Here is a 72,089-nt window from a genome sequence, read left to right on the forward strand (position 1 = left end):
ATAAATTGATTTGACTACAAACAAATTCCATTTTCATTTTACACCTTGCTCATAATTTCAATGATAAAATATGCACCCGAAATGACTGGACACGCTATATAATATGATTCGCGCGAGCGCACACAGTTCATTGAATGTGTCCATTATATGCTTATGTTATGCAGCCAACGAAATTAAATCAGATTTCGGTTTTATTCGAAGCACAACCACCTAAAATTGGCTTCAACCACGCCACGTTATATTTCATTGAGGTCTATTTAAACAAATTTGAAATAGCACTCGTTCATTTACTTTTGCTTTTTCTCGTCAACCTGCATAATTGACGAAACGAAATACAAAAAGAAAAACTGAACACAATGCTTTGAACGAAAATCTATTTATTTCGCAATAAACATAGATACATCAACGATTATGTATTTACTTTAGAACTCGAACGTTCTTTATTTATCGAGCCGAACATGTACGTATTCAAACTTAGTTGATTAAAATGGAAATATATATTAATATGTTTTTATTTCATTATTTGCTTGATTGTTTTGAATTTTCGCTCTATTTCTTTTTTTATTCGTTATTAATTAATTTAATTATATTTATTTTTTCGTGTTTGATTATTCCGTTTGATTTGTTTTCGACGTTCGTTGCGAAATCGTTTTGACATTGCAATCTAAACCGATTTAAATAAAAACCAATGATATTAATAATCTAATTATTAAACTACAATAAAGCGTTTTGTTTAAAAATGTCATAATTTGATTGACATTTTGATGAGTGTGCTGACTAACATATGTTTCTTTTTCATTTGTGGTGTCTTTTTCTATAACAATAAAAAAACGATGTCTTTCTTTTTTTGGTTTTTGGTTTTTTCCTAATCATTTTTAATTTTTCATTTCAAATTCTTTCAAATCCTCTTTCTTAATCGCTTTTGATATAATATATATACACATAAAATGTTTACTTTTTTCTATCAACACAAAAAAAAACTCCAATAAAACTGAGATAATTTATCACATCAAGCTGACACAGAAAAATGTGATTAAAAAAAACGTTTTTTCTTCTGAAATGCGATTGATAACGAAAATATATCGGAATCATAAATCGCAATCAAAAATGCACTTCAAGTCTGTCAAAGAAGTGCTTTAAATATCCCATCATGAAAAAACCATAGTATTCAATACTAGCCTTTCAAATTGGCAAATATAATTAAAAAAAAAAAAAAAAAAATCTGATGGAAACCTAGTGATTTGAGGGGGAAATTATCTAACAATCGCTGCTGAATTTTCTATTGTTAGACGATTTTCCGTGAAAGGTTGGATAAGAATCGAGAAATTATTTCTAAATATGTTCCGAACAATCATTAATTGGTATCATTTAGATTTAAAAAAAGAATCTTAGAAATACATTGGTATATTTGTTGAGCATCGAAGTAAAGGAATCACCGTACTTAATCGAGGAAACGTATAACGCATGCGATGGATATCATACACGATATTTTCAATAGATAATATATACTTAGTTCATCAATTGTACTTTTACGTGTATCATTTACCATTAATATAGTATACAAATATAGAAAAGCCAACCGCTGTGCCATTATTAGAATAAAATTCGAATGATATCAACAAATACATGGAAGTGTCGTTTCGTATTGTTATTGTTACTATAGTCATTTAGCAGATTGAAATTTCGTTTCGCCGCATTTATATATTTCACTGTACATCATATACCATCTGCATTTGTTTGCATCGGCAGCTTCATAATCTCTTTTTTCTGTGTTTGTCGTATTTCGTAACAGCGAAACCTCAACCATCCCCATTCAAAAACAAATAATATTCAAAATTGTATTGAATAACAACCGGCCGTATGTATATTTCAGGAAACAGATAATGTGGTCACCGATACAGAAAAGCTGGAGTAGGCAATCTAACACACACACACACACACACACCCATGTTTGTAAAAAAGAACATTGAAAACACGCGCTACGAGGCTTCACTAATCAACATCAAAATACACACAAAACCGAATTTATACAAAAACAAATCTCATAAAGCACCCTGCCCAGCTTTACCTTGCTTCTAACCAGAAGTGCACATGCCACTACCAAATAGTTGCAATTCAAATCGACAGACAAAATCCAAATATGACCACGAAATCGAACAGACAAGCTAACCACATAAACTTTATGTACTTAATGCAGAAACAACTTCCACTGACAAATAAAACACTATCATTTATGCAATACGTATAGGGAGAAGCAATGTTTCTCCTTCTTTTTTTAAAAATCATACGAAGGGTTTATTATTTTTAAAATGCAGAACGAACTTTCGTCCATATTGACTAATTAGCTCAGTCTAGTTTTTATTAAAATTTAGAATAATTTTTTTTAAATGAATGTATCTATTTAAGAATTGCTGTGGAAATATATATCCTCAATTAAGTACGATGGATGAAATGATGCGCAACCAAATAAGTTCACCGTTATCACATTCGTGTCGATTAAATTGTCTCAGATTTATCAGCTGTAGGCCAAAAAAGAGAAAAATTCTTCGTTTATTTGCTATTAACGTTAATTTTTCAGTTTATTTCTTATACTGTTAAGTTCAAGTGAATTTATTATGATTTAGTTATTTAGCGATTTTAGTTGTTGCTGAAATATAACAATCGTCCAAAAACTTTCATGAAGTTGCTGATTTTTACATAGTCCTATCAAGTTAAATGCACGAAATGATAAAGAATATTGGAAATGAATGCCTTTTACAAGTTAAAGTTTTCCCTGCATTTTCAAGCATCCGTAGTTCATGAGAACATTTTTGAAACGCACTTCATCAAAGTTTCAACGGTTTTTTATTTTGAAATAAGAAAAAAGAAAAGAAATTTAAAACAAAAAATCATTGTAAATCGAATCACGTTAGCCAAAAAAACCCAAACAAACAAAGAAACGATATCAAAACCGATTAAACTAACAATGCTGACTTTCGTTGTTGTTGTGTTTTCTTTTTTCTCTGTCTCTTTCTCGTGTATTTTATTTTCTTTTAAAAACTATTTGATATATGCTTTTTATTCTTCATTTTCAACTTTATTTATTGTCTTTTTGTTATATACTTTTTTAATGACAAAAAAAAACTCGTTTGTTAAAATGAATTTTGTTGTTTTTTTATTTTATTTTGAATTGATTTAATATGTTTTCATTTAATTGTTTTATTATTTGATTTTGATTTTTGTTCTTATTTTTTTATTTATTTTTATTTTCAAATGTTGTTTTCTGTTTTATCCGTACATATGCAGCTTCGCGTAATACGGGCTTTTCGTTCAACCCTCGAAGATTTAGAAGAACGACGATCCGTGCACAGTTTGCACAGCTTGCGTAGCTTACGTTCGCAGTTAAATCCTAATATGGCATATTTTAACATTGGCACACAAAAAAATCTATCACCGCTTGCAGCATATCAACAGTATCAACAGCAATTATTGCAACGAGACTCGCAATCGGCGGCTGTGGCAATGTCGTCAAATTTACCTGATATGTCATTTATTGACGAAGACAACGTCACCACTGAAAACGGTGGTCGTGGCGGACAAAGATATAATGAGGATCTACCGCGACCCGTTCATGAAACACGCATTTAAAACATTTTTTTTTTTAAAAAAAGAAGACACAAACAAATATAGAGAAACTACTTTCTTTCAGTAGATAAGAATTTGTTAGGCGTGAATTAGAATCACCCTTCCTCCAGAATTCGACATTTTTGCGCACATTTAAATCGCACTCTTATTTTCATCGTTTTTCTTTTCGTTTTTTTTTCGTTTGTTCCAGAGAAAATAAAAAAAATCACTATATGATTCCATCTTGAAATACGCACACATTCAAAATACTCGATTTTTTGCGGCATAGTTATTGTCAACAATCCCGAAACGAAAAAAATAATATGAAGACGAAAAAAAAATCACATATACACCCACACCCAAAACACACGTAAAATATACACACATGTTTCGTTTGTTGTCTCTGAGAAATAATGCGAAAAACGAAAAAAAACTTTCAACCTTTGAAGTAGAGAAAATAAAATATTTAATTAACGATTAACACAAAATTTACTTAAATGAAATGAACTTATTATTTAGTAAAGGAAGGATCTATTTAATTTTGTGTATTTGAGCATTGGACATTTAAATGTCTCCATTTCGGAAAATGTGACAATATCTATGCGGTGTCATTTGATAAAATCCAATCGTCTCATAGGCAGTCACACTGAAAGCGAAAATATTGACGTGGAGGAGAAAAAAAATGCACTCTCAAACTATTTAATGTTCAACGCTCAAAACACGACACATGAACGATTGAAAGAAAAAGAAGTAGAAAATACTTATCAGACCATTTCATTTCGATTTCTCTAATTATTATTTTTTTTGTCTTAATACTATTTTATAAATTAATACCGACAAGTAAAATGGAAATAAGATCCAAAAATTTTAAAACAAATAAAACCATATTTTTTTATCGTTTGTTTTGTGTGTTTTTTTCTTGTGTCATTTGTTTTTTTTTTTAGATGTGCTTTTGTTTTTTTCGCTGTATCATTTAAGTTTATTTTTGGTATTGCTTTTATGAATTGCTAACAAATAAAGTCTTTTTGTTTTTTGCTTTTGTTCACACGTTTGAGTTATTTATTTTGTTTGCTCTTTTACTTTTTAATTTATTAATTTCAAATTAATTTCCTCTCGTCGAATTTAACTTCATGCGTGCTTGAGGCCAAAACAAAAAAATAACCAGCCCAATAAGTTTCTTATCAGATATTACTTAAACATTTAAAAAGATATTGATATCGTTATAAATGAAAAGAAGTTGATCATCTAAAATGCGCGATGTGTGAAAACATCTTTTACACATATTTACAGGCATTCATTTAGAAAAAAACTTTTAATACGGCATAATGTTGAGTATTTTGAGCCATTTACCTATCAAATTTAAATGTAAATTTTAATGCGAGGTAAAGAGATAAGCATATCTGTGTATCAAAGTAAAAACACTGCCATAAAAATAAAAATAATCCAATTAATCATGTGGTAAAAATAGGAATATCTTATGTGAACACTTATATGGGTGGTAAATTTATTGCTTGGCTGAACCAAGTTGGCTCTCAATCTAGTAATCGCTCGCAATCTAGTATAATCTAATTACAATGTAAAATAGAAGGGATTAAATATTAATCATTTGGGATTTTTCATCAAAATAATCCAAAAGGATTAAATTTTAGCACTGTAGGATTAAATTTAAATACTTACTAATTGTAGCGAATTGTAGGAACACGTTGAAATCCCGCACAAAACCCAGGGCTTACGGCCGAGAGCTCCGCGCTTGATCCAGATGAGAACGCAATGTTCGTTGTGTTGTTTGTTGATTCTGAAAATGACAATGATTATATCAATTTCTAAATATGAACGTAAATTAAAAGTATGTGTAGCTTCAATTGATTAGATAAATTCAAAGCAGAATTATTGAAATGATTACATACTTGATTGGATGCTGCTCGTCTTGATTGTCGAGCTCGTGCTTGTGGTGCTGGCGGTGGATCTCCTCCTCCTGCATTTTCTTCTTCTTCTTCAACATGCCGTTGAAATGCTGGATGTAGCTCTATATTCATAACAGCACACCATCCTGTTTGTTTGTAAGGAATAAAAAAAACGAATTCATTGTCTATTGTTCATTGACTTTTTCATATTAAACTGAGAGCATATCAATTTAACAAACACAAACCTTTGTAGAGAATGTTACGACCTGCATTTGCATCACGATTCCAGGTGATAGTACGCCCAATTCGAGTTTTCTCTTCATATTTACGAAATTTTGATGCCATACGTGGACCATCAGTACGGGGACGATGTTTTCGTTGCTGCGTCAATTTGCGATTGCTTTTTCGTGATTCAATCGTACCTTGGGCTTTTCCAAGCACATTTTCTCCACACAATGGTTCGCATCCATGGCATGTGAGATAGCGATATTTCTCCTTTACTTTGCCTCTTTTTGTCGGTTTTTCAAGTTCACGGAAGCACAACGAACATAATTTGGTCGTTCGAAATTCGTCCACCTCGACCACTGTACATTTACGGCGACGTTTCAACTTCTCGAACAAATCTCGCACCTTCGATCGAATATATCCTCGGGCTGGTGAATCTGCCGCAATGAAACGATCACCGACAAATATGAACATTTGCTTACCATCGATGAGCTTGGTTGCATATGCATCAAGTGCTCTATTCGTGTCAATGTACTGGAGAAATGCTTGCAAAGCGTATTCATACTATCTGTATGCTGTGAACTTTTCTTCAAAATGACGCAAAATATGATCAGCATATGATTTATGGTCTTCGGCTCGTGGACCAGGCTGCTCATCAAATGACTCACGATGTAGACGCATCTTTTCATCGATTTCAATTGTCAATTTTTTGCGCCATTTGTTCCGTCGCGATGAATTTATCATATCTTGGTATTGGCCCGATGTCAATCGAATGATTGTTTCAGTGCGATTATTTCGATCGTTGAAATTGTTAATGCGCACACCACCAATGACCAAACGTAGTCCAGGATCGAGACCATACACTTGTTGGCTTTTCAGAAGCATCTCTTGTGTCTCTTTCATACGCTCTTCATCGTCTTTTTCAATGATGAATTTTGTTCGTTCCATCAAAAATGACATACCGACACCATCTGTTTGAATAGAGTTGTCGAATTTTATTGTTGCATGGCCATCATTTTTGTTTCTCGGTTCTCTTTCGATGCTATCGATGTCGAAATACAGACGCCATAATACATCCCATTCTTTACTTTTGATGTCTTCCTCCTGTTTTGGGCCGCCGTTTTTATTGCGAAATAATCGATGTGGACATTCTATCTGTCTCAACATGCGATAAAACACTCTACGATCAATTCGAATGTAATGTCTTTCGAACGATGACGTTGGTACCACGGTGAAATTTCTGTGTTCACCTCGCTTCAATGCGGCTTTTCGTTCACGTTCATGATTGCGAATGTACCTATTTTTGTATATTTTCCAAAAAATAAATTGATAAAATTACTCGTGTGATATTTGTAGAATTTTCAAAATGGAAAAAAATCGCATAAAAAATATAATCGTTTGATTCACAATAATAAATGAACGAAAACTCACTGTTGCAAATTCAGGAATATTGGTATGTATTTGAACCAATTGCTTTCCATAGCAAAAAAAGTACCCTTTCCCATCGTCGAATCGGATTGGCTTTAATGTATTTTCCAGTTCCCACATCAAATTCAGGTCTGGCACACAGTTGGAGTTTTGCTTGAATAAGAAATCCATGGTGTCATCAATTTGTGCTTTGCTCGCGTTTTGATGTGTGAAAAACTTTCGGATGCGTGAGTGAGCGTGCATACAAATATTATTTTTGTAATTTGTATAAAACATTTGTACTGCGTATTCAACTACATTCCCGAATCCTTTAATTACTGGAGCTCGAACACCGTATTTTTGGCAATAGTACCAAATGCCGTAACACAACCTGTACCCGCTTTCTCTGGCGTCGTTAAATGCATGCTCAATGAACTGAACGCCGTAAAACCAATCTCGAAATAAATTTTTGTCGACGAATTGAGTATAGAATGCTTCGATTTGCTCGTCTGTACTGCGATTGAAATGATCACTGGTGAAATAATGCAAATTCAGTACACCCAATATGTAGCACCGTGTCATTTCTAATACGTATACGTCAATCAACTGAGCAAATTTTCCAGTGTTAATAGGCAGATTCACTTTTAAACCTTTTCGATCACTTTTTTTAATTGTTTGGTGTTCTTTAATTTTTATCTTCTTTCGTGGCTTAAACGCCGATTCGTGATTCCGTTTGCGACCGCTCATTTTTAGCAACTGTTAACGTATTGGAATCTCCACCGATATTTATACCTCGAAATATTGATGAATAATCAAAATATATTTTGATAAATATAAAAGTGCCGGTTTAAAAATATTCAGGCCACTGTTATATTTATCAAAAACTACAATGACTATGATAGACTATGCATGCCATCAAATAAATTTATTAATTATACTCAAAAATCGCAATGTATTATTGTTGATGAATTTATAGGTTCCTGGTATTTTAAAAACAGGCCTCTAAAAATTTATCAAAATATACAATCACCGATTCATGTGATCGAACGGGTTCACAATAAACAAATATCAATGCGTTCATTTCACTCTTGCATAAATACAATTACATAATTCTGCAGTCCGATTTCAAATGCTGACAAAATGTTCGCTAAATTACACTCCCAAAGGTGTGATACGGAATTTATGTTGATATTCGATGCAAAAGAATCTTATTGAAAATCATTCGTCAACAAAGCAAGAATTAATCTTTCGTCAACACGCATTTTACGATAGTGTTTCGATTGTTCAAGATTCTGATGGATTTTGAAAATTTTGCAAAATGTTTGCCATGTTACCCTTTTGAAAAAAAATCACTGAGCACACAAAAGCGGTTGTGACATGGAATGTTGATATTGATGCGAACCGACCCAAAATTCTATTGAAAACCATTCGCTAATCAATTCTTTACTTTGTTTTCACTAGCTATAAAATATTTTATCAGAAATCTAATAAATTGCACAGAAGCGATGGAAAAAAGGATTCTATTGAGAATTATATTCTAATAAACAAACTAATCGAAATTCCAACAGAAACAAAATTTAGTTTTTTCGACAACGGTGCACGTGATTTACACAATAAACATAAGACCGTGAAAGGTTGTGTTTGCAATCGAATGACAATGACAAGCATTTGAAGTTTCATGTAAATGTCAATACAATATGAAACAGTGTTCCAAAGGAAGATTCATTTTGAGATATTTTTTTACAAACAACAAAAAAGTGTTTATTGAACTCAAGTTAAAAAATATAAAATGATCCCATTGGATTACTTTTTAGTCCTTTTGGATTAATCGTAGCTGAAAATCCCAAAATACTAAATATTAATACCACCGATATAAGAGTGTAGCAATAGATGTCCAATGTTAGAAATGAATAATAAACAATTAACCGTATATAAAAAGCAATAAATTCTGATACCAAAGAAATGCAGACAAGTATTTTGTCTTTGAGATAAACGAGGTGATGAAAACGTCGAAGAGAAGAAAAAGAATGTACATTCTTGAGTTGATTTCAAATGTTGATCTGGGCGCTTGTATTTCATATTGATTGAAACAAGCTTTCTCTACCTATTTGGATGATAAAATGAACTTTATCTTAGTAAACCCCAAATATGAAAACGCGTTCGCATATCAGATTCCAAAATGGAGAAAATTGAATATCGGTAAAATAGCTTTATGGAATTCTTTTGCTAAAAGAGGTACCATACTACCAGTTATGAATACCTTTTTTTCTCAATTCTTTGCGTTAAATGTTCGATGAACAAAACTTAAAAAAAAAAATGAATGAAATCTTCAAGTGAAGTCAAAAGATATAACTAGACGAGAGAAAAGCAGAGTCTATTTTCGTTTTATCAATGAAGTCAGGATATTGTCACCGAAAATTTTGCAAGAAAAACAAAAGCGCAAAAGAGAAGATCGTGTCACATCAATCAACCGACTACAATCGACCGGAATGCAAATTGAACAAATTTCGTCTATTTTTTTTTTGTTACTGTTTTGTGATTTTATCGTCAGATTCTTTAAAAACATCGTATACGTGCATCATCACAGGACCATCATGTGTCTGATTTTTCGGGTTCGAATTTTAAGGTCCTTGATACTGTGTTTTAACTAGAAAAACCAAAAATTAAGATCACCGGCTTCTAAGTTCTCCTTCCTTTCCAAAGCAAAAATACACATACACACACATACACAATGTCCTTTAAGATATTACAATTCATACAAATACCATACAATATGTATTTCATTTACGCATTCAATCACTCTATCGTTCAGATATTGTTTTTTAGTGCTTCTCCCCAGTTGCTATTTTCGTCTCATGCAATTTGAATGGCGCATGTGATAATATTGAAACGAAACCATTCCACGTGCGCAGCTGTTTTATTTTTCGTTTTTAAATCAATTCTATATATCCTTCCCATTTCGGTCAATTTAATCCTGAGCACTTTTGTGCTTCACTCATTTTATGGACATTTATCGGAACGGGATAGATTTTCAAACATTTCATTATTACTATTATCATGTTTTGTTTTGAATTGATGAGTAAAAAAATCTTCATGTTGATGTTGAAAATCGAATAATATTTCGTTCTGATTTAAATGATATTAAACCCATTGAGGTTAGTTAGATATTCGTTTTGAACTCATACACATCCACTCTAAGTTAAACAGAAAAAAATGGAATTCACATTCCAAAATAAAAGGATAAATTGACCGGTTTCGTGAAATGCACACCACATCAATAAAAAAAGCCACGATTATAGATGTAGCCGAGAATGCGTGCCCATATGAAAAAACGGCCTTTATTTAGCATTGATATGTCCCAATGAATGCACTCGAAGTGGATTTTAATTTTCGGATAGTTTTTTTTTTGTTCAATATTCCCAAGCGATTCATGGCTATTATTCAAAATTCTTTTTTTAAGTTTCGTTGATTTACTTCTAATACAAACAAACATGAATTATATAAGACAAAAAAAAAATGATCATATTAATGCTACAGAGATGGACATAGGTCCTAGTTGGTGAAAAATTACAAAGAAAATGTCATGTTTTTGTTTGAGATGAAATTTGATTTGCCCTTCCGTTTTGTTATGTGAGTTTGTTTATGGATCTTGATTCATGCGATGAAGACAGCGAATAATTATTTATTATAACTTAAATAGTTTATTCACTCTCTTGATTCATTGCATGTGATTCGGGTTATTATTATCTTCTTTATTTTTTTAATTCTCGTATACCACATATTTATCATACTGAAACATTTTTATTTTAGATTTTAGTTATTTATTTAGTTTAATTATATCTAATTTTCTTGCTCAATTATTCTATTTCTATTTTTCTCTCTTTCACACACACACACTTGCTCTTTTTTCATTACTCTTCAACCTATGCAATCATCATTTTACTTTATTGTTTTTCTTTCTTCTTTGATATTTCTTTTTAAAGGTGATAGGAGGTGAATTACAAGAACGTTTGATTCCAGTACCCTACAGCAAGAGCTCCACTGATCAAGCTGTAAGCCGCTTTCTGTTTCTCCATGCTCACTATCTTCTTATGTTTTCTACTCTGTTTGCTGTTTTTCGCAAAAAAAAAATGTTTTTTTTTTGTTGAAAAAAAAATCTGTTTTTAGTGTGTCAAAACAACTACTTTTTCTGTTTGACTCTTTTTCCTTGTCTATTTTTTTGTTTTTGCCTTGTTATTAATTAATGCATACCTTTCTTATATTACACTGCATTTGTTATGTGAACGAAATCAGAAAAAAAACCTAATATTAATTTAAGAAAAAAAAAATGTTATGTTTGCTTGAATATCTCGATAGAGATTTTATCGTTATAAATCACATACGCAATTGTGACAATGAACTAAATGCCAAATTTTCTCGGTCGAGATGCGGCTTCATTCCTTGCATTAACCATTCGACACTTATATCCTTTAGTGCTTTTTAGTTTTGCTTTTACGTGGCTTTTAAAATACACTCACACACGTACACATACGAAATTTGTTTGTGGTTGTTTGTTCTTGCCTGTATCCCAAACAATTTTATCTCGAATGGAAACATCTTGAAAGCTTGGCTTTTGGCTCAATCTTTATTCTATTTCTTTTTAAAGTAAAACAGCAATGATTTTTTTTTCAATTTTGATTTTTGCCAGTCGACAGCTGAGTTCTTCTGTTTTTGTTCGTATGTCCGTCGTTTGAGTTATGTTTGTTTGCTTTACTGAATACATTGTTTTATTTAGTCTTGCGTTGGTTGTTGTTTATATTTTGAATGATATGTTACAAAACTAAAAAAAATACAGTCAAACTACGAAAAAAGGAAGAATAGGAAAAAGAAAACCGAATTTTATTGGTGTCAGATACATTACATATATATGATATTCCTTTTGATTTCGTTTATACGTCATTTAAGAGTGGGCCGACAGTTTTTTTTTGCTTTTCGTATTTAATACGAAAATAATGCTCAATTCCATGCATATTTAAATAAGCAAGCAAACGCGAAAATGGTAGCAATTGCTATTTAAATTCATTTATCCACTCTTAAATTATGTAATGTCCTCGCACCCACTATAGATGATAGCAGTGGACATTTTATCAGTGACCGGAAAAACCAGGTTAAGTAAACATCAAATGGTATCTGTACATGTTTTTTTTAGTCATAACATTGATGTAAAATGATGCATTAACGATTTAATAGTATAAAATTTTGTTTGTTTTTGAAAATGACTAGCGAGAGACACAAACGATTAAACCATGATTCCAATATATAAACAGTAATCCTACTATTCCACCAATCCGTCATTTCATTGTCAAATATGATGTCACATTTCGCCGTTATTCACTTTGTTGAAAACTTATTTATCGACACTGGAGTATGACAATTTGTTATTGATAATATCTATTGTTTTGTAAATTTGTAATCGACTTTTAAACTAAAAAATATTTCAAAAAAGAGAAAATTACTATCTCAAAACAATGCTTTGATAAAATTCTGTACTATCGATTACAAAAACATTGAATCTAACCCATTTTCGCTATTCCATACATGGTATTAGTGAATCCATGTGAATTCAGCTACTGAATTGTCTATTCCACTTTAATTTCTCGAATTTTTACACTAAAAGTCTAATCCTATTCCACGTGTCTACCCCCTAGGAAAATGAGTGTTTTTGTTTTTGTCTAGGTTTTTGTTTTGCTTCAAATTAATTACATCAATAGTTGAAAACAGTGTTACAAACAAAAATGCTTATCAAAATGTGCTCGTATACACACATATTTTATTGTAAGTATGTTGTTACGCTTTAAACACACATACAAAATAGTTATTCAAATGTCCAACCGATTTCTCCCAATTCGATTTCTTTATCATTTTCATTTCACAATGCCGTTTCACGACCGTTTTTGTTATATTCAATGAATAAACACAATAATTCAAATAAACTTTGAATGTGTTGCATGGAATTGAGCTTTTTTTGAGTTCGTCGAAAAGCAAACAATTATTTCAATTCGATTTGACATTTTTAGAATTCGATGACATTGTGATTAGGCACGCGCGCCTCTCTCTCTCTGTATAACGAAAACATGTGCAAAACTTAACTAGCTTTGTAGATAGAATTAGCTAAACAAATTTTAATAACACAGATAGAAAATATCACGTAGTATGACTGCAAATCTTTTAAAAGGAATTTATTATTAATTTTGCTATGACATTTGCGAAAACATGTTTCAAAAATTCTATTCTAACAACTCTATTACGAATGTTTAAACACTCGAAAAAATGTGAAAAAAAAAATGTTGGCGAAAACTTGGTTTTGCATAGGTGTGCAAACTGACAGTAATGTAAATTACCGCCGTGTTGCCACTTTCGAGTCCATGTTTTTCAAGCCAAAAAAAAAACAATCTTGTGTTTCGAGTGGCCAACACTTATGCATTCATTATAGCAGCACTTGTAGTGCACAATTTTCTATGACTGCTTTTCATCTTGAGAGCTTTTTGTAACATTATTCATTTTATTTTACACTTTTTTCTATTCGATATAATGCTACTAAATAAAAAGCCCAACTACAGTACTCTTTAAATGTCTGAAATTTCATATAACTTTTTCATTAATTTCAATTCCATAATTTTCATCAAATTTAAAAGTGACATTCTTCAAAATCCAGGTCAATTTCAGTTTCGAAAATTAATTAATTTTTTTTTTAATCGAAATGTCTTCTTTTTTATTTAAATTATTTATAATTCGCTACAATACACTGATGTTGTTCAAAAAAACATTGTGCATTCGCATTTAATTGGCCATAATTCATTTCGTTCGCCATGATTAGTTGACGTAGAACGAATTTTAAATGAAACAACCTGGATTTTCTTGGACACACATTGTTCTATTTTTTTGTTATAAACGAAAGCTTCAATTATGAAATGTGCGCTTCAAATTTATTTTAGCATAGCCCAATATTTCCATCAATTGAACAAATGGAAAAACACATTTTCTTCTATTTCTTTTTCACGGACATTGTTTTTTTCATTTGTACATAAAACTACTCGATTCGACTAATATATTGATGCTAACAAACACAGCTCGAGATACATATTATGCATTATTTAATTTGATTGAGGAACTGTGAAATAAAAGTTCCATTTCGCTAAATTATGTCCAAATCACTAACTCCATTTAGCCTTTATTTATCATTCATTTTGTTTTGTTCATTTGATACATTTAAAAAAATTGAAAAAACTTGAACATTTCACACACAAACATATTCACACATAAACACATTCAGAAATGTCATTCGTTAATCTAACATACAAATACTCACATATATTTTAATAAAAAATGATAAATATTTTACTTTTATAATATCCATCTCATAATAATGTTCTCTCAAATCTATAGTACAACTAGAAAAAGGTCTCTCTCTTTCTGTCTCTAATGTAATCAAAACCAAACATTAAATATTACTTAATAAAGTTGTAAATAGAAGGAAACTCATTGGCCGAGTGACATGCATCGATGGTTGATTTGAAAAACTTCGATTTCTTTTCGTCGTATTGAAGAATATAATTATTTAACATACAATTAATTTTTGTTTGCAGTTCGAAATGTTTGAGTTAAAATTTTGTGCTCTTGTCTTGGGCGTCGATATGGTTATTCAATTTTTAGTAGAACAGAAAATGATTAATCGATGTATTGGTGCTGGCGGTGGCTTTGTCGCGCTCAAGACTTTTGGCTAATTTTCTAAATAATGGAATGCGCTTGACTTGGTTTTGGTTGTAGGTTTTGAGTCTAACTATTTTGTTTTGTTCCATTTTAAATTAACGCCAACAATTTTTGTTTTGCACATGGTGTTAATGTTTCAAATTTTTGACGAAGATAATGAATAAACTTTTTTATCTTCTCTTGTTACTGATTCTTTTTTATTAAACGGTTACATGGTGTTCGTTGATTGTTGATTAAATTTATGTTTTTTTTTTTTTTTTGTCATACTAACTTGTTTGCATTTCCATCAGAAATGTGCAACGACGAGTGAAAGTGATGGGTTGACCAACGACGAGTTGGTCTGTGATGCAAACTTTCAATTTCCTGTGTTAAATGTGATTTTACTACTTTCTATGTTGTTTGATATTCTTGTATAAATATTTATTGCTTGCTGTTTCGTCCTTGTGTTCCTGTAATTAATCAATATTTATATTGTGTGGTAACAATAATGATAATATTTTGCATTTCTTTTTTTTATGGTTTAAATAAACTCTCTTGTTACAAAATGTATCCGATGTTTTTGTTCGGTTTTGTGACCAGAGAGAAGAAGAAATAAATTTCTATATAAATTGTCCATAAATCTCAATCTGAATTTGGCTAATTCATTAAATTAATTAGCTGATTTTGTTGTCAATTAAGCTGGAATAAAACATAATGGATGATGTTAAATTGAATTCACATGTGTTTCACACAAATCCGATTGAGATTTATGCGTTTCTATTTTCGCATATACATATATGCTATATATAATTTTAGGGTAATTAAGGGAAAACACACACACACACATGTACACAACACAATACACTACACACGAATCACATATAGATTTAAATGGCACAAAGCTTCTCTTCGCGCCATTGTGTTTATTTTTTGTTTTGTTTATTCATTAAATCCTTTTTTATACGTTTTCGTGTATATTTTTATTGGTTTTGCGTAATATAACAATATTCATGTTTACGGTTGAAAATATTCCAAGAATTTTCCATGTGAATAATACCCGTATAGGAAAATGGCGACGAGTTAAATGGTAAAGCTTCATGGTTCGATGCGTGTGTTAAATGCATTTGGTACTTATGCGAAACATGTATGGTATTTTATCAGAAATAATATGCTTTAATCACCAAGAGGTATACCATCCAGAATATCTGGTACATGTGTGCTTTAATGAAAATGGTGATAGACCATTAAATGCAGAGAGAGTCATTTATAGCATTTGCATCTCTATCAAAAATCACCAATTTTTATAAAAAAAAGAAAATAAAACGCATCGAATCATGAATTCGCCCATAAATACACTCGTCCATGCATATTTTTCTTCATCGCCCTTTGGAATCTTTTCAATACATTGTAAACAATACTATTATATTATTGAAGAAGCTCGAAAAAAGCTTCACGAATGCGATACATTTGAAAGTTTTTTATTTGATGCTGATTAAGTAAAAGTTTCTTCTTTTTGCCCCTCACCCCCTTCACATAATAAACAAACTACAATTCATGTTTCAATTTTTTTCCCTCCAAATGTTCGATATTATATTCTATTTTATTCCATAGAGCATAGAAGTTATAAGGGGTTGCTGACAATCATTTTGTTTCTAGTAAAAGTTTCGTTGGGATTTAACTACTTCGGAATTGCTCTTCGTTTGGAATTAATCATATTTTAAATTTTATACTATATATAATAGTAGAAATATTCCAGTTCGCAATAATGCATTTTATTATATATACTACCAGTTTCAATTTATAGTCAAATTTATATAAACTTTTTTATGCATTTTTAGTCATAAAATATTTATCGATTTTCGATTGAAAATAGAAACAACCATTTTCAAATTGATTCTAGAACAATTTTCCTAATTTATCCTATGAAATCGTAGACAAGAATTTCATTCTTAAAATTGTAGCTCCTTTCGAATGTATTCCTTTGAAATTCCTCTACACTTCTTCCAATCTGCTTATGAATTTCTTCCTATTGCCTCATTTTCATCTATATTCCATTCTTCTTCGCCTGCTTCTTCTTCTTCTTCTATGCATTTAGCATTTTCAAAAGAGAAGCCAATTTTCTCTTTCTTTATCAAAATTTTACAAAAATTTAAAACAGCCAAATAAAAAGCAGAAAAGGTGATATTTCTTCGTTAATCGTATACGTGAAGTTTATAGCGATTCTCCAAAAAATACGCCACAAAGCGCACGTTCTAAATATTACAAAAATATTTTTGAGTGAAAATCACTAAAAGAAAACTGTAAATGATTCTTTTCTATTATTGGTTGTTGTTTTTTCTCTTGAGTTCTGAACCCTCTTCCCGCTCCTCAAAAAAAGTTTTTTCTTTATTTTCATTTTTATTTTCTTATCCACAGAAAAAAAATTATTTAATTTACATTAAAATACAAATCAACAAAATACACACGATCCTATAAATTGCATATGCATCTCGCTTTTATTGTTAAATTTAATATAGATTCGGGTTGTAAATGCATTTCGCCAGGGTTTAGATGCACGTTACGGTGAACACAGCAATACAACATTGGCCGAAGTCCTGCGAAAACAAACATCGTTGAGTAAACGTTTATCGCAAACATCGTCAATTGAATATGCCGACAATATACCTGATGAACTATCGATACCCGAAATAGACGTGGAACGTTTATCATCACACAGCCACACGGAGACAGCCGTATAAAATTGTGCCGTTTTATTCAACTATTAGTTCAATTGAAGAATTAAAGCATAAAATTTAAACAAAGAAAAGAAATTAAAAAAATAATAATAATGAGAAATAAACAAAAAAAGAGAAAGAAATTACAAACAAAGAAACTATTGTTTAAATATGAAACCAAACACAACAAAACTAAACATTTAAAAATAAAATAAAAACCATTTTTCAAGGTAAAAAAAAACACACACACAAATTAGTAAGAGAAAAAAGATATTTAAATGGAATAAAAAATAACATCAACTTTCGTCACGTTATGGATTAAAGTATGTTTAAAAATTTCACAAATAATGAAGGAGTTTAAAAGAATTACCACAAAAAAAACACACACACATTAATTATATATATATAAAATATTTATATATGTATAATCGCGATTCAAACGGGGCAGAGGGAGAAAAAAAATTTATCGAATTTTTAAACTCGTTACAGATCCATTTTCGAAAATGACAAACAAACAAAAATGAAATGAAAAAATGCTGTAGTAAATCTTCATCACGATCATAATCACAATCACCAAAATGAAAAAAAAAAATGATAATGAATAAAATTCGAAATGTATTTAGAAGCATTATTTAAACGAATTATGTGTGCGCGAAATCAGCACATAACTTAAACAAAAAACTGGGGAAGAGAGAGAAAGAAACACAGACACACACAAAACTAAAACATGAAAATAAAAAAAAATCCATAATGTTTACCAAGATAAAGAGATTTAAAAATAAAATGAATTAAGTGAAACTTTTAAATGTAAAACTTCATATAAAAAATGTAGTTCTGAACATAGCACATATGCTTGACATCATTCATGCTAACAACAAAAAAAAAACAACGACTTCACATGGAAATGTACTTATTAGAAAGAGTAATTTGTTCGCAAAATATAAAGAGAAAACAAATAAACAAAACAACCACCAATCATGAATAATCGTTCACCATTTCGGTTACTATTTCTATACTATTAGTATATAAATCAATCAAGCCACCACCACTACAACTACACACAGATCTAAACAAATTAAATTGAACACGGCGATAATATCCGATTTACCGAATTGAGCTATTTGATGAAACATTACAAACGATTCTATTTTCGAATAGAATTTTTAATAAATTGAGCGCGCAAGCAAACAAAAACAGTGAGCAACACGCTATTTTTATTCAAAAACTTGGAAGCAAACAAAAAATCAACTGCTGAAAAAAGATCCAAACATTTTTTGAACATTGAATGAGAATCACAATTCTTTTGAGGTGTTAACATCCTACTTTCATCGAGGAAATGAATCGTTATTGAATTGTTTTTTTTTTGTGCAAAATGTCAGTCAGTGACAAAATAATCTGTGTTGCCTATCTAAAAAGTATATTATTTTTGTGTGGCAACCATAAAACTTCGATACTGCGATCTCATATCAAATATTTATTGTCACATTGATTCTTAAATCATCACACTTTGATTTCCATTGACAATCGTTTCACCTGATCAAAATTGTCCATTTCGGATTAAAAAAAAAACTGGCAAATATTCAAAGTGGCTATCAAACAGCGCACAAACAATACAAAACGACATTCGCATCGAATTTCTCTTTAATGTTCATTTTCAAATCTCGCGATTGAATAAAATAAATGCTGATTTGAAGTAGTTCAAACAAGTCATTTGGTTCATTCGGACTTAACGCATCGAAATATAAATGCTGTTACAAAAACGATCCTCTTTTTTTTGTTGATTATTATAACCAAAAGTCTTTTTATGAATTTTGCTAAATGCCTTGCATTTATATGAAGTTAAAATGTTTCAAGCGAAAAGTATAGTTTGGCCATTACCATGAATGAAAATAATACAAGTTATTGCTTAGCTATTGTAATCTGAAATGAGAAAAGAATTGAATGATTTAATGTCAAAATTACCATTAATTAAACAAAATGAAGATGCTTAAGGTATCGAAGAAACAAATGTAATAATATAAAAGAACAGATATTCTTCCAGAAAAAAAACTTTACAAGTTAACCGATAAGCGAATATTCATAAAAGTGATTTTAAAAAAAGTTGAAATAACCATAAGTAAAATGCAACCGATAATGAGAGAGTGAGAGTAAATGGATGAGATTCATTCTTTTTCGATGCTAAAGATGATACCCGCGCCATTGCACTGAATATTCAATATATCCAGTCAAGTGAAATGATAACTTTACCGCATACATGGAGTTCATCAGCGATCCATCATCGCATCCAAAATTCTGTTCCATTTTTCCATAGTGCTTTGCAAATTTTTAGCAAACAATATACGATTCAATGAAGATTTTGAATGAGTGCACCATTTCCAGCCACAATTCATTTCTTTTTTGTGATTTTTCTCTCTCTCTCTCTCTCTCTCTCTCTCTCTCTCTCTCTCTCTCTCTCGATATCTCTCATTTATCGATTTCCTGCAAAACAGTTTTCTGATAATTTCTCGTTTTAATTATCATTTATTTGAGTTACAAATATTTGATTTGATCAACTAAATTGCATTCAAAATCAATGAACCTTTCAAAATTCATTGCTTGAGGTACACACATCATGGAAAATATTGAATTTAGAAAACGATTCGAATTGATTGAATATTCCCGTAATATCGTTTCATTAGAAACGTTTCACACACAGAAAAATCAATCAATCACATTTTCGATGTTTTGCCAGACAGTTTCGGACTGTATGCATTCAAGCCATTTGCCAGACCAAACACGGTACAATAATAAGACGAAATACACCAAAAAAATAGTGTATTCAAATCATTTCAACCGACATCGGATTTTAGTTTATTCATTATAAAACGTTATTAATGTTCTTATTTTGAATTTAAATAAAATATATTATAATTGTTTTTCATTGGTTCATTATAAGTTAAGACATTAATTTAGTGAAACAGAAAAAGATGTGAGAGAGAAATGAATAAAACACATATACACATACAAAATAGGTACTTAAAACATAACATTTTAAATGGAACCTTTGGCACAGAACATTACGAGTTTTGTGGAGAATTTATGGACGAACAACAAATGAAATGAAAAAAAAACACCCAATTTGACGTTGACACATTTTACGAAATTATTCAATGAACGTTTATATATAAAAAAGTCACACACATAGAACGAAATCGAATGATGAAAACGAGAATAATTCAAAGAGAATTTTAAAAAGAAGTATCAAAAATCCGTTCATTTTCACAAGTCTTGATGATTATTCTTTAAAACATATAGCTGAAAACAAAATTTATGAAATACGAAAAAAAAACACACACACATACATTTTCAAGAAGTAAATGTGCGGCATAGCAATCAATTTGTTGGATTTAGATTCTCGTTTGCATCAAAAAATGTGGCATTTTTAAAAGATAAATTTAAAGCGTAATTTTAAAAATCCGTGATGGGCCTGACGCATACCCAATATTGATTGAGATCGGGCCAGAATTGACATGTGGCAAATGAATTGATTGTAAACGGCTCTATTTCACATCGATTCCAATCGCTTCCGAGTTTTGAATCATTGTGTCAGTATTCAGTGTGTGCCGTCGAAAAATATGAGCTATTTTTCGTCAACTGTTTTCATCGCACGGACTTAGCAACTCAATTCAAATTGATTTAAAGAAGAAATGAAAAAAAATAAAATAAAACAAACAGAAGAAGTAGAAGAAAATGAACAATCAAAACCATAATTCAAAATATATAAAAGAAAACGTATGTTAATTATAAATTAATTTTAATTTCTACGTTAATTCGTTAATTTATCTTTGTAACGATAAATATTTCTAGTTAAATTATACGATAATGGTTACGTTTGTATCATTGTTTCAATGTTGAGTTTTATTTCAATTACTGTCTTTTTATTTCATTGATTTATTTGATTAATTTTCCTTTGTTCAAATAGATTCAAAGTGGCTACAATTATCGATTCAGTTGTTTATTTGTTTCATCTTTCGTTTTTTTTTTGTTTGAAAATTTTTTGCGCGGCAAAATGATGGTATCTATAATTTAAGCTACATGTGTTTTGTCATTTGATTGTTACATTGGTATTGTTTTGGTTTGTGTCAACATTTCGTCGATGCAAGTTAATTTGTTCGTCTCCTCTGTTCATGTGTACGCTCACCATATATTTAGACCGATGGATTGGTTATGTTTTTGAGTAAATCGAGCGCCAAAGTAGTCTTCATTTTATTTTATTTCCTGTGTGTGTGTACTTAAATTCACACAATTCAAAGAGGATTGTTGGGCTGCACGGTTTAATCAAAACGTACATTCGAATCGCATCAAAATTTTTTTAATGAAAAAGAGAGAAAAAAACCAACAACTACAACTTTAATAAAATTATTTTAAATTATTTTCTTTGATTGTTATGTAAATAGAAATGAGATAAAACTGAGCGAAAGATAAAAAAAAATGGAATGTGCAAGGGAAACCCAGATACTATCTAGATAATATTCATGTTAATAAAATTGTGTATTTGTTGTATTGTTACAAAAAGAAGATTATTTTGATAGGAACGAAATAAATACATATATTAAGAATTCTGAAAGAAAGACTCACATGCAACAATCTGATAAGCAAACAAATGAAACCAAAAAAAGCGAATGAAGCAGATTGTTTTTTTTGGCGAACATCAATGGCGAATTTTCCAAATTTTTTAAGTTTTTTTTTCCTTCTCCGAAGAACTTTTGAGCATCGAGCTTTAATTGAGACAGATTTGTACAATTCGATCACATTTTAACGCTTCACTTGCCATCTTGGGATCTTTGCTATGGACAATTTTCTTCAAAGTCTCTTTAAAACAAACGATTCCAATTTATTTCGTAGAAATCAATTGAGATTCCAATTTTTCACAGTACTTTGATGGTATTAAACCAATCGATTTTAAATATTTAAATCACCGCATGGCCGGATTTTAATTTTTCAATAATGTTGCGGAAAAAAAGTACATATGCTTTGTTGTTTTCTCGATTAAATGAGAAAACAATATTTGTGCCTTTGATTGAAACCCACTTTTGCAATGAATCAACAAAATGTGCGATAAAAAAAGATTGCTGTGCAAATTATTGATAATTACTTTTCAGTGAAAAACTCACATTTCATCAAAATAAAAAAATCAAAAATCAATTATTGTGATCGGTTTGCAAAAAAATTTATTTAGCACATTTACCATTTTGAGCATTTTCAATTCAAATTGTTGCTTCATTTGAAAAAATCATTTGCGTTTCCGTTCCGATTTTATTTTTCAACGCATACATCTCAATTATGGCATCTGAAATCATTAAATGGATTTATTTTTTTGTTCAGTGCGAAATGTCATCTGTGCTCTTGAAAATGATTCGAATACTTGAGTTTCTTCAATTTATTCAATTTATTGGCGTTTTCCAACAGACACACACACAAACACCCACATAGACGACAAACAATCTGACTGACGAAATTACTTGCACAAAAATCGAAAATAGAAAAACGCGCACACACACAAAAAAACACACATAAGAAAAAACTGTCACTTCATTTGAAAGATGATAGAATGGGATAAGAACGAAGCAATTTTGAAGTCGATTTGTGCAGGCATTTTCCTGTAAGTCCATTTTACTGATTGTATCATTCAATACACACACATAATTTTCATTTCTCGGTTCGTTCATTTGCATTTTTAAAGCAAATAAAAAACACAATGCATTCGCTATTATGTCAATTCCAACAATTCGTGAAGAAAGAAAAAAACACAATAACACATAATTCCACGTAACAATAGTAATTGCATTGTGTTTACAGATGGGATAGTTATAAAATGCACATTGCGAACAAGAAATTTCATTCAATTGAATGTGACCATACAATCATAATGTTATCTATGCTTATGAGTAATTTGTTGAATCAATTGATTTCATTTTGTCACACATACACCATTATGAATCAATTTTTCAATATTTGTTGATCGATTTCGATGGAAAGAATTTCACTTTCCAATTAACCGGGAAAGAATGGTCCTGGAATGTGAGTGTCTCAATTGGAAATCTGAATCAAATTTTCAATTAAAATGTGTCTATTCCATCACCATTTTTCGATCCACGAATAATCGACACATCCAAACAAGTGAAAACGCCAAAAATCGAATGAATGACATTAATAACATTAGCATTAATTCAAAAAAAAAAAAAAAAAAACAAATAGTTTAAAGTTCAAAAGCAACACACATTATATGACGACATCAAAAAATGAGAAAATTTTGAACGAGTAAAACAAAAATTCAAGAAAATTCGCAAAAAAAAAATTGTTGAAAGAGTGTGTTTAAAGAGAACACAAAATGTGTTGCAAGCTGCAGCAACACTTACGAGGAGACATTAAAAAAAAACTAATAAGAAAAAGAAGAAGAAAAGAATTTCATTTTGCATCAAGTGCCTTGCTAAACTTATTGATTTGTTCATGCATTGATCGCTTGCTTTGTGAATTTTATGGATTTTCCAAAAAAGAATTGACCGAAAAATGAGCAAATCAATTGCCGGTCAGTGGCGAACAAATGAATAAATACACTAAATTGGTGCGCGGCGGCGATTCCATTGAATAGATTATTGAGAAGGAGCGAGTGATAAAAGCTTAAGTATGAACAGTGTTGATCGCGAGGGACAAAGATTATGTAAAACAGCTGGATTTTTTCTTAATTTAAATGAAATGTGGATTGATTTTTTATTTGAAATTTATGGGATGAAAATTGAGAAAACGAAAAAAAATACTTAAACAAAAATCATAGCAAAAAAAACTAAAAGAAGACAAAAGCAAAAATGAAAGCTAAAAAAAAATCACGAATGGAAAATGAGAAAACGGGCAAGGAATTTATTCAAACGAAACAACACCGATATTATGTGAAGAAATATTAAAAAACAACAAACAGAGAATATCTTTCTCGAAATATTATAACACCAACAACAGGTCATGGTTCTTTTATTCTGTTTCATCAAATTTAACTTAGAGAATGTTTTACGTCATTATTGTGGGCTGCAATGCGATGGGATATTTATGCTCTTTTCCGAAACATTCAATTCACACTAATCGAAGAATGAACAACAACAATAAAAAAACTGACTCGATATTTTCAAAACATTGACTGAAGATCTTTGAAAGTCTCCAGAATTGGAATATTTTCGAATGAAATTGATAAACTTCTGGCACACAATTTGCCACCTTTTTCATTTGTCCATATTATAAATAATTTTTGAATTGAATCAGTTTTCAAGAGCACACGCTAACCCATTCATTCGGCCTTCAATAAAAAATTATTGAAGAGAAAATTAACCAAAAAAAAGTCTTGTGGGAGAAAAATATAAATAATAAGAACAAAAAATCATCGTTAGCACATCACAAAGATTAAAAAAACAAAAACAAATGTGAATGTATGAATCATATAAAATTTCAATACGTTTGAATTGGAAACTAACGGGATAAGCACTTTCAATTCAACGTTATGAAAAAAAAACAACCAAACATAAAACATAAATTCAACTTAGATCCAGTTTGAGTTTCATAGACAAATTCAACGGTTACTGCCAAACAAACAAACTTTCATGCACTATACTTAATAACAGAAGCCTAAGATGTTATCTCATCACAAAGAATTAACAAAAAAAAAAATAACAATGCACATTTACAACATACGAAAAGAAGAAGACAAAAAAACAACAACTTTAATAAAACAATGGATTGATCTGTACATAATCACATCGTTCAGTCAAAATAACAACAAAACAAATTGAATGAATTTGGTTGTATATTCTGAACGCAAGCTTATTGCATTAATTTGGCACCATTGTTTTGCAACCATTTTCAATTGTATCCGATACAATATAATATACGAAATACCGAATTTATACGATTCATGTCTCTTCTTATTTCTTCTTTTTGATTTCGAATCGATCGAAATGAATCGACTGTAATAAGCCAAAACAAAAAAAAAGTTAATTGATTCAAGCGACATACACACACCCTCCTTCATTGCAAAACAGGAGGCTAGCCAAATTCACCTGTTTTGTGATTATTATTTTTTTTTAAATTTTGCCATTCATATTTCCCCACCCCCTTCCTCATTGTTCTAAACAAAAGAAAAGAAACGGCAAAAAGTTTTACGAACAACGCTAACGCAAAATGTCTTGTTGCATACCGTAGACTGTGTCTAGACACATTTAATTCATCAAAATTACTTTTGGTTCATACGACAAATTGCAAAACATGCTGATAAACGCATCTACGATATTCAGCATGAACAATTGCGTTGCATACTAATGAATGTCTGACCTTTTTTTACTATTTGCGTAATCATAGGAAATTTCCACGTTAAAAAAAACCCATCCTTATACTAATTTTAAAAAGAAAAATATATCATTTATGATTGCTTTCATTGAAACTTTAAACAACAACATATAAAATATTATATAGTTATGCAAATGGCAAACTATAGACCAACAGTTCCAGCATATGGTAGTTTCAGTTTGCATTAAGCTCCCAAAATTTTATATATTTAATGGATAATTCTAAATATGCGATCGAGTGACACACTTTTGTATCTGAATAACAACAACAAATACGCTGGAATTAAAAAAAACAGAACGTTTAAGTTTTTCAGCGTTGAGTACTTAAAAATGAACAAAAAACAAAATAAATTGAATGAATGAAGAAAAAAAAACAACACACACAGTAAATATTCAACCAGAGTTGAACTTAAAAAAAAGCAAAATGACAAAACGTGAAAAAATTGTTGATTTATTAAACAAAAACTATTAGAATAATGCATAAATAAAAAAAAGTAAATAATAATAATATATTATACCTAGAGAGAGGGAAAGAGCAAATTTAAGTAGAATATGCATTATGCAGTCTATTATTAACATCATCTATTTGAGAATAATAAAAACAAAAACAAAAAGTTATTACAAAAAACAAAAAAAAAACACACGCTTTGTTTTCATTTCTTCTTTTCGTAAGTTTGAACAGGTCGTTTCTTTTCTACGGATTAATTAATTAATCTTAAGTCAAGGAGATGAAACACGGTTTGTACATCATTTTTATCAACTAACTCAGGTACAGCTTGAGATTTTAATTTCTTATCTCTGACATTTTTTTTAACCAACATAAGCCGATTCGCTCTTGCTATAAGACCATTGAAGTTTTGATTACTTCAGATATGCGATAGCTCATGGCATTAAATGGATTATTTTGATTGATTTCTGGAACTTTTCAAAAACATACAACCAATTGGGAACGCGATGATCAAATGTATGAAAACGAGCACCCTCTATTGAAAATTATCAACTAAAAATCAATAAAACAAATACTGAAATTGAATAAAGCAATTTACGTAAATGCACTATCAATTTTATAAAGCAACGAATTCAAAAGCGAGTAAAAAAATGAAGTTACCTCCTGACTGATTCAAATGTCTAATAAGATGTATTTAAAACGAGCTAACAGGTAATATAAAATGTTTGTGTGAGACTCGACTCAAAATATGCTCTCATTTTAATGCCTAAAGTCGAATGTATTGCTCGATTTTGTTTTACCCACGTGTTTCCAACAATAAAAAAAAAATTAAAAAATGTTTGCGATTAAAAAAAGCATCTGTGGCACAAGGCAGCTTTATCAACCCAGAAAAAAGGTTTACAAAAAAAAACGAGAGCGCTTTCAAATCAAGCGTCATTGGATCATAAAGCAAATAAGAGTGCTAATATTGTTAGTTTTACGATGACATATCAATGAACACTCGCCGTACAGTTTTACATAAAACCGAATTCAATGTGAAAAACAATCCCAACAACAAAAAATCATTGGACAGTCTTCATTTGAATATTTTTACACCTCAATACAAAATCTACTTGTTGAGAATAAAAGTATAACAACATTAATAACAGAAAATGTCGGTATTGAAGTTCCAAATCAAAAATCGGTAATTCTGCTCACATGTGTTTCAATTCGCCGATGAGTAGGTTTGTTTACGTCGACTTTACTCATAGAAGTACGCACTCAAGTATATGAGTTTAAGTAGCGATTCAAACTCTTGACATATTGTCCACTCAGAACCGAGATTATCGAATCAGAGACACAGCTATTGTATTCATAGAAAGGTATTGACATCGCAGCAATTCAAATGAAAATAAAGTTCAATTGACGATAAAAAGGAAGCATTATAGATCATATAAATTTAATTCAATTACAGTTTCAATTGTGTGCAATAGTTCCGTAGAAAATTTGACCGAAAAAGAAATGTCGCAGGTAAGTTTTGAAATAAGATGTTGCAAGCATTTATTTAAATTGATGGCATCATTATTGCATCGATTTACATTTAAGAATTTTGTTTATTTTTGTATCAAAAGGTGTATGAATTCAGTGTCGAAATGACATGCAGTGGATGTTCGGGAGCTGTGGAAAAAGTCTTGGGCAAATTGGGCGGTGAGTATTTAAAATTCAAAATTGCTTACGCCGATATGTTTGTTGTTGTTTCACTTGTTACTGGCATTCTAGTCTTCTTATCATTGATCGGAGCTTGATAAGATGGATTATAGTGATTGAAGTTATTTCGATTCTTTCGAAAATCTATAAGACTGACTGATATTTATAATTTCTGTTGTTTTTATTTTTTCTAATTACAGATAAGGTAGAAAATGTTCGCATCGATTTGGAAAATAAGAAAGTATTTGTGACGTCAGCTGAGTTGAGCGCCGATCAACTGTTGGAATCCATTAAGAAAACTGGCAAAAACACTAGCTACATTGGACTGGCCAATTAATTTAACCTGATTAATTGTGCGAAATATTATTTGTGATTTAATGAATTTTTTTTATGTATCAAATTAAATATAATTGCAGTCGAGAAATGAATAGGACGATTTTAACTTCAATTTATTTTCTATAAAAAAAATATTTACACATTTGTATTTTTGAATAAAATTCAATTAAAATTCTAGTTGAACAAAGAAAGGCTAATTTTTAAATTTGCAAATTGAACGAAAAAAAACCGATGTTAAAGTCATCTGTTTGTATTTCACTTTCATTTGTTGTCTGTTTGACATAAGCACACAATTTTCGGCTACAAATGCACCTGAATTTATCATAAATCGTGATTAATGAAAGTTGTTTGAATATGGAGAGGAAAAACAATGCCAAACATGCGTTAATTAATAAATTCAATAGAATCAGAGAAAAATGAAAACGAAACAGAATTGGTAATTTGTATTGATAATGAATGTCGCATGATTGGGCGAAATATCGCTTCCGACTTTTTAAACGAGACTTAGAATTTCGCTTTCTTCATTGGCTGGAAAAATAATGGTACAATTTTTCAAGATTCATTCACAAATCGTGATGAAAGTAAACAACCGACGTTTTTTTTTTCACTCGTCTTTGTCAAATATTTAGTGTGAATTTGTTTTTTTTTTCTCGACACTTGCTCGATGTGTGAGATTTATTTACTCAAATAGAATGAGTGATTAGATGCTGTTGAACGGTGAAACTCAATGCCAATGACCATCTATCGTCTATCTATCTATTCCTTCTTTTCATTTCTGTTTGAATTCGCACTGAATTCAGCGACTGCACTTCTGCTAAACTGAATGGACAACAACATCAACAAAACTGGTCAATTTTGTTGAAATTCGATGTGCTCGTGATGAAAAGTAATTAGACCTTTAACTCGAAGATGATTGTAAGAAACCATGATTCCATATAAAAATGTTCGCCCGCACCGGACATTCAGACAGTACACATTGGATTATCTTATCAAGCACACCTAATATGGGAATATATAAATTTTAATTTAAAGTGGATCCTGCAGTGTGTTTTCATTTTTAAAACCTTTTTTTGTGTTTTATAAATATTTCCAAGTGAATTTAACGAGTTACAAACGAAGTGCTTCGATTTATTACGATTTAAATCAATAGAAGAAGAAAAAGCATATATAAAGTCATAAATTAACAAAATGATTCGAATTACTCTTATTTTAATCGGCACCGTTGCCGTTTTGAATGTAGTTTCGGCTGCCAACGAAAATGTGACAATCGAACAAATCTACGACATGGCTTCGAATATTTTAAATGCAACTGATAAATGGCAAGAGGAACTTAAGGAGTATTCAGTTGAAGGAAGAAAATCAAAACTCTTTCCGTTCTTATTGCCATTCCACGCTTTGTGTGAGTAGAAATACTTTTTTTTATCGCTAAAAGTAAAAGCAAAACATCAGGCGCCTTGAAAGTACTATCAATTCAAAGTGAATTCCATTATTACAGCTTAAAACCGCGATATAAATGAGACAAAAATTACAATAGACTTTTCGAGCAATCGCAAAAAATTTAGAATCCAATAAGAAACTGATAAAATATTAAAACGCACAAGAATTCCTGAATTTATTAAACGTCGTTGATTGTTTTTGGTTTAAAAATTTTCCAACCAAATATGACAGTGTACGAAGCAGCCGTTTTGCACACACAATGTGTGTGAGTAAAGCATGTGTAGTATTTTGGTGCGATAAAGTAAAGCAAAGTATGCGCTGTTATACTATACATGTAGCGATTGAAACTAAGAAATAAACATGTCCCGCATAGCCGTGATCGTCTAGTGGTTAGGACCCTACGTTGTGGCCGTAGTAACCGGAGTTCGAATCTTCGTCACGGCAGTGTTGACTCACTGTCACGGATGGGACTTTTTTTTATCATTTATACCACATCTAATGTTACTTTTTATGAAAAGAATTCCATTTTTTCCATCAAAATCATTTTTAAATTATTTTTAAAAAATCATTTTATCGCTATGTCAAAGCATTGTGAATGTATGTAAGTTTCACGTACAACAGCCATTGGAAAGCAGTAGTATAGTGCTAGAAGTAAAGAGATTCAGGTCATTATTGTTTTATATAGTTCAATTCATTTCTTTACGCTCTCTCTCTCTTATTTTCTCGCTGTTTGATCTGGTTTTAAATTGGATATTCAAGTGTTGGACCATTGTTACATTCACTTTGGTAGCAACCATTTACTTTTCATTCAATTGTTAATTTACCTCTCTTCGGCTTTCGGAGTTTATTTAATCAATTTATGCCTTGCGTAATTTTATTTAACCTAAAATAACAAGCACACATGCATTTGCATTCAATTTTAAATGGATTGTTTTCATTGAATCTCTTCGAATGAATATGTAAAGTACATCAATTTCAAAGATTACATCTATCTCGCTAGTCGCTACTTGTATAGATATAGACAACGCACATACACACACATGTCATGCTTGAACATCTTTACATTGTGGAAACACTCCACGTGTTTGATATCTCATAAAAAAAATATTCCATCGTATATTTATAGTCAAAATAATTTTCGTTTGACTTTTCATTATTTGCGAATGAAAAATGTCCGAATTGAATTTCTGCTCTGTTTATAAAATTGATGTAAATCAGCTCGATGACAAGCTTCGCATTATTACGCTAATTGACAAATGACGAACTGCATATTGTCCATTTGACACTCCATCGATTTGATGAAGAGTGAAAAAAAAAGAAATTTTTCTTTGAGAAGAAGAAAGTTATTTGAATTTCACCCAGAAAATTGACACCTTTCTATTCAACTGTGTCAATGTTTTCTTTCTCTTCATTCAAATTGCTCTCTTACAAAATACATACTATGTATGTACCAGTACTTAACAATCGGTATTTTTCAATGTAATTTTTCTCGGGAAAAATGAACCGATTTTCCAATAATTTTCTTAAAATAATAAAAAGAATAAAAAAATGTGATGGAAAAAAAAGTCCCATCCGTGACAGTGAGTCAACACTGCCGTGACGAAGATTCGAACTCCGGTTACTACGGCCACAACGTAGGGTCCTAACCACTAGACGATCACGGCTAAGCAGGACATATATAATATGCGGACCAAGTTCAATCGCTATATTCTAAATGTACTCGGTGCTGGTTTTGAGCAAATCAACTTTCACTCAACCGATTTTCAAGTTGAAACGAATGCTGTTGTTGTGATTGCCATTGGTTGTTGTTCGATACGAACGGCTAGCAATGTGTTTCTTTTTTCTACTACATTTTGATTGTTTCTACTTTGGTGAAAATGATTTTTTTTTTTCACTGTTTCAATTTTTCTCTTTTTCGTTCATTGTCACATAGGGGGTTTCGGTGGTTTGCATGCATTGGGCATTTTATTTGCCATCAAATTTAAAATCATAATCGTTGCATCGATTATTGCTTTCGCTGTTTATTATTATGCCAAGTTTGTGGCAGTTAAAAAATGTCATGGGGACCATTTACGCGAGGGTAGCATTTATCCATTGGATAGCACGTGAGTATTTCTTTTTTTAATTTTTAAATATAGCATTGAATGTGACTTTTAATGGAAAATGTTGAATTAGATACACGGGTTCATCGTACTATCATAGTCCAGTAACATCTTATTCAAGCCCGTTGGATATTTCGAGTCATATTTCTTATCCAAGCGTCGAACCGTTTAGTGGATATCATGGTTCGGCTGTCCATTCAGATATACCATCATATGCATTCGACCATCATGATCATCATGATGACTTCCATGACCATCATCATGATTATCACCATGACTTCGATCATCATTCGCACGATTTTGAAAATTATTTCCCCGATCATCCACATGATATTTCATCGCCGCCAGGCGGTGATTCACCACTACCACCGTCATCCACAAATGATGGTAAAGACTCACCAGACAACTCACCGCCCACAATGTCAGCCACATATCGTCGAGTTGGAAAACATCGTCGACGACGTGCAACCAGACCACAAATCGAGTAAATTAAGCCACATACAATGTTCAATGACATATTTTAATAATAACTGTTCTCTTGTAAAAAAATATTTTTCGATTTGTATTTTAGTTTTATCGATATTGGAGAATTGGCCTTTCGATTTTTAGGTGTTGACACAGAAGGTTGCCGAAAGCGATTTGTGTGTGAACTTGATTTTCGTGCTAGAGCCAATCCAATCACTCGACTTGCCTTTTCATTTATCGGGTAAGATTTATAGTTCTTTCATCGATTTATTTTTTTCATTTTATGTACTTAATTTTGTTCATTGTTCTAGGAGAAACTTCTTCGAACGCTATCGCATTTTGGACAAAAATATCGCCAAACCGAAAAAATTCTCAGATTGTTCCAAAGCGTTTAACGATTGTAAAGATGCCGAAAAATACAATGATGTTGATGATGACGATGAGCAGGAAGAGCAAGCAAGCACTACTGAAAATCCAGATACACAAGAGGAAAATGATAAAGAAGGTGGCGGCGATTCGTCTCAAGATGAAGAATCAAGCCAGCCGGACAATGAAATCAATAATGTACGTAGTAAACGAACGTACAAACCCATTCGAATTTAATTATAAAATGAATAATTTCTACGGTATGAAAAAAAAAATTGAACATTACCTCAACATCGAATTTATATTTCTCGTATTTATTTAATTTATTTATTTAGTTTATTTATTTATTATTGCAAACTACACACCTGAATCGAAGATAATTTTTTCCTAAGAACTTTCTGTGTAAAATATATCAAATAAAAAATCGATCAGTATTTGTGTGGAATCACATTTATTTTTTATTCTTATTGTTCTCTTGTTGATGCTATAAATTCACAGAATCAGCGGATATATTTTGCACTGTTATGATGTGCATTTTTGAAAGAAAAATAAAAATAAATTCTTGATTCTTTTCATAATCGCATTATAATTGCAAATAAATTTCTTGCACTCAGCTGAAAAAAAAAATAAAAAATAAAAATTGTATATCGAATTTATTTAATTTTATTCATTGCAACTGACTGTGAAGATCGATAACTATTTTTTTACTGCGAATTTTTAAAATATTTTTTTGTTTTTTTTTTTGGAGGGGGGATGTTTAAATGTACAAAATTTTATAAATAGATTTTGGTGCTAAAATATGGCCCGAAAAAATACTGTAACATGTTTCTGATTTTCACATTGATTGATCTACTTTTAAAAATTAAATTATGTTTAAAACCATTAGCAGCTGCAAAAATGATCACTCAATACTGTTTCAAAATTTAGTTTCAATATTTAAATCTGTGAATTTTTGTTCGATATTATTAACATGCATCAGTCTCTTTTGCTTTCAGTATATTTCGAATATTTTGGAGCATGAAACATTTCGTTTTTCTTTTATTTATTTTTTAAAATGTCATTCAATCCAAAATTCAGTCACCAAAACCAATTCAATATAAGTCCATTTTAAAATAATATGTACTTTAAATGTTTACAGACTTTATTCATTTACATAACTCCTCTTTACAAATAAATTAATTTTTTCGTTTGATAGCAAATGTTGAGGATATAATTGTCGATCCTCGTTAATTAATTCTCTTAAATAATCTAAAAAGAAATGTATGGAAACCATACATACTGCACATGAAATCATTATTATGAGGAACGAATTGTATTTTGCATTCGATGGTATTGGTTTATAAAAACAAATTGACGGTGTTTTATTTCGACAAAAAACAATATGGTCCCTCTTTACGTCTTTCGAACGTTCTTCTTTTTAGTTGCGTTTATGCTTTGCGCCAGTTTTTCAATTTCACTTTCATTGTATGTGGCATCGAAGCGATTGTCTTTTTTCTTTGGCGATGATGCTTGATTAATGGCCGTTTGGGCAACGACATTTATTTTGGTCCATAAAAATGAGCAAAATTCAAATGCCAATTCTTGTTTAAAGAACGCAATCACAACCAAACCAAGTAAAATCAATGCAGAGAATGAATTTTCATTGAATTCATTTTCATTGGAACGCAGTTCCGGCGTAAAGTCCAATTCAATATAAATCGTACTACGATTTGCTTGGAATTGTTCAATGGGCAATGTGAATTTATAGTTTTTATCTGATAATGTTGTGGTCAGTTCAACAACATACGATTTACCATCGAATGGAATGCGAGGGAAAAATACTAAAGCGCCCGGATTAATGCGACTCTTGACTGAGATCGGTGTTTCAACGCGTTGCGAATATAGTGGACTATCCGATTGACCCTTTCTGTACATAACAGCGCGAAGTGATTTATAATAATCGTTATTTGATGCCGTTACTCTGGCAATCACATCAATATAATTCAATGGGCTTATTGCAATAATATTAATATTATTAATGTCTTCTTTGCCAACAGTAATGTGCCGAACGGTTGGCACCGTACGGTCGACAATTGTTGCCGAATTCTCAGTATTTGATCGTACACGAATTGTGTACTCACAACCGGGTTGGAGGCCACGAATGCGATATTGTCCATTTGGTTCGGTTGTTGATTCTTCTTGATGTTGGCCGCAACGCTCTTCGGCCCGTGCTTCAACAGCAACATCACCAAATGGTTCACCATTTAATGAATTTACCGAACCAAATACAGAGAATGCAACCCGTTTTCCATTGAGTTCAACGCGAACCGTTTCGCCATCTTTAACATCGATTATTTTTGAGGATGGTTCAAATCGATATTCCTTCATCATTGGCCGTAAATAGTATTGACTTGGTGATAATGAATGGAAATTAATCGTTCCATCTTCACCGGTGACCAAATTTTTCCGATAACTTTCGGCACCAGATAATGACAACAATACACCGGACAATTTATTTCCAAGATCATCTTTGACCGTTGCAATTACTTCACATAATTTATGCGCTTTGAATTCACCACGTTCACTGTCAAAGTCTGAGAAGACATAGGATTCTTTGAATGCTGACAAACTAACAGCCACATCTCCATTTAATGGACCGAATTTGAATTGACCATTCGATGATGTTAGCACTTCGATTGGTGCATTTTCGCCACTATCACTGAATGTTAGAGTGATTTTAACATCGGCTATCGGTGGTGTAACTTTCCCATTGATTATTAAACCTTTTGCAGCGCTGAATGTAAATCCATTCTAAAGAAGAGAAACGAAAAATTATTTATTCATTATTCAACAATAATTGACATAATTTCCAATGAGAAATAGCATTATGTCGATTACAATTCAATTGCCAAATTATTGAAATGGTTCCGTTTTCAATATTGAAGCAAATGAATAATTAATCAATTTTTGTATATCAATCTATTCTAACCTCAACACAGTCATTAGCACCGTAAATATCCTTTGATTGTGGTGTAAATAGAACGGTGTCACTTTGTGGAGTGAGTATTAATTTGGATGTTGGTTTTAAATCGAAATCATAACGGTACGCAAATTTGCCATTAACTTTAATCGATTCTTCGGTGAATGTAATAACATTTTTCTGTCCATTTTCCGATTCAACCAGCACTTTAAACGTTGATTTGATATCCGATAAAATGCGAACACCATTACGATGCTTGACCGCATTTACAGCAACCGGTTTTTCATCACCAGTTTTAAAGGATTTTGGTGTGATTGAATCATAAGTATGACAACCAGAGTATGTTAAATCATAATGACCGAATTTATCGACACAAAATGAATTGATGCCGGGTGCTAAGAAAATTTCCTTCGATGCCGATTCACTGGGTTTTGACGAACGGAAAGTGTAGCCCATCTGCAGGTTAACATAAAAAACAAATTCATTTAATTTATGAATAAATGAAAAAAAATTCACATTCTTCAAATGACTTTACCTTGGTATTATGAGAACTAGAGACAGACACCAAATATCCCGTGTGAACAAAGGTTGGTACAATTTCGGTTGCACTTTTAACGATTAATGTAAGTGTATTGCTTTCCCAACATAGTAAATTCGTTGGCACTGACACCTCAATTTCATAGGTTCCAGGTAAGACTTCTGAGAAACTGTATTTTCCATTTGTCAATGAAGCGGTGATCACTTGACCATTTCGATTACCATCAGCATCCAATGGATTGAGTGATATAGTCGATGCACGGCATTGAGCCGTACCTTCACCATCCGATAAGCATTTAACGTCACCGGTAACGGTTGCACGTAACTGTGAAAATGTTATGCCAGACAATGGTGATGTATTTACTTCGATATTTTGTTGTTTTGGGAAGAATTGAATACCGGATGCCAAATCTTCTGAACTGGTTAAAATTTGAATTGAGTATTTACCGGCCGATAAAAATGCGCACCATTCACCAGTTCCTTTTTGGCTTGTAGCTTGTGTATGGAATGTTGATGCATGTTTGGTGATTGCAATTGTATACGATTGGTGTGATAAAACCAATCCACATACTTTGAATGCTGATACTACAATGTCGGGAATGGATGGATTTGCAATTGAGATTTTAACATTTCGCTCGTCAAATTGAACATTATCGGCTTCGGCTGTAATTTTGTATGTATCGGCTTTGATATTTTTTAATGTGTATGTACCGTCGGTGTGAGTTGTTGCCACATGTTGGCCATTCACAATAACCTTTGCATTTCCAACACCGAAACCACTTGCCGAAGATAGAACACGACCAAACACACTAAAACCGGTGATTTCAAAGGATTGCTTCAATTCAACAGCATCATTGATTACTTCAAATTCAATATATTCTGGCTGAATGTGGAATTGGATGTTTTTGCTTTGAACATATGGTTGTACCGAATATTTCCCAGGTGCTATCGATTCGAAATCAAATTTACCACTCGCCGATGGTGTTGCAGTACATAACGCTTTCGATTCATATTCAGAATTTGATGATGTAATTTGAGGTAGATTGACTGAGCTGCATTTTTGAGATGATTGACGTTGCTGTTTGGGAGAGATTGCAAACACGTTAGACAATTTTGATTTTTGTTTTATGTTTCACACAGACAAAAGAATGTGACGATGAAGCGATAATATCCAAACTGTATTTAGAGCTGTTATTTAAATTAAAAATTCTGCGTGACCAATAACAGCTCTGACTATATTGTTCAAATACTCATGTGTGTTTAAAAAGTGAGAAAAAAGATTTCAATAAAATTCTCTCGAATCATCTTACATTTTTACGGTTCAATAGAACAAATTCAACGTTCTGAAGTGGTTGTCCATCGCTAAGTATGCTTCCTGACACATCAAATCCAGACACGACAAACGCGTTGTTTGGCAATTCAGTATTTCCACTGGAAACAGTGACAACGTATTCCGACTTTTCAAAATACCAACTACACAACAAACGAGAATTGATTTTTTTTTTTTTGAAATAATTAATGAAAGCGATAGTAATAATAATAAAAAATCAATGGTTAATCAAAGTAGAACGTTCACTTACTTTTTACGACTGACTTTGATCGTGTATTGACCCGGAATGACCGGTGTAAAATAGAAAACGCCATTAATATCGGATACCGTTTTGCGAGTGTCTGCTCCGCTGGATGAACGAAGTTCAACGTTTACATCTTTAACGTTGCCACTGATGCCGGCAATTTTACCCGTAATACCAAATCCTTTAAACACAAAGTTCACGTCTTTTCCTTGGCTGCACATGTCATTTTTCCCATCGAAATTGATTTCGAATCGTTCGGGTTCAAAGCTCCATCCAGGTGGTGGTGAGATTTGCAACACATATTCGCCTTTGTCATAAACCGGCAAGAAATAATATCCGTTTGATGGTGAGCAATCAGTTTTATCCTTTAAGCTGCCTTGTTTGGTTAACCTTTTTTTCCCACAAAAATAGAAAAATCATACACATAAAAGTGTATGTCGCAAAGAAATACACATACATAAATATAAGCATTTTGTATATGAACTTAATTAGTTCACCGATGGTCAAGGCACACAATGAAATCTAATTAGTTACAAAAATGTACACGTATTGAGTTTTCTATGTGATGGTGATGACACAGAAAGGCACATTTTCGAACAAAATAATTAATTCTTTCATTTTGATTTCATCACCAGCGGCGTTGTATGAATTGCATAAATAAAAATACATTTTAACTTACAATTTCACTTCAACTTTCGAGAAATCAATGTCCGCATGACTTTTAACAAATCCACCGCATCCAAGAATATCATCGGCTCTCGTCAATAGAACATTGAATGCAAATAACAAGACGGTGGTTAGTAATGAATAAAATCCTATCATTTTCAATGTAGCGAATTTAAATACAAAACAAAAACCTAATGGCAAATCTGAATGTTCACAATATTTACAAAAAAAATCATTGAATTCGATTTAAAAAAGAACTGGGTACTATTAGCCGCAATGATAATGAAAAATGATGTGCATTAGGCATGTATTGGATAGTGTTGATTAGATTCATTAATGACATGAAGCACATGACAGACACTGACGTAGTAGTAGCGCTGCTGTCGCTTTCTCGCTAGCTTTTGAAAGTCGCTTTCGTTTGAAGCGTCATCTATTCAGAATTATAATCAACTATCACGCGTGCCAATCGCTCATTCGATTTTTTCATTACAATCGTTTTTCCTGTTTTCTCACTTGGATATTCGCAGAATAATGAAATTCGCACGCAATTTCTAAATTTATGCGCGCAAATCACGAATCTGCTTACATTCTTATTGGGGGTTGGTAGTTTTCCTCTATTTTTTTTTTTTTAAGAATAATTCACAACTTCACTATCACGTGAGCATGTGATTAATGCGATTGTGATTCGAATTTGATTTACGAGTTCTCAGGAACTATTCATAACCAGAGGCAATGGAACATAACTTTTTTCACTCTCTCACTCTCCCCATTTCTCTAACATGTTTTATTTGAAAACATTCCTTTCCGCTAAATGTTTGACATGGTTTTGTAGCTTGCAGTTGAAACCAGCGTCGAGGTAGGCGAGTGCGAAAAATGCGGCCAAACATTCATTATTTATAAATAAATGTGGACGGTGTGGAAAACAAAAGAGTGGTTTCTTGTTGTTGTTGCATAAAAAATGAAACAGGCCTAATTGGAAAATTGTTACAAATGTTTTCAATTCGGTTCATTATAATTTATGCATTCTATCATCACTAATCACAAAGTCGTGCGCTTGTTTAACTTACACACATACATAAATGAGCCACTGAGGTCACTAAGCTTCGTTGTGCACAATATTTTATTCAATTTTTGTACGGTTTCTCTCTATATCTCCTCTCTCTATTTTCAGGCGAATCTTTTTCGTTCGTTTGGTTGCCAATTCGTTTAGAAGCGTATGCACACAATCATTAAAATTTTCCACATGTATATTTTCTTAAATTTACTCGAGTAAAATGCTCTGAAAATGGTATTTTTGTCCGTGTTTTTAATTTTAATTCCGTTTGTACGCGCTTCGGATTTTTCTTCTTCAATCAGTTAATGTATGTTTGTGAGTATCAGGGGTTGTAAGCAATATTTTTCTGTTATGATTAATTGTTAAAATCCACGGATTTTTGCAATTCGCTTGACGTAAAATGATGTGCCATAATCGTATTTTGCACCGAACAAGACACTACGATTACCGTTTAGCTCCGATAGATACACACATGGTGTAAAAATATCAGCAAACAGTAATAGCATAACAGGCAAAACGCCAACCTAAACAAGTACATAAAAACCCATTTGAAGAATTGTATATTAAACGAACGAGCCAGAGTGATTAAGTTCGTGGCAAACGAGTGCTCCCTTGCTCACTCGTGCGCACACACAACATTCTCTTAATAAAAAATTGGAATTTTTATTAAGTATATTTAAATTTGATCATATTAAATTAATGACAGCCATGCATACAATGTGAGTGAGTGTGTGTGTGTGTGTTTATGCCGGATTCGGATATCGTGTCGCATGCACAGACCAATACACACATTTATTTTTCGGCATTTCATGTGTACTTATATACCGCATGTATTCGATAAAATACGTAAATGTTAGTTTTTTTTCTTCTCAATCTTTTTTCATCACTTGAAAAATATATTTCGCATCCAAATACCGTAGAACAAGACAAACGCTGGATATGATTAGAAAATTTATCTTTCTTCCGCATTAAATCTTCTACTCAACTTACTTTAAAACACTAATGTGTGTGCTTGCTCGCATTTTTTTTTTGCTCTGGTTCATCTTCTGCTGATACACATTTATTGTTTCGCGTGTGTTTTTCCTCTTATTCTTTTGTTTGTCTTATTCTCAGTTTGAATAGAAAACAGCATGCGTTCTTGATTATGTAATACAATTTGAATATATGAAGTTGAACGGCATGGAGACACAGAGATGTAGTACACATAACAAATGGTATGGATTGAGTACGCATCACGAAGACTTGCTCACATTAATAATCGAAAGCAGAATACAAAAAATTTATGTATATACATGAAACTAGGTCAGAAAGGATAGCTATAGAACAGTATGAACAATATGTTTCAAGGAGCATTCGGTGCACACACACTCATAACATCCAACATACATTTATCCAAAATATTACGCTCACACACAGCTGCAAGAAGTAAAGCAAGCATATCCACGGATATAACACATATCACAGCAAATTACAGTAGACGCGAATGATGAAACCAACCGAGTGCTGTGAGAAGGCGACTCAAGTGCTTTTTCACAAAATGCAGAAACTAACAACTCACAAAACTCTTATCAAAAATGTTGTATTTCAACGTTGGGTCTCATCACGACGGTTTTTCGCCTCGACTAAGGTTTCTTTGTTTGATTTCTAATTTCAGCAATAACGCGTGTTCTATCATTTCAGTTCATATGGACTCTTTTCGTTTTTACTTTCTTTCTTACATTTCAAATCTTGTTCGCATTTCAAAGTCACCCATGACAATTCCAAACCAATAGTGTATATATCGTAGTTTTTCGATTACTTTTCGCCATCCAAATATTCCAATGAACACATTGATTGATTAATGACTACTGGCTCTGATCAGTTGCGTCGAAATGGAAATCAAATCGCTTTTGGTACATGTTTATCATTCAATTGACCTATTATTCTGAGAATGGAGACATCTTTTTGCATCAGATGATAATTACGGGTAAAAATAATGTCGGGAAATCATCAATCTATGCGTGGTTTTATTGAGTCATAATAACTGGGTGTACAGTTAAAAACATCGTATTATCGTTATCGCGTTGAATTTGAACGATGCGGATAGTGTATGGATGGAAAATGTTCCGATGAGTAAATTTTTAGCTCAATACATTTGGAACTCATTTATTTGACATTTAAATTGGATGCAAAGTCATCATTATTCACGGTTACTTGAGTATTTTTTTCATATTTGCCATCAAAGTGAAAATAAGAATATTCGAATTCTGATTTGTCATTTTTTTTTTAAATTACGTAAATTATGGCGGAATCCGATGGGAGATTTTTTTTGCGATATCGGTCGATTAAATGACCAAATGTCATGCAGCATGGTGCTGGACAGATACAACTTGATTTGCTCAAAGGTTGCTATGTGGTAATCTATAGAGAGAAATGAAATTGTATCGAATGTTAAATGAAAAAGCAACTATTAGAATTTTCTATTGCATATCATTATTGTTGTTGTTTTTTTGGCTTAGTTTCCTTTCCCTTTGACCTCTGTTAAAATATCATAGATTCCTTTCATCGTTGGAAACATTTTGTAAAATTCCAATAAAAAAGAACAACAACAACAAAGGCAAGTAAGACTCTGCTCCAGTTTTCTTTGAAAATACCCAATTTTGTATTTGGTTCATATCAATAAGGGTAATTTTCTGAATTTTAACATACGATTCCATTTGTTTGACAATGCATGTCCATGGTTTTTTTTTTCAATATGAATGGGTCAAAATAAAAGTCCGACTTGTACGCAGAGTCTATAAGTATAAAAGTGGAACATGGAGTTTTTTTTACATAGTTTATTTGTTGTAATACAACAACAATTCTCACGTCAACACTGATTTCGTATCAAAATTTAAAGAGCCAATAATTTTATGATTCCATGATTTTTACACAGATTTTGATTCAATTGCTTAAAAGTACAAATTATATTAAAAAAACATCGAGAAAAAAAGCCAAATTGAATTTTTGAAATCAAATAAATAAGCAACTAGATCTGAATTAGGCAGTCTTGCCCTAACGGCTCATTTATTTCCACAAAATAACAAAGAAAAATGAGTATAGTTTTTTATGGAGTTCGACCGTTATTCTTCTTATATGTATTTCTTTCTCTTTATGATTTGTGTTTGATTTTTCCCATTTTGTTCACCGTTATTTTTCGTCATCGAATCAAATTTACAACTATTATTACGACTTATCATATCTATTGAAAATATCGAGAGGAGAGTATGTTTTTATTCAGACATTACTCAGCCATAAGCGCTGAATAACATACTCTCTTCTCGATATATTCAATAGATATGATGTACGTAAAAGTTATTGCCCAAAAAAATATATATAAAAATGTAGACATTTTCAGATAAAAAAAATGCCCAACATGTTTTTATGGATTGGCGTGGCGACAATATAGCAATGGCACTCGTGCTTCGGTCACCTTCTTCATAATTTAGATTGTTTTGGCGACAACAATACCAATTCCAATTTTAATTCGGTTTTCACCCACAACGGGAACTCTGTATGTTAGAGCGAGAGAGAGAAAGCATTTGTTCCTAGATGTCACATTCCTTATTGAAACATGGTAGTAACCAAATTGAATTATGTACGTATTATATGTTTTGTGGTTGGCTACAAAAACCTTAATGTTCGAAATCAAAATGAAGAAAAAATTAAATAGAATATGAAAACGAAAAAAAACTGAAAAAAAAACCATGACACACAGTGACTGTAGAATATGACAGAGAACTCTGGTTGTTGGTGGATTTTGCTTTGTATCTTTCGCATGAATATTTTATTAATTTTTTTTGTCATGGAGTTTCAGAAGCTACCACCTCAAATTCAACGGTTATTGTTGTTCTTTCCATCAGGTGGCTGACAACTTCAATTTCTCTTTCTTCGAATAAAAACAAAAACACACCAAAAGTGTGAGTGTGACATTTTGTGACTTGAAACTGTCGTTTCGACTGTTACGATGTGATGCCGTGTGTTTGTTTTTTTTTCTGTCATACATTTTAATGAAAATCATAACGCTTGATGGTATAACATTTTTTTCTTTTCCTGTTTGATGTTTTTGGCACATATTTTCCTAATCTTTGTTGTTGTTATTATTATTATCTGTTTTAATGCCTTTCACCCCACAACCTTCATTTTATATTGTCCCTCCACATTGGACCTTCAAATACTTGGAAACAGAAAAAGGAAGTATGAGAAAAGCATTCGCTCATGTGATACACGGCGTGTAACAAGACCTTAAGGTGTACTATATACACATACACATTGTGTATACTTTTTAATATTTTTTTCTTCGCCTTCTTCATCACATTGTAAATTGAAAATAGATAACAAAGAGCAGCAGTAGGAGTGTAGTAAAGTAGAAAAAATATTTAGAGCAAAACACCATGAAACATTTCAAACTGTAATTGTGACACGAACAGACACATCACGCGAAAATCGATTGAGGGTCACACACACACACACACACACACACACACACACCATGAACGTATGCCATTAGAATTTAAAGAGTCAAGAAATACAAACTATGTGCAACCTCTTAAATTCAATTTGAAGCGTGCCTTGAATTTTATAACAAAATCCGCTGAGGATATATCAAAAAATTGGAATTTCCCGTCTTCGACATTTTCTTGGTATCTCTCTTCTTCTGTGTGTTGTCGACAGATATTTTCTTTTCGTTATCCCGTCTAACTCCAACGCGATTGCAATTGTGTAAATAAAGATTCAATTTTGGATGCAGCGCAGCAGTAGCAGCTGACGATGAGAGACAGTGGAAGATTTAAAAAGAAAGAAAGAGGGAGAGAGAGAAAGAGAAAGCGAGCGAGCGGGTGAAGCGAACACACATATCTTATTTTTAAGCATGAACAATCTTGCAGTAGGAAATTAAATAGAATTAATTGGAATGAATGGTAAGCAAGTTTGTGGTACACAGTTAGACAGAGATCATAGAGCTCCAATCATCAATATTCTATGAACATCTACTTATAAATGTGCTACTAGGTTCACAATCTGCGATGTATATTGAGAGTGTTTAAAGCATAAATTGTTTGCCACAAAACTTTTCAGATTATTGCTTGACTTGAGTTAAACAAACATTGATTGCGATAATGAAAACACAACTTGAAATACCAATTTTTGGAATTTCCGTTCGAGATTTGAGCTTGCTGCATCTCTCTCTCCCTCTTTCTTTCTTCTTTTCTCTATTTCTCACCAAACGGTATGTAATATACGAGATACCATCATTTCATTTGTAGAGTCATCGAGATCAAGCTAAACATTGGTCATGATGGAATATCAATTATTTGCAATTTTTTTTATTGTGATATTTTGCCGTATATCCTTCAAGTGGTTTTTCGATTGGATCCAAGAGAGAGTGTACGATAGAGTGCACTTGATCGACTAAGCGTATAATCCATTCGTTAGAATAATATCCGTTGCAGAGAGTTTGACGTGCGCTCATTTTCCTTCATAATATTGAATACCAACGAAAAAAAAAATTATCGTTCTTTTATCTCGCAATGAAAATCATAATATAATAAGTAAAAGAGGGCAAAAGAATAGAGAAAAAAAGCGTCAAATGAACAGCAACAACAGCACCATCATGATCCATCAAATAGAACAAAATTACCGTTGTGACCGACTTTTATTGCATTGCGTTGTAAATATTAGAAATTTTAATGCTGTATAGTATAATTCATTTCAGTATATTCTGGCATTTTATTTATACACTTCATAGGCGAATTAATAGCATATTCCGCCATCGTTTTTGTGTACTGTAATTATGTGTATATCGGATAAGCTTCATGTTGGATTTAAAATCCGGAGATCGTGTCAAGATCGATATCGAGCGGTAGTTAAAACATACTACTTCTATAATATTTGCGCTAAAATTTTATTACTCGGAGTGTGCTCCACGCTTTGCTTGGCTGAGAGTGTCGATTTAGTCACTTTTTTTCTATTTATTTTCGTCTACGTATATTCATATATATATTTAGTATATGCCTTATTGCTCACTTAGAATGTGAATTTTTAATTTGAATACACATAGAACAAACAACACATTCATGCTAAATAGTCATCTTCACTCAATCTCATTCACTCACTCACTCAATCGCCATGCTCTCGCATTCGTGCCACTCCGAATCATAATACACTCGATGATGATAAAATCATTTATATTCAGTTATGCAAATGAATTTAAAGAAGCAATAATAATAATAATAAGTATAGTAATAATAGTTGGTAGAAAGAAAGAGAAAAAAATGCAAGCGAGCGAAACGGCAGCGAGAACACCCAGCACTAATAGTCATCATAAAAAAGCTGAATAGAAAAAATCTGAATCGAGTGATAGAGGGAGAGAGAAAACACAAACAACTGGATAAATAGTCAATGCATTTAACTACAAATGAACAACAAAAAACGTGATGGAAATCAAAGAATTTTGGTTCCTATTAGCGTGAATGTGATTGTGTGTGTCAGTCAAGCTGATGATCGTCAAAAAAAAACTGTTGTTGTCGCTAGCTTTTTGTCGTTTAAATTTTGGCATTGAGCGAGACTAATGCAAAGGAAGAGCAAACCGTACATCGAAAATGATCATAAAACCACATCTCTCTTTCTGACGCGCTCACAACAAAGATCGATTTGTTCAAAAATGTATTTCAAATGGAAGAATAAACAATCGTTTAATTAAATTCAATGTTTTGAATTGCCATCATGTGCATGTACAATTTGACAACAAAAAAAACTTCACGAACAAAAAACTCAGTACACACATCAGACGATTCAATGAGATAGAATAGTCGATTCAAAAACAAAAACACCTCAATTTTAATATCCATCAAAACTTGTTTATGTATATGTTGCATATACGTAATCTCCCTTTGATATTCGTCTTTTTCTATAGACACACAACAACACATCGTTTTTTCCTTGATTCATTTGAAACTATTTGCGGAATCGTGCTTGTTTTGAGCAAGCCATGGCCACATACAAAGATATATAGACAAACACCGATCTATTACGATCTCCAAATCACTACTTTCAATTATGCAAACTTTATTTGCTGAGTACACTATTCTCTCGACATTCACTCTGGGTGCTGTTGTTCAACATCAATCATTATATATAGCTTTTTTGCCTTTCTGTCGAATATAATTACTTGGGCGTTCCTCAATTCCACACACGAAAAATATATCGACATTATAATATATATCTTTTTTGGGTTTCTCTCGCTCTCTATCTATCTCTTTTCGTCACTTTATCACAATTGTAATGCATAGTTCAAATACAATCATCGCATGTGAATACCACTGCCATAGACATATTCAAATGTTTAAAGTTTTTTTTCTCTATCACTGGTGTGGATTCACAGTGTTTCTATCATTTATTGCCACTATTATTTGCACATAATGCACATATACACCGCCAGCCAAAAGTTTGTATCAACACATTTCCAAAGTGAGATTTTTAAATAGCTAAAATGGTTCAAATCGGTCGTTAAATTTTTTTTTTAATTCAAAGCTTTAGTCGCACTAATACTCGCATCAGATTTTTATAAAAAAGAAAAAATACTTTCTGCATTGAATAAACGGCAATTTTAATACGAGTTATATTCAAATCTGCAAAGTGGATTTTGGCCTATAGTGTATATGGCAACTCATAAGTTTCACATGATGCAGATAACGAACGAACAACAAAAAAACACTTTGTTCACATTTTAATTAAGTATGCAAGGGTACAAATAGTCCAGCACAACTCAAATCATTTGTAATTTAAATAGAAATAATGAAACCAATAAAAATGACATATAATATAAAGTACGTTGTTCAATTCAAATAAAAATATCATTCATCATTTGTTTCCTTTGCAAAAATAAACAATGAAACAAAGAAAATCATCTTTATTTACTCCATATACACCAGCAGCATCTGAAACAGCTTAAAAGTCTCAGTCAATGCAAATGCCTGTGTTATAAATGAGAAATCGTTTGACAACGGTTGAAAAACATTCGATTTGATCTAGTTTGTCGAGTGATACGTGAGTGAGAGAAAGAACAAGATATATGCAACTCATTAAATTTTCATAAAAATATGGCACCGACATCTTTTAGCCTTAATGGATATGCGAGACCGACGCCAGTTTGTTTGTCAAAATGAGAAAACCAATTAAAATATTAGTTGATTCCTTAGAATATAAAGATATCGATCAAAAACGGTCACGCAAAACGGTTCACATCATGTTTTGCTCTTGCTGTTGTTCACTCTATCACATTCAGATGGAATTGATTGCTGTACATGAGTTTGCATTTGTGGGAAACATGATCAGGCAAATGGGGTGGAGTTGATACACCCGTGATACGGAACGCAACGAGAATTATTAAAATTGTGAGAGATTTCGATAAGCGGTTGACATCTTTATCTAACTGCAGAGGTACATGCAACAACAGTGATAACAATCTCAGAACAAATTGTTTAATTTCAATTTTCAAGCACGAACAACTGATTTCTCTCACTCATACTCACACTCACGTTTAGTAAGCACATGTCAAAGAGCTTTAATAGAGGCATATTTTTACCCAGACATTTTAACCAACCAAATTGACACCCTTTTCTTAGAGAGAAAAAGAGAGGGAGAGGTAGGGAGAGGGAGATAGAGAGAAAGAAAGAGAGCCAGAGAGAGAGAATCCTGAATTAATCAACAATTTTGTGAGTGGCGAATGAGATTACAATCTTGTACACATCATCATTTTACACGGATGAATAAATTTAACTAAATTATTAAATTCGAAAATTCCGAGGCTTTTGAAAAGGGCAACATATGCGATATTGGGTATACATTAAACACAAATACATTTCGGAAACAAGACCTGTCACAGAGTGAGATTTATAATCCAGGAAAAGCTGTCATAGGCCCCCCAAAAAATCAGTCCCAATGGCTGATACGTACTTCTTTCGATCTCTGCTTATTTTGTATTTGGATGGCTTATAATTGAGGCTTCGAAAACTCGAGCACTATATGAACACATGTCAATATATAAAAAAAAAGATTTAAAAAAACGAGCCCATAATTAAAATGAAATTCATGTAAATAAGCTCATAAATTAGTAAATCATATTCGAACACATAAAAAAAACAACATTCGAATTTCGAACATATTTTTTTTGTCATTTGCATATACAACAGGTTTCATTGTGTGGCAATGAAAAAATAGTCTATAGTAACAAGAATAGAAGACCAGCTGAACTAGATATGATTGACAAAAACAGTAGAAAACAATTAAAAAGTTCTTCGATTTGAACAGTTGAAAACTTGAGTACATTATACAAAATTTCCATTTTGAAATGTTGCAAAACTTTTAAATTCGAATCCCTTCGCGATTACAGTCAGTTTGAATATGTAATCAGTTGATTTTGGGATGGGAACAAAAACAGCGACTCCAAACGAATGAGATGTATAAATCGAAATCGATATTTTCTGTCAAATTAGCCGATTTAAGGGCCAGCAATTTGGCGCCATGAAATGGAAATTAGCATCACAATCGATTTGCATAAATATGTACGAAACAGAAAAAAAATATATTTTAAACGTTTTTTTACCTGATCCAAGGGATTTTTTCAGCTTTATTTCTATTTAATTTTTTTTTTGAATTTGAAAAGAAAACCAATTTATCTTTGTTTCGTTTAGTGTTTTTGGGTATTAAATCTTTCCAATCGAATATGTATTTGATTGTTTATGCATAAAAATAACAGATAAAAATAAAAACATAATTCACACGGCCTGTGTGACACAGAGCAGCGGTTTCAGTGTCCATCGACCACCTCATCGATATAACGAGCCAAACTCAAGCGCACCAAGGAAGACACAAGATATTTGATATTTTTTGTGTGTTGCTAAGTTTACAAGTCGTAAAACTTATAAAAAGATACAACGATTCACTTCAATCTATACATTCGACTTTGAAAATTATAAATTGTACAACATAAGAAACCACAAAAGAAAACACCCGTGGAACAAATGGAAACAAAACTGATGATGAAAAATCTCACGATGAGCAGAGCAGCAGCAGCAGTAGTAGTATCAACAAAAAAGTGACAAAATAATGAACGGAAACTTATCATTACAATTGCATTGGCGTGAAGCGTGATGTTGATGTTTGACTGTTGCTGCTCTGCTGCTGCTGCTGCTACAGCATTATAGTTTGTAACATCATTACAATGCCCTTAATTTGTATGCGAAACAAGTGTCGTTTAATTTATTTTCTATTTGTTTCTTTTCGTGTGCCTTTTTTCCTCTCTTCGTTTCAATTTCATTTTTTAATTTTATTTTTGTTTCAGTTTTACGGTTTGTTGCCCATTTTGCTAAAATAAGTAAGCAAACGTGCACGCGAAACGGGCGCGTTTGTATGAGATAATGAATAAACAACTCAGCACAATGGATTAGTCATTTGCATTTTTTATTGTGGATAATTATTTCTCTCTGTATGTTTACTCCTCTCTCTCTCTCTTTCTTTCTCGTCTGTTATTGTTTGTTGCTTCAAAAACCTGCCTGTCTCGATCGTACATCCAAACCCAAACGGACAAACAGCGAATTGTGTTGAATACTTGAATACGTTGATACCTCTCAATCTGCTATTGTTTCATTTTACAATAAAAAAAAATCGGAGCTGAGAGATTTTGCGACCATATAACCCAATAGCAATGACAAAAAAATAAAAAACGCTAATACAAGCAAGAAAACTACTGTAAAATGCGCATTTCGTTATTATTATCATTTTTTTCTTCTTTCGAACAAAAACATGCAAAATAAAGATATAGCGCTTGATTTTGCGCTTTTCAAGCGAGACGATCAACGTGAAAATTGAAACTAATAATTTAATTCGTGGAATTTTGTGCATTTTATTGGAATTTAATAGACATACAAAATATACATTGATTGTTGATTGTTGGTTTTAATCGCGAGCGCGAATGAGAATGAGAGCGAATGCAATAAATTGCATTGCTTGCGCTCTATGATTCAGTGCGTTTTCGTTCGATTCAATTTTTTTCCCTTGAACATATGCATAATAACGAAACGGCAACCTTTTCTATCATCAGTTCTAATCAATTTAATCACCAGATAGTTAAAACAAAATTATAAACACAACAACTACAATGGCAACAGTAACAAAATACAAATAAATAAACGAATAAATAAAATTGCAATCACACTATATACACGGAGTCGGGCGTTTTAGTTTATGTATGCCCGAAAGATGTAGATGTGTTAACTGAACATTGGTCACACCGCTTGAACAACGCAAAATCACAATTAATCTATAGCATCTTTCTCCGTCTAATTACAGGAAATAATTAACTTAAATAGATAGATTATATTAAAATACCTATGTCAATCCTTCCACCATTATTCTTCTATTGATACCATCTACTTTGGCATACACACAAATCTGGGAATTCTCTTTTTCCTTATCAATCAGACACAATACCAAAAAGTCAACGCAATGATGTAGGTTGTGTTCTACATGGAATGCAGTTGATATCATCAAACATTTGAATTTGCATACAATTCAAACGATATTCTGTATAATGACAAAACTTTAAATCATATTTCATTTACATACATTATTATTTCCAACACCAATTAATTAATCTGCGTTTATATTTAGTCATAATCTGAAATCCCAGTTGATTTGAATTTATCATCATACATTGGTCCATAGATCATGTGGTGATGCATCGTTTGCTTTGTTTGAATATCGAAATTCCCTTCAGTTTTTTTCTTTTCTTTTTCTCATTAAACAACGATGATTAAAACCAGAGACTGTTTCGTTAAATGAAAAAAAAAAAAAAAAATGACGAAGTATCTAAATGCTAGCCTCTCTCTTATCTAAATCTACAGACGAACAGTCTCTGGTCAAAGCAAAGAAAATGATTAAAATTCCAACGCAAAACCAATTTCAAATTGAATGTAATTGAATTGTTTTTTCTTGGTGTGTTTCCATATTTTTTTTTTCAAGTCTGATTTCTTTGTTCCATTTTTCTTCTTCTTATACAATTAGTAAAAATAAAATTAACATATGTTTAAGATCATCAATTATCACGTTAATTTTGTGGTGGCGAATTTTATTGTTTTTCAAGGTATTTTAATAACGTTGGTAACAACGTTTTTTTTTGTCGGTGCAGTAAATAAATAATCACTTGCACCGCCCAGAAAAAAAGTCATTACATGAATCAAAGAAGAAAAAGAAGAACAAAAAGGAACGAAATGACAATGGATTGACATTAATAAAAATAGACAAAAATATAACACACCAGAGTTTTTTTTGAAGAAGGTGAAAATGATTTGTATTTGTCTCTTTATGTGTTTATATTCAACACTCAATTTAACATTTTATTTAAATTTAAAAAATATGTGCCATTTTGCAAATGCCACTCGAACTATGTTTTTTTCCTACTCTTCGGCACTGTATATTTGCCGGAGAATTGGATTTGTGAATCGCGTTTTGTAATGCTATGATGCGAGTGTGTGTGTGTGCTTTTTTACTCTGCCACTCATTCGATCTGAAATAATTCATTCCACAAAAGCATTGACGAGTTTTTTTTCTGTTCATACATTCTCGTTCGTTCTTTATTTGTCTCTGCAAATGCAATACATCGTGAATTGAAATTCAAGCGATTTGCTGTATATTTTCAAGTGATTAAGTGATTTGTTCAGAAAATCAGATCATTTGAATTAGCATCATTCATCGCAAAATATTGGCGAATCAAGCCATTATGTGTATATTGACAACAACAGCAACCACCATGAAATGAAAAAGAAACGACGAATGAAACATATAAAGAGATCTTTTAAAGAGAATATAACCAGTTTTCCATTGGGTCTGTCATTCATCAATTTTCTGCTCTCGAGAATAAATGAAAATGAACAAAACGTTACGATGATGACGACGACGTTTGCGATGGAATTAAAGAAATAAAAAAAGAGCGCGTCGAGCACATATATCGAAACCAATGAAATAACAGGCTCATAAATAATTTTATAATGTTGATGTTGTACATTACATGCTGTCGATTGCCTAACCGTCAACTATAATAATAGTTGAGTTGTGCACACACAGTTGTGGTGAGCGCGAGTGTGCCGAACATTTGCTTGAGTGAGAGAGAGAGAGAGAGCGCACACAATTCGTATTTGCACATCGACTTTTATATCGCACTCCAGATGTGCAAAAAGGCGCACGATCATCGCAACATTTGTTGTTGTTGTTGTTGTTATATTCATTATGTGTGTGCGTTTCTTGTTGTTGTTGTTGTTGCTACTGTTGCTGCCATCATAGTCGTCACCATCGTCGTCGTCTTTTTTTTCCATTCGTGTTCTCTCTCTATCTATCTTTATCCCCGTGTTTCTTTTTCTTACTTACGAAATATAAAATAGATTTATGTATGCGTTTGGGTACAGCGTATATTGAAAAACGGCAATTGCGAATTAATAGAAAATTATTTAGGTCATACACAAATATTCTCGGGTTTTGTTGTGCGCTTTTTTTTCTTCTCTAATGTACAGATTTGATTTTTTTGCTATTGATTCGTCTGCTTCTCGTTTTGCGCGCACAAGATGAAGCCTAAAATGAACGGGCGGTTGCGCGTACAGCACATACAACAAATTCAAAGCTCAAGCATCACTGATTTGGAGCTATAATATTATATTAACAAACGAGAGACAACACAGCATACGCTCAATTTCGTAATACGAAAAAAAAACGCAACAACTCACGCGAAATAGACAAGATGCCAAACTGTCGATCGACAAATGAACGTGCGATTGAAATGAATGGAGTTAGGTAAAAAAAGCAAATTGTATGCCAGAAAATCCAAATAGTATCGAAAATTTCAATGAAAGGTTGCGATTTTCTTAACCATCTGAAAACATAATAGTTTTTCATCGTAATATATTTTCCCATACTTTGGCACCCATCGCCGTTGTTGTCGCCATTGTCGTCGCCGCTAATAATACCGGAGCCAATAATCTATCGATGCATTAGCTAAATTAGTAATTAAATTGGATTTTTGCGGATGAAAAACATCTTCAAGTCAAGAGAGAGGTATACGAAATAAGGGCATTTGATATTATGTATTGGCAGCAATAGATTTTTGCTGCGATGCAATCAAGTAAGATAAATAATTTCGGTTTAGAGAGATATAGAATTTTTTTTAAATTCAATTTTGTTAACGGTGGTTAAGGGAATTTGTTGTTTTTCGGTGAAATCGAATATTAATACGGTTCAAATGAAATTCGATTTTGGTTTTGGTCAATCTTCCAATTGGTTTTCATCATCAATTTTCGGTTGTGTTGACCAACAGAAGAACCAGAAAATAAATAAAATGTATGTCCGTTAAAAATGTGAAAAGTTCGAAACGTTTGCGTGTAAAAATCAAAAACACACACACAGGTACTTTTTTGTAATAGAACAAAAGCATACGCTCGCGAGAGCCAATAAGCCCTACGATGAGAAACATGCAATCTAAGAGAGTTTGAAACGAAAACTTTTCTACTCAGTAAAATATGATAAATGGAAGTATAGTAATCGCATCAAACCACCATACGTGTGTGTGTGTTTTTATCTATGTATGGTAAAGCGTAAACCGAGTGAAGAAAATAAAATAACAGGCAACAGACACGAAATGAAGAAGACACGATCTCAAGGACAAAAAGACGTTTATTCGACTTCGTTTTTTTCTCATTTACTTTTTAACGCTCCCTATCCATATATCCTCATAGCATAGCATTTGTATGTGCGTGTTGGTTCTACTTCTATTTCACGTTTGTTTCTATTTTAGTTCAGTTTGAATAACGTTCTCCTTAGTCTATTTTTTTCTGGTAACTGAAAGTATTTTGCCCCGCAATGTTGTATGTGAAATCAAACTAACACATATTAAAACCGTACATTACAGCACAGAAGAAATAGTGATGTATTCAAGAGTTTTAAAAAAAATCGTTCGTAACTATAGCAAGAACGTACTGATTGTTATAAGAAATTTTTCTATATGTATCGATTTGTAGTAATGATGCATTCTTTTAATAAATTTTTCTCTCCTTTTTGCGCTCGCGTGGATTTTAACCTTTTTATTTCGTATTTTATGAAGCGAGCACACACAAAACGAACGGCACTGTGCCAATGTACTTAACAACGTTGGTGACTGTTGAAAATTAATACATTTTATACCCACATGAAAATGGATTCTTGTTGTTTGCTCTAGTTGTTGTTATTGTTTTTTTTTTCTTCGTTCATTCCATAGTTCGTTGCTATTAACAGTTTAGAAGCATTGTATGTTTTGACAACACCAAAATTAACTATTAGATAGTGTGTATGCTTTTCTTGAGTGAATTTTCGTCGGCTTTTGGAGCATGCAAGTAAATTACAACAACACAGCAACGAAGAGAAAAAAATCGACCCAAAAACCACCAAATCCCGCTTGCTCGTGATGTTGTACCGTAATGCAAAGCGATTGAATTTCGGTTGGGTGGAACGTGATTTAGCACAAAAGCTTTCCATCATTGCGCTTAATCACGTTCATACGCATAATTTACAAAACCGAATCGATTTTTTTCTCGCTCGTTTCAATTTCGTTCGCTCGTTTGTTTTGTTTTCTGATTTTGGGCTGAGGCAGGCGAGCGTAAGCGCATCTGATCGCTCGCTTTCAGCTCATTCATTTTCCAATGTGCTGTGATGAGATGTGATTGAAATGCTTTTTGAGTTTGCGAAACATTATCCGCTTTACATAACATCACGGTGTGTCAAACAAACATGACAGCAAACATCAACACACTAACGTTAGTTCAAAATGTTTCAAAAACATGCGGTGTGTGTGCGCAAAATAAAAAACAATGTATCTCATGATGTATTCCCAAGATCAAGCACATTGACTGTGGTGTGAATGGGTCTGATTGAAAATTACCAACAACATTCTCTATCTACTTATCGTTCTTTCGGTGTTGCGCTCCTCCACGCCCTATCTATCACACATATCGCGCATCATATATGTGTGACATGAAAATTGTTCGTAATTTTGAAAGGTGGATGGTTATGATGATGTTGATGGCAATGATAAGTGCGAGACCCAAACCAACTAAGGAAAAGCACCATTATTCATAGCGTTGACAATTTCAATGAAAAAGTTTTTTTTTCTCTCTCTCGTCTCATTCGACGGAATTCCCAAATGCCAATACAAACTCAATACATCTACTCATTTATAGCAACATATTCTATATAGGATATAAATCTATGATTACACCCGATCTATCTACTCTCTTGAGCATTTTTCGCTAAATTTATTTTCGGTGGCTTGTGCAATGGATTTTTGGGTCGGTGGTACTCATAAAACCGTCGTCGTTGTCATCATCATCATCATTGACGTGCGCGGTTTTCATCAATTGCAATTGGATGGGCCGCTTGAAATAAGAGCACGAACTTAATACTATCTTTTTTGGCGTATCGCACATTTTATGTATATATATATATATGCGGGCGCTGAATTGTTATTATCATTATTATTACTATCAGGATCTCTTTATCCATGTGCTACTGAGGGTGTGGCTGAATTTTATAATACACCGAATCGAGTGGTAGAAGAAACGCCGGCCACAGCAAGCAAAAGCAACAACGAAAACGAAAAAAAAAAAAATCAAAACCGAAAAAGAAAGTGATCAAAATATAATCGAGGACGAAAAATTCAACCGAAAAGAAAATTGATGGTGTCGATGAACGTATAATACACAGTACTCGTATTCAAGAGGTTGTCGATTTACTTAAGTTCTTCTCGTCTTTCGCCCCTTCTCTCTCTCTCTCTCACACACACACTTTTTTTTTCTTGCTGGCCGATGTGTAAAAAGCTTAATAAAACTTGCCGGAAAATACATACAGACATACAAAAAGAGGCATTATATTCGTTGAAATGAGGCCTATGCTTCATGAAACAAACACCAATTCAGGATGTAGACACTGTGCCGAACGGGGATATAAAAAAACTTGTATTTAAATTGAATAAGAGAGCACACACACGCCGTCGAAGAAGTGGATACGATGGGCGCAATTTATGTTTTTGGCACATTTTGCAGGTATTGTATTAATTTTAGCCATCTTCCGTTTTTTTATCACTTCCGTCAGAGAAATTCAAAACTCGAAAATACTGAGCGAATTTTCTTAAGGACCTTTTTTGTTGTTGTTGTTGTTGGAAAACAAGCGAGAAAAATGAACAAAGTTTTCCGAGTAATTCGTTTCCTTATTTCTGTTTGCTCTCTTTTCTTCGTAAAAGTGACGAATCGCAACAAATGCCATTTACAGAGGTTAATTTTTCGATTTGAACACCACTGTCATTCCGGTATGTCATTGGTGATGTCGATGCATCAACTTGGCCATGTGATAATCGAATGCTATATCAAATATGTAATCGAAAGGCATTCCTTATTTTCCTCTATCTTTGCGTAGTAGATACTGAATCCATCGAAGCGGAAGAAAACACTTTGAACATTCTTTCTTTCTTTCTTTGAATTTTCATCTCTCTCTCTCTCTCTCTTTCTCTCGCCCACAAATACATTTTTTTGATAGCATAGATTCCAATCTCTTCGATAAACGAAGCGCCTCAAAAGTGTTGCTATACGAACTCTATATACATGAGTTGATGTACAAGTGAGTTCTTTTCGATTTTGCAATCCAAATCGAATGCGATATATCGGATCCTTCGACTCATATCTGGCCAATTGTGCTAGATAGAACGAACGAATCACTTGAAATTCTTTATTTTCAATTTCATCGCATTATCTATGGAAAAATATTTGCTTTATATTTTTTTTCCTTTTAAATAAGAAAGTAAATAGCCTACAGTCAATAATACTATATGAATATCGTTCATGGTTTTTTCGATCGTTGAAATCGAATCACATTCAGGCACTTTCGATGGAATTCTAGGTGAATTCTTTCATTTTTTGCTGTTGTTGTTCGTGTCGTATGACGTATTCAATATGTTCTTCTTATGTTGTTGCTATTGCTACTGTTGGTATTGCTTACACACTCGTTCAAATAGAACTTTGCCGAAATTATATTATTTTGCTTATAAGTATAGGCCTAGGCATAGCCAAGAGGAAAGTTCACAAAAAATATATAATATTAACATAAAGAAACTGGGTTACATGGTTCGAACTGGAGACTCAAAGCGAACATGAGCATAAGCAAAAGAAAACAACGAACGAATCGGCCAACGAACGAAGCAAAAAATAAAATTTGAATGAAAGACAGCAACACAAAATTATAAATAAACGATGTCAAAACTACAACTAAAATTGACAAGTACTGCGGCTGTGCTTATTAACTTATATTGTGTTATGGGCTTTTTGTCAATCTTTTCTCACTTCAGTTATTTATTTTCACTGTCTTTCCGTCTCTCTGTAATCTCTCCCCCCTCTATTTCTCTTAATTTTATTCATTTGGACAAAACTATATTTGTAATGAAATACACACAATCAATGGCTAAAAGAAAAGAACAAACACGAGAAAACATTTAAATTGAAGACGACGAAAGAAATTTCAAAAGCCAACAACAATGACGGAAAGACTAACAAAATGTATATTATTTTATTGTTGGTTGATGTTGTTTTTGTTGTCTTTCATTCGTTTAACAATTGTGGAACGTGGCACGTACGATGAACGCTCGCGCGTTGCCATTTTTCATTTCGAGAGATTTTGTATTTCCATTTATGAACAAAAAAAAACTCCGAATACAAACTAAAGCACAACAACACTACACGGAATGCAATAATTTCGCGATATTATACTTTGCTTTTATGTAGTAAAACTTTGTGAGTTTCTCTGTCTCTGTCTCTGAATGGTTTTCACAGATTGATTGTCTTCTTTTCCTGTTCGTTTGAAACTGGGATAGAACATTTATTCGGTTGCTCTTATACCAACTTGTCATCTTTAATTGCGATAATGCGTTAATTTCAGTTCATTCAATTGAACTTTGAAATTAAGTCTTAATTGATTAAAATGACATAAAAATACGATAAATTTCGAAATGCTTTCGAACAAATAGCTCAAAATCGTTGGCAAGAGAATCTTTCCCGAAATGAACACAAACAAACAATTTCGGCATTAATGTACAGTGGATAGTTATATACTATACTATATATACATACATTGTATCAATGACACCAAGTGAAATGGCTCTGTTGATTGACCTGTTTTTAGAAAGTCAATACAATGTTTCTCTTTCTCTCGCTAAAAAAAAAACACATGGAAAAAATGAAAGCAAAAACAACAATAATAATTGCTAGCGTCTATTAACTATTCCATTTCATTTTGTCTTTCTTTGTTTGGAGCCTAATTGGTGTGGCAGTGCGTGGTGCACAAATATACTCATTCTTTCCTTCTATCTCTGTATTCATTTGTATCTTATAAACATATGGAGCGATATATGTAAAAGAGAATGAGTGTGCCTAATTCGAGTGCTTGGAAAGTCGACATTTAACAGGTCGTCAGTCATGCTTGCCAATAATTTTTTTTCTCCCCATTTTTGTGTTCTATTGTCACCATTTCTAATTTCGAGCGGAGTTTATTTTGCTTATGCCATTGTTGTCATTTTGACAAATCTAACATACACACAAAGAAGCACACAACAAACATTCGGCCCATATGAAACAGCATCAAAATGATATTTCGACATATTTTTTTTTTTTTTTTGGATTGGTCGATTCGAAGCGTATTTGTGTTTTCTTTGATTGCGGCCGTTGGAATTGAATGCTTTATATTTCTTGGCCAGAACTACGAAGTGAATTTTCTCTCTCTGTGTTTCTATGACTTTGTGTGCTTGAACGCTAATGGAATAAAACTTTCTGTGAATTTTTACAGTATGTTTCTTTTTATGTCTCATATTTTTAATAGGTTTCTTTTTGTCTCTTTTTTTCTCTCTTCCTTAAATCTCTGTCTATTTCTTTCTTTGTATCCAATAAAAGCGCTTCAAATTACAAAACTATTTTATTCTTTTGAGCATTAAACGAATCGCTTGAGAAATGCTCACATTGATGTTGTGAATTATATTCACGCGGTCATGTTCATAAATCATATGCATGCCAGAGCAAATGAATTAGAAGTAATTTTTTCTCATTCGTATTTGAGCTAACGTTCATCATTTGCGGCTCAAGATCGATGCGCATATGAAATTGTTGAGAGAACAGCGAAAAATGAGCAGCGAGTAAAATGAGCGTCATAAAAAATTATCTACAAATAGATACGTTCTTGTGTCGATCGCGCAATTGATTCGACGTGCACTCATTTCTTCTTCTTTTTTTCTTCGTTCGCAATTTTTTTTAAGGTTTGTTTTTATTTCGTAAGCACGTTGTTCAAACCCGGTTCAAATGGATTGGCAAATGCGGCAGTGTTTGCAACATAATATTCATGGCATTTACATATCCTGTATAAGCCAGCTCAAGAGAACCACATATACAAATCGATAAATATATATGTGTGTGTGCGATGAAAAACAGAAACGAAGAGAAAATACAACGGTCGTAATACTATAGTAGATCCAAATTAACCCATTTTTTTCTCTTTCTCTCTCCAGTTCATCGTAAACTTGCTCATCCAGATGCTCTCATAAGAGACTAGTTCATCTTCATCGTTCTGTTTTTAGTCTTTTGTTGTTGTTGTTGTTATTTTTCATTTTCTATTTTTCAACATCCATGCATATTAACATTTATTTACACACTCTGTCTCTTGCATTTTCAAACAAAAATTGAGTTCATAACAAAAGTTCGGATCAACAAACGAGCTTCTCGTTTAAACGAAAAACAAATACATCCATGAGTACAGTGAACACACACATGCATACAAAAACGCTCGAAAATTATTACAGATTTAGTCTGATTTAAATTTAAATTTGCAGTTAACTTATTCAACAGCAGAAATTAATTAAAAAGTATGTTCGCACTTAACTCTTTCGCACTCGCTCGCTTTTGGTTTGTTTGTTTGTATTTTTTTTTTCTCTCCATTTTTGAATACTTGGCGTGTTTTTGTTGAACCGTTTCGTTTTTTTTTTGTACAGTGGTATTGATAAATTCGCAATGGATTCATGTATGGCATTCTCTTATTCACTTGTTTGTTGCAATAAATGAGAAAAAACAACAACTCACCGATTGCTCCGCATTTCAAATTTGCATTTAATTTTGAAGTTTTTGAAATTGCGTTTTAGTTGTTGAATCGAAATACGGAACGTTTGTTTTGCTGCTATAGTCGTCTATAATAACTTTTTTTTAGCTCGAGAAATGATAAATGTTCTCAGTCTTTTCGATCATTTGAATATTTATTCGTCTCGTTTACATTCACTCATTTTATCGCTAGATATTGTTTGTTGGTGCTACTTGTTGTTGTATCTTTGCATCTTTTCTTGATTCGAGTATTATCGATAGCTTTTAATTGGATATCGTGCATATATATTGTGAATGATTTTTATGCTCGATTTCAATAGGGGCACAACATATCGTATGTTACTTTTCTATTTGGCTTCTCACAACACACCGAAAAAAAAACATTTCCGTGTCGACATGCATTGCCATCGCGAACGCAAAAAAACACAATCATGATCGATGCCAAAGGGAGAGAAAATAATAACAATAATGATTGCGGGAAGAAACTGGTTTTCAACTATTACAGCAACAGCGGCAGTAGCAACAACAACCAAACAGTTCCTGTGTGTTGTTGATGACAATGTGCGAACGAGACAGCAACATTAAGCTTTGCATTGTGATGAAAAGTAGCATTGATATAATAATTGCGGTTCGACAAAATGGTTTTAATTCGCTGGTTGTGCGAACAGGTGCACCACAGATTGTTGTTCCTTTTGAAGTCCCTCGCTTGATCTTTTATCAATACATGTTCCAAGCGAGCATATAATTTCATTGCGAATCGTTGATTAAAAAAAAGCAACAGAGAAGAATAAAAAAAGATACGAGAGTCGAATGCAAACACAGGCGGAGCATCATTTTTACAGTAAAAACGATTATCACGATCAGATACACTTGATGAATTGCTGCCGCTTGCTACTCTCTATACTTTTGTTTTTGCTACTTTTTATTTTCTTTCATCATAATCTTAGTTTACCAAACCAATTCTCTTAAACCGAACACCAAGCGACATAACCATAAATTATTCCATAAATATATCAATTCGCATAAAGAAATAAACTTCTCTATCATCATTTTTTTAGTTATTTTTTCTTCTTTGTTGACATTGCTGTTGTTTTGTTTCTTGGTTGCGAAAAACACAGCAATTGAAGCAGCTAACTAAGCACATTTTTTTGCGGCAACACATAATCACTGACAGATTAGAAGTGGAAACAAAAACCAGCAAACGAATAACAAAAAAAAAAACAAAATGTGAATCGATGACATCTGCGCACAGTTTTACTCTATGTATGTTGAGATTCACATTTGACATTACAGCTTTGGTTTGGCTAACGTTTGAATAACGCAACAGAAATCTCGCTTGCAATCGATAGAGAGACAGAGAGAGAGAGAGAGAGAGATAGGGAAAGAAACAAAGTTAAAGATATACTTTTTATGGCACATAGACAGTATGTATTTGTGTATTATGTGTTTGAACCAGAAATGGCAATCATAATAGGGCTATAATATACTGAATTCGACAAATACGTATATAAGACAATTCGCTATAAATTTAGAGTTAAAAAAAAAGCTAGGGTAAAAGATGCAATTTCGAAATATATGTTAGCTTTCGTTCGAGCTTGGTGAAATGAAATGGATTTGGTAGAGAAAATGAGTTGCACGAGATGGATAGAACGATGAGAAGAGAAAGATTGTAAGAGAAACGACAACCAAATAAAACATATGTTCATCATTTTTATTTTATTTTCATGACCATCATGACTTGCTTGCTGCTTTGGCGAATTGTAACTTGATGATGTTTATGCGCAAAATGGCAAAAATTATACTAATGGTTTATTCAGTAAAAAAAATGAGATCATGTCCAATCGAATCATTTACTTCGTTTAATATCATGGTTTTTTTTATTTCTATTTCTTGCCAGAGACTAAAATACCGAAAATCGTAATCAGTATAAGAGAGAGAGAGAGAAAGGATGTAACTAAACACAATACACTTAGTCGCAATAGAATATCTAAGCAAATGATAAATGTGTTTCTGTGCAAAGTAAACATTTTTGAGCGCTATGTGTTAAGTTGCATTTCCCAATTCAATACACATAATCATTTTTGTATGTGAGTATTTGTGCTGTATTTACTCCATTTCTCAATGCAGTGGCATACACTGTTCTTTTGTCATTGTGGCTTTTTTTTTGTACAGTTTTATATCTTTTTTGTCTCTTTCTCTCTATCAATTTTTTATGTCATCGTTTTTAATGTTATGGCGTGTGTGTGTGTATGTGTGTTCGTCGGTCGAGAGTCGATTTCTCTTGGGGCTAACATCTCTAGAGCCAACAATAGATTGTAAGTCTATATTATCTGTTGAACAGGTTATGCCATCATCATCGTTGTCGTCGATGTTCCGTCGAATGCAACTGGTTCCAAGCTGTTTTATCATATGAACCACTGAATTTATGTTGCCGCTGTTGCTAATATTTGCACACATTTTACGACATAAAATCCATCGAAAATCCTTTCCCTCTTTGGATACTCTACAAATCTCTCGTGGGATATATATGCATATATATCGACTTTTCTGCAACCGATTTTGAATATTCATACCGTAATTTTGTTGTTTTACAAACGAGAGAAGGGAAAAAAAGAAACCAACTTGTGATTGAAACCAATATTCGTTTTTTTCAGCACCGTTAAAGAAAAGAAGTTCAGCCACTGCAATTCAATTTAGAATATTAATTCAATGCCCGTGATCGAATCACAAGAGCGCTCTTGAAAAAAAATGATTTAATGACATGTGCCACAGTCATAATTTGTATATTTTACTTTAGTTCTAGATTTATATTATAGTATCTATGTACAATGTACATTGTACATTCTAGTTTTGCAATAAAATATGGTGAAACTATGGATATTTTTCTCCATTCTGAATCAAATGCATTAAAAAAACGAAGCATATGTGTTTGAGTCGATATTCATTAGAAAAACTTGAGCGAGAAAAGAAAAAAAATGCGGCAAAAACCACGCCAGTCGTGAATATCAATTGGTAATTTGTGTTAGCATGTGTATTTGCAGTGAATTTCTTGTTCTTGTTCTCCATTCGCTCTTTCGCTCACTCCATTCAAGATTCATATAATGATATAGATGGATAACAAGAAGCGGCAAAGCGCGTCTTTCGTCAAAAGAACCAAGTGAAGAAATGGTTTTAGATGCGCTCTCTCTCAACACAAGAATACAAGTGTGCTTTGTTTTTACTGACACACATTTGGTTCGGGTTTTTTTTTGTATCTTTTTTTTCCATTTTGCGAAAAACGCTTGAACGTTTTTTATCTTTTTGTATTCACCGCATGTTGTGCTATTTCAGACGACGACTTTGGACACTTTTACATTTGGAAAATATATCTGTGTGCTTGAGTGCGTGCATTGATGAATACGAAAGAACGACAGCACAAAATGTACTTACCAAATGGGTTATGCAAAGCGACAACGAGATAGAATGGAGAAAAAAAGTGAGAAAAAAAGCTGATCTGTTTAATTATAGCTGTTGTTCTGATTAAGTTCATGTTGCTGATATTTCCTTTGTATGTTATATTTTGTTTATTTATTTGTTTGTATATTTTTTTTCTTGTTTTTATTATTCCGGTTATGCCGTCGCTGCATTACGCTATTCAATTCGCTGACTTCATCAATGCTATAAAAACCATATTTTGAATGTACGCGCTTAAATTGCGCACTCGGCTCCTTTTTCTAATGAATAAAAAAAATGGCACATACACATTAACGCTTCGCCATCATTAATTCACGTTTTGTACGCGGGGATTTTGATATATTCATAAACATAGAAAACAAATGAATGCGCGCGGCCGCACGATGTTTTTTGTTTTGTTGTTCGTTCGTTCGTTCTCTTCGTGTCTTCTTTATTCGGCGAATCGGCACGAATTTATCTGTCTTCTGGATATGCAAATAAAAGTCAGCCATGGAATAAACTAAAATTTCACATTTATTTAGCGTGAAAAATGGCATGAAACAAACGACGTAAAATGAAAAGAGTGAGGACGAGTGAGGAAGAGTGAGAGAAAACTGAAAGAATAACATACACACAATTGTGTAAATAAAATACACATACACACACGCCCGAATGGCGATGGCACAGCCAAAGGCAATCATAATAAAAATAAAACAATAATAACAATGCAAGTCAACACTGAAGAATAGACGAAATGAAGGCAACAGCGTTACCACGACCAGTTAAAATACACACAAAAGATTTGCCATTCGGCAATATTTATATGGTCGAAGCGGAAAAAATGAGTTCGGCAAGCATGCTGTGTGTATTATTTTGTGTCAAGGAAGTGTACTGAATTGTTGCTGCTGCAACAACAACAAAAAAAAAATTAGAGAAAGATGAATAAATTGCGACACACAGAGAGAAAAACAAAAATCAAACACACAAATATTGTGATATCGCATTTTATTGTCTGTTTTACTTAATGCAGTTTTAATTTAATTTTAAATTACCCAGAAAATAGGTACGACCAAAAATTGGTGCCATTTACCGAGTATTATAACAATGGGAACATCTTACAACAATAAAATTTGCAAAAATATATCCAAGCTCCGATGAATATATGAAGAGGAATGAATAATTACGCCAACTGATTGATTTATAATATCAAAATTCGACAACCAACATAAACGACTATTTGACTATAGCACACGCACATCTCTTTCTCTGTCAATAATATAACGGTATATTGTTACCATATTTGTTAGAGGAAACAAAAACTTTTTCTCACTGCAGTGGAGAGATGTATTTTGATCACTTCTAAAAATAATATTTTTTCGAAAGCGATAGAAGAAAATTAAGATTGAAATTATCGATTAATGACAATGGTTTGCTGCATTTTTACAGTTATAAATGTCTATTTCCAATTATGATTTGAAATTGTTATAATATCCTTTTATTTTAAGTGATGTCTCTCTCGTTAGTGACAACAGTCAACAATTTGAAAAAAAAAAAAACAACAAAAGCTCGATTCGCATTGTGATATGAACGGTGCGTGTCGGAATTTTTATTTAGTTCCTATTATATAACGTTATGTTACGAATGATAGATACATTGGCGAGATAATAGCGAAAGTAATAAAGTGAATAGCACGAGCGCGATAAAATACACACACAAATCACATTTTGATGTTCAAGTCATAATTCGTCAATACGTTTTATTCCTCTTTGTCTCCTTTTTCATTTTCAAAATGGTTTTGATTTTGAGTTCGTGCATTAAAACACACAATATACAACGGGCAACAATTGATGTTTATGTGGTGTGTGTGTGTGTGTTGATCTTTGTGAAGTGCGCATGACACACGTAATTCATATAATTAACCGTTGGAATTATATAAAGTCAACGTTTTCATAAACATTGTAAATGATGAACACATTTGCGTGTGTAATTTAGCATTTTACCAATGTTCGTTGTTTTCTCTTTTCTTTCTCTGTTTTTTTGGGGTGGATGACGGAAGGGTGTATATGTGTCGTGAAGAATAAACGTTAGCGAATGTGAATTTCGTCAATGAGGTCACACCTCGGCGAACAAAAATACGAAATGAATAAAACGCGACAAAAATGTCGAAAATTGAATTTTTAATTAAAGAATAAGCTACTGCGATAAAGTTCACGATGGCAAAAATGATATGATAGAGGAGGTTCAGAGAGGAGTTTTTTTTCAATTTACAAAGAAATCCAGTGATTGAGAGAGAGAGAGAGAGAGAGAGAGAGAGAGAGAGAGAGAGAGAGAGAGAGAGAGAAAAGCGAGAGATAGACGAAACGTTGTGAACAGTTCTTACTTAAATTATCACTTTTCGCTAATCATACACTGTGTTAAAAATGGATGTGTACACTTCAATATGTGCAGTACCAAAAAAACGTATAGATAAAATTTCGGTATTTATTTTAGTCGCGTGTATTGTAATCGTAAGCGCGCTTCATTTTCTACTTTTTAATTTCGTATCGAAAACTGGATAGAGTTCGGTTTAGTTTGGTCATAAAGGAAGAAACGGACGAATGAATGGAACAAACAGAGGCGAATTGAGAAAGAAAAGTGAAATATTCAGCGTACAAAATTGAGAATTAAGAGTGCCCATGCTGAATGTGAACATTTCAACTCTTTATTTCATTCTTTGGATTGTGCACGCCAAACGAACAGTGTCTCATTCCCATTATCTTTGGATGGTGTATGTAGTTTTTTCCACTTCATCCTCACTGCTGCATTCGGTGTTCATGTACGAAGCAAACACTACAATTTATTTAAACCAAAATGTGTATATATAAAATAAAACGATGTAATTTACGAGTGGATACACGAGAAGGAGCGTAAGCGCGCTCACTCATGATGCGAATGTGTATGCATTTTGGATAGTAAAGAGAATGTATGCACACATGAGTTTTTTTTTGTATTTCATTTGATTCACTTTAGAATTCTCGGCGAATCGTTTTTTTTTCAGCTACCACTACTTCTACTTCTCTTCTTCTTGTTTTCAATGTTGCTTCCCATACACATACAGTTCGTGCATAGCAACAGTGAGCTAAGCGTGCATGTTTACTATAAGCGCACGATATGATGATGATGATCATGATGATGATGAATACAAAAAAGTATACGAACAAAGTGGCAGCAAACGCGCACACACAGCTAGCTATAGAATCGTATGTGCCATCCAATAAGATGGAGCGAAGTGTGTGCATTGAATATATGCGAGAATTATATGTGGATGTACATTTTATATAATTTATCGTTATATTGCTTATATGACGATACTTTTTGCGCTCGCTATAACTGTCGCTGCTGTTTTCGTCGTCGTCGTCGTCGTCGTCGTCGTTCATTTCATTTCATTCTCATTTTAGTTTTCGCACTGGAGTTGTGCAGTGCAAATATTCATTTGTACATGTACATTGTACACACGCCAACATGTTAACAGCCCCGTTTTGCTAAGTAATCTGCTGACTCGAGACTCAATTATAATATTTGCACTATGGAATAAAAATGAACGAGCATCGCCTTCGCCTACATCCATATTGCATTGCTTATTATGTGGTTTTTTTATTTATTTGCTGAAATGTCGAACAATCTACACATCATATACAACATAGATGGAAAGAATGACGACACAGCCCAAAAATGTCAATTCGCCCAGTATCTATGGCATCGACTATACTCGGGGCCCGAAATTCATATAAAAGTAAGCACAACAATTGTACGATTTGGGTTTGCAAACGTTTGTATATGTGTGTTTGTATGTTTGTGTGCTTGGCGTTGCTTTCAATCGTTTGGCTAAAGTGCTACTTTGTTGTAGTTTTTTGTGTCTTTTCGGCCGCTTCTTCTATTCTATGCCAAAAAAGAATGAGAGATACCGCGCAAAAAAACACATGCAATGTTTGCACTTATATATCCCGATAGCAAAACACGAACAAGCACACCAAATGCGCGCAAAAAAAATAAACGAAAAAGATCTACAAATGAATGCTATTTATCGAAAGCAAATAGATTCTTCGATTATATGGATAAAAAAAAGTTTTCAATGATACAGATTGAGTTATTGTTTGAGAAAGTTTGTGAAATTAAAAGCTAGATGTTGGCACACAAAACGAAGGGACACACTACATGTGTACATACAAATGATTTGTCGATCAATTGTATCTCATTTTAAAGTTTGTTTTTTACTTTGAAGCGCCGACTGACTTATATCCATGGCAAGGACTCAAATGCACAGATCGAATGACCGAAAATGAATAAGAAGCATAACACGTAAAAACACCCGGTACGACTTAGGCATATATCTGTCCCCTTAGCTACAAACAGCCACCTGGCGGTCAGATATATCTGACACATATATATGTGTCATCTATCCATAACATTGCTTTGACAGCTAAGCGGGCTAAAAAATAATCATTGTAAATAAAAACTTGTCCATTATATTTTAAATTGTATAAAACCAAATGTTTTTTTTTGTGTTGCTATTGTGGAGCAAAAATTAAAGCAAATTATTTTAATTTAAAAAGGCATGAAAAATTACATGCAAAAAGTGTTCAGAGAGTGAAGTGTGCTTCTGAAAAATGTCAACAAACATTTGCGGCATCTATTTTGTACATAGTGCGTTGCATAGAGTTTATTGGGTTCTAGAACAATGAAGACAACATATCCAAAGAAATAGCCGGCTGTTTATTACACTTTACAATTAGATAGCGGAACTATCAATATAATATGTTTTTGATTAAGGGTGCGTAAAGCAACTGCTGCTCACCCTGTCACTGCATTATGACAAATATCTTGTAGCGACAGCATTTGACTATTCAGAAATATTTGAATATTTTGATTTTATACATTTTCAAATAGAAGTTGAAGAAATAAGAGAATTTCGCTTGAAATTTCGTAACATGTAAAAATGTGTCCAAAATTCTCATCGATATACGTTTCGATGTATTATTTGAATTTTCCTCAGATAACATGTACAGGTACACACCATCAGTAACTTCTTTACATGATAGCAATTATATGTGCTTAATGTTGTTTGTTAATTATTATAAATATAATATCACTTATAACTCTGAGCTCGGATTACGACTTGCAACGATGGAGGTTGTTACAATGTTAATTCAAAGCAGCCGTGTGATTGCAAGCAAGATAAGATTCACCATGAGGAGAAATTTAGCTGGTGCTCTGATCGATGGCATAGATTTGGACGATCATGAGAATCGATGTGAGGAAATATATACCGATACATACGATGACTACAAGTGCGGAAAGAAAACCTTTTTTTGCGAATATTTTGAATGAAGCAATTATTGTTGCTCTGGATGAAATTGATCAAGAAATTAAAATAACAGTTCAATTGAGAACAAATAAAGACGCTGACAATGAAATAGCTTCAATAAAATTATTCGAGAATATTATGCAGTTAAAATCTCTATAAATCAATGAATGGAATGTGAAACTTGCAATTGAATCTTTAAATTGTACTTCATTTTACTTTATTTACTATACAATAAATCAAAATTTTGTCACCAAAAATGTGGCTTTCAATTACAGTTTCAAATTATCGTTATTACATTGCTCTGATTTGTTTTTTAAATTATACTTTATTTTACGTTATTCAGATTGTCTATCAATGACTAAGCTGTTATTGAATGTGATAAAGTAGATTGTTATCTTTTATACTGGAACAACTTCAACGTTGTTTTTCGCTAATTTGAAGCAATGTATTAAATCGATCAGACGTTGGATTTTGCTAACTCCCATAATAATAATAGCATTAGACGGCCTTTAATGGCGGTTAGATAGTCTGCAGTTTGCTATATTAATCGCTGCAGCGGTTATATAATATAACACCTTTATTATATGATATGGATACTGCAAACGCAACAACACGGCTATTGCTATGAGAAGCTTCCATAAAGATCAAAAGATAATATGTGGAAAAAAAATTTAAAAGGTTCGCGTAGCCAACTGAGTTCAATTGACAAAATTTCCTAATCGTTTACGTAGCACTATTTCATCTTTAAATTTACAGTTCATTGTTGTCATATTTCCGGTAATGGCCGGTAATGATTCGTTCGAAAGTTACGCAAAAATGAATGACAAAAATATTGACAATTTGATATGTATAATGAAAATTTGTCCTTTAAATCACATTGCGTATTTGACAATGGAAACCATCTAAACAAATGATTCAAGTAGAATATTGTTTTCTCTTGAAATACTGATGTTTGACAGATTTAAGACTGTTTTGCTTCTTTTTTAGGGAAAAATGATCACGAATATTTGGTCGCAACTAAGAATTTCCCCATATATTGAATATTTTTCTGACACCTGAAGTTTTCCAAAACAACTTTAAACAACAATATTGCTTTCTTCCACCAGTAAAATCAAAGTCTGAAAACGGTAAATCTTATCAACAGCAGTATAAAAACTATGACATATTTAATTTGATAAACGAAACATTTGTCAATACTCTATAATTTTTTAGAGATATGAAACTTTTTAATCTACACATATTTGTATATGAATGGTTTTTCAAAAATTTGGCTCCCGACATTCTCGTCTTTGGATAATAAAATGTGCAAAATACAGGCAAAATTACCGTCAAAATACGATTTTTTACTATAATTTCCGTGTTAGACCACGATTGCCGACTATAATGGTGCCTATATTCATCTCCAGATCAAGACCTTTCCAACGGTACCGTTTTGGCCGCCAACTCAAAACAAACATACATACATACCTACTTTCGGTTTTATAGATATAGATATAATGATAATGATTCTTATCTATAGACTGTGTACCATCTCCAAATTTTCTTGGTGCATCAATCTATTCAACAGTTGAAACCGTAACGAACTGGTTTAATTATAAGTACATTATATATTTTAAAGTTTTTTTTTCCCATTCAAATTACGCTTTCAATGCATACAAAAGTGGTTATTATTACAAGATTGATTTGAAAAAGACTTTTAAGCGATAAATATACCAAAAGAAAAATTAAACTGAGACAAATTGAATTCATGTGTTTTGCGAACGATTTTTAGTTCAAATTTGAATTAAAAATGAAACTTTTGATATCATTGCTTTTTATTGTTGAGTTGTTGACTGAAATTGGTTACAGTGCGCCAAGTTCTGTTGAAGAGAATGTTGAACAATTAGAAAATATTGACTATCGTTTAAGCACTGATTTGAAAGAACGAATGAACGAAAAAAAAAACACAGAAGAAGAACGTTGGTAAACGAACGACAAACAGAAAGAAGACAAAAAAAACACACATAGTGAGTGAGTGCCCACATTCACTTCTACATGCTCAACAATCTCCGATTTATTTAGCTCATATATACACGAATAGATAGACATATATGCAAGTAAAAGCGTACAATAGCAACACATTTCGCAGCAAGATTTGTTGTTGTTGCCGAGCAAGCGTTTTGCACTCATAGCCTTTTCATATGTGGAAATAGTTAGTGGTTTTTGCTTTGCCAGCGTTCTTGCTCTTTTGAACACAAAACTGACTACGGATTTTGTTGTTGCTCACATAAACATAAGTCGCGGTTCGATTCGTGTACCCGATCTCTTTTTTCCCTGTGAATCTAAGCGTCCAAAAAAAAATATGGCCAAGCATTAGTTTCGGTTAAAATGTTTACCATCACTTTATTCGTTCTCTTTCAGTATAGATAAAAAAAATATAACGAACAGCAGTATTGGTAATCGCAAAAAAATAACACTTCCATACACATATATAATCAAGCAATTTTTGCGTAAATGCGATCAAAGCTACGACGGAAAAACG

The 72,089-nt window shown here is 32.4% G+C and overlaps 5 protein-coding genes and 2 non-coding genes across 15 annotated transcripts in view; 4 read left to right on the plus strand and 3 right to left on the minus strand.

Moving 5' to 3' along the window:
• LOC116340024 (plasma membrane calcium-transporting ATPase 3) overlaps positions 1–17,723 on the plus strand; it is a 64,934-nt gene extending 47,211 nt beyond the window's left edge. For 5 of the 9 annotated variants that reach the window (XM_031766161.1, XM_031766160.1, XM_031766159.1 and 2 more), the window contains one exon: positions 3,286–4,503. In XM_031766161.1, coding sequence (XP_031622021.1) covers positions 3,286–3,627 — 342 coding nt within the window. In that variant the 3' untranslated portion in view covers positions 3,628–4,503. Of the gene's footprint in view, positions 1–1,873; positions 2,978–3,285; positions 4,504–11,122; positions 11,192–17,383 lie in introns of those variants that run through there. The other 4 variants (XM_031766164.1, XM_031766165.1, XM_031766166.1 and 1 more) reach the window with 4 other exon arrangements.
• On the minus strand, positions 5,286–6,288 carry LOC116340026. The gene is made up of 3 exons (XM_031766169.1): positions 5,753–6,288; positions 5,511–5,653; positions 5,286–5,398 (listed from the first exon to the last, which is right to left on the minus strand). Exons 1-3 carry the CDS (start codon positions 6,204–6,206, stop codon positions 5,333–5,335), a joined length of 663 nt encoding a protein of 220 aa, XP_031622029.1. The 5' UTR covers positions 6,207–6,288; the 3' UTR covers positions 5,286–5,332.
• Positions 17,724–27,675: 9,952 nt separating the features above from the next.
• LOC116340358 (copper transport protein ATOX1 homolog) lies at positions 27,676–28,529 on the plus strand. The gene is made up of 4 exons (XM_031766829.1): positions 27,676–27,756; positions 27,849–27,904; positions 28,006–28,081; positions 28,282–28,529. The coding sequence occupies exons 2-4, from the start codon at positions 27,896–27,898 to the stop codon at positions 28,416–28,418; spliced, it is 222 nt and encodes a 73-aa protein (XP_031622689.1). The 5' UTR covers positions 27,676–27,756; positions 27,849–27,895; the 3' UTR covers positions 28,419–28,529.
• An 840-nt stretch (positions 28,530–29,369) lies between these two features.
• LOC116340234 lies at positions 29,370–33,136 on the plus strand. Its single transcript, XM_031766604.1, has 5 exons — positions 29,370–29,816; positions 31,788–31,959; positions 32,030–32,440; positions 32,528–32,662; positions 32,733–33,136. Exons 1-5 carry the CDS (start codon positions 29,606–29,608, stop codon positions 33,022–33,024), a joined length of 1,221 nt encoding a protein of 406 aa, XP_031622464.1. The 5' UTR covers positions 29,370–29,605; the 3' UTR covers positions 33,025–33,136.
• Trnah-gug lies at positions 30,227–30,298 on the plus strand. The gene has a single exon. It is a non-coding gene; the product is annotated as a tRNA-His (tRNA).
• Trnah-gug lies at positions 31,447–31,518 on the minus strand. The gene has a single exon. It is a non-coding gene; the product is annotated as a tRNA-His (tRNA).
• A 769-nt stretch (positions 33,137–33,905) lies between the features above and the next one.
• LOC116340028 (nodal modulator 1) lies at positions 33,906–40,126 on the minus strand. The gene is made up of 6 exons (XM_031766175.1): positions 38,537–40,126; positions 37,864–38,247; positions 37,594–37,756; positions 36,282–37,361; positions 35,756–36,202; positions 33,906–35,577 (listed from the first exon to the last, which is right to left on the minus strand). The coding sequence occupies exons 1-6, from the start codon at positions 38,677–38,679 to the stop codon at positions 34,180–34,182; spliced, it is 3,615 nt and encodes a 1,204-aa protein (XP_031622035.1). The 5' UTR covers positions 38,680–40,126; the 3' UTR covers positions 33,906–34,179.
• Positions 40,127–72,089: the final 31,963 nt, after the last annotated feature.

Source organism: Contarinia nasturtii, unplaced genomic scaffold (assembly GCF_009176525.2).
Source record: "Contarinia nasturtii isolate CC-2019 unplaced genomic scaffold, AAFC_CNas_1.1 Cnas_scaffold_630, whole genome shotgun sequence".
In the NCBI taxonomy this organism is placed as follows: domain Eukaryota; kingdom Metazoa; phylum Arthropoda; class Insecta; order Diptera; family Cecidomyiidae; genus Contarinia; species Contarinia nasturtii.

Excerpts from the sequence above, each read along its gene's own strand:
- LOC116340026 (XM_031766169.1), bottom strand. The coding sequence starts at position 6,206 with ATGTTCATATTTGTCGGTGATCGTTTCATTGCGGCAGATTCACCAGCC. Across the intron at positions 5,654-5,752 it reads TCGTAACATTCTCTACAAAG|GATGGTGTGCTGTTATGAAT; the intron begins GTTTGTGTTTGT and ends ACAAACAAACAG. Across the intron at positions 5,399-5,510 it reads GACGAGCAGCATCCAATCAA|AATCAACAAACAACACAACG; the intron begins GTATGTAATCAT and ends TGTCATTTTCAG.
- LOC116340358 (XM_031766829.1), top strand. Across the intron at positions 28,082-28,281 it reads AGTCTTGGGCAAATTGGGCG|ATAAGGTAGAAAATGTTCGC; the intron begins GTGAGTATTTAA and ends TTCTAATTACAG.
- LOC116340234 (XM_031766604.1), top strand. The coding sequence starts at position 29,606 with ATGATTCGAATTACTCTTATTTTAATCGGCACCGTTGCCGTTTTGAAT. Across the intron at positions 29,817-31,787 it reads ATTGCCATTCCACGCTTTGT|GGGGTTTCGGTGGTTTGCAT; the intron begins GTGAGTAGAAAT and ends ATTGTCACATAG. Across the intron at positions 32,663-32,732 it reads CTTGCCTTTTCATTTATCGG|GAGAAACTTCTTCGAACGCT; the intron begins GTAAGATTTATA and ends TCATTGTTCTAG.
- LOC116340028 (XM_031766175.1), bottom strand. The coding sequence starts at position 38,679 with ATGATAGGATTTTATTCATTACTAACCACCGTCTTGTTATTTGCATTC. Across the intron at positions 37,757-37,863 it reads ATCAAAGTCAGTCGTAAAAA|TTGGTATTTTGAAAAGTCGG; the intron begins GTAAGTGAACGT and ends TTTGTTGTGTAG. Across the intron at positions 37,362-37,593 it reads TTCTATTGAACCGTAAAAAT|CAACGTCAATCATCTCAAAA; the intron begins GTAAGATGATTC and ends TCTCCCAAACAG.